Source organism: Triticum dicoccoides, chromosome 7B, assembly GCF_002162155.2.
Source record: "Triticum dicoccoides isolate Atlit2015 ecotype Zavitan chromosome 7B, WEW_v2.0, whole genome shotgun sequence".
In the NCBI taxonomy this organism is placed as follows: domain Eukaryota; kingdom Viridiplantae; phylum Streptophyta; class Magnoliopsida; order Poales; family Poaceae; genus Triticum; species Triticum dicoccoides.
This window is the reverse complement of record NC_041393.1, coordinates 267,876,083-267,948,171: the sequence shown is the minus strand read 5'-3', so window position 1 is coordinate 267,948,171 and position 72,089 is coordinate 267,876,083.

Genomic DNA, 72,089 nt, shown 5'->3' with positions numbered 1-72,089 from the left:
CCTCAAATCCATCTTGGAGAAGACTGAGGATCCAGCGAGCTGATCATACAGGTCGTTGATACTGGGGAGCGGATATTTGTTCTTGATTGTGACCAAATTGACAGGTCGATAATCTACAACCATCCGGTCCGTACCATCCTTCTTCTTGACGAATAGGACGGGGCAAGCCCACGGAGATGAACTAGGTCGGATGAAACCCTTTTTCAAGGACTCATCGAGTTGTTTCTTAAGCTCGGCTAGTTCTAGTGGTGCCATCTTATAGGGTCTTCTAGCAATCGGAACGGTTCCTGGAATGAGGTCTATTACGAACTCAACATCCCTGTCAGGTGGAACACCTGGCAATTCCTCTGGGAAGACATCTGGGAAGTCACGGACTACCGGAACGTCCTCAAGGTCTGGCAAAGGGCTGGCGTTAAGAGAATATAATTGTCGCTCGGCTAATCGGGTCAAGACATTGACTATCTTCCCCGAAGGATGAGTGAGTTGAACAGTCCTAGAGAAGCAATCAATTTTGGCATGATGAGCTGACATCCAGTCCATACCCAAAATGATATTAATATCTGAAAATTTGAGAGCTATCAAAGATGCAAGGAAAACAAGTCTGTCAACTTGGATTTCATTTCCATAACTTACCCTCGAGGTCTGCCATCTAGAACCGGGAGTAGAAATTTCCATAGTGGATGGCATGTCACAGAATGCGGTGTTATGCAAACGAGCATAGTTCTCGGATATAAATGAATGAGAGGCTCCTGTATCGAAAAGAACAGATGTCGGGTGGCAATTAACAAGGAGCGTACCGAGAACGACGTTGGGATCCTCTTGAGCTTCTTCGGCAGAGATACAGTTGACATGGCCACGTGTAGCGGTGGCCGGCTTGGCGTGGAACACTTTTCCTGTCGGCTTGCCACGGCCAACAGCTTTAGCAGATTGGTTGGGGTTGGTTTGGGGACACTCACGCATATAGTGGCCAGATTCCCCACACTTGAAACAAGTCACGGAACTGGTACGTGGAGGAGCATTGTTGGTTGGACCCCCATAGGGCTTGGCTGGTGCAGACTGTTGAACGGGGCGAGGCGCCTGGAAGGATGGCCTCGGTGTGAACCTAGGTGGCAGGGTAGTGTTGGGCACCCACACGCGGCGCTTCTGAGGACCCGCACCGGATGAGGAACCCATGTCACGGCCATGCTTGCGTGTTGCGTCATAATCAGTCTGACCAGTCTCAGCACTAATGGCCTTGTTAACAAGTTTCTGAAAAGATGTGCACTCATGCAGACGGAGGTCGCGGCGAAGCTCAGGACTAAGTCCCTTACGGAACCGCGCTTGCTTCTTAGCATCAGTAGAAACTTCCTCAGTTGCATATCGCGCGAGGTTACCGAAATCCCGGCTGTAAGCATCCACAGAGAGTCGGCCTTGGGTGAAACTGCAAAATTCCTCATGTTTACGGTCCATGAGACCCTCCGGAATGTGATGTTCACGGAAAGCCTCGCTGAATTCAGCCCAAGTAGTGACATGGCCCGCTGGACGCATAGCTCCATAATTCTCCCACCATAGACTGGCGGGGCCTTCAAGATGATATGCAGCAAAGGTGACCTTGTCAGCCTCAGCTACCAGCGCGGAACGCAGCTTGTGGGAGATACTGTGAAGCCAGTCATCAGCGTCGAGAGGCTCGATGGGGTGGTGGAACGTGGGAGGATGTAACTTGATAAAATCACTGAGTGACACCACGTTAGTCCTCTGATGGTGTGCTATGTTCTGTTCAATACGCTCCAACAAACGGTTGGTCTCCCGCTTGTTTCTTTCGGCTTCCATCATAACCTCGGCTAGGGAAGGAGGATGAGGCAGATTTGCATTCCTGACTTCACTGCCTTCGGCCTGCTCTTGAGGAGCAGGGTTAGTGCGCGTGTTGACCATCCTAGGTAAACAAGACAATGATTTGGTCAGGATGACAAAATTCTGACATAGGATACAGAATGTAAGGAATAACTCGGAATGCAAGATAATCATCCGTATGACATGGTAGATACAGAAACTGCTTCTTTATTCCATCGTCATACACACCATACAGAGTTTAGTACAAGACCAAACAAGGTACTAATACGGTGAAAAGAGGATTACATCTCGTCGGAGGCATTCCAAGCTCCTATACATTATTTTCTACACCTCCGGAAGGCGATACAGTTAGGTCATACCCCACGAGTCACGCAGGACGATAAACGACACAGCTAACACGAACTAGTGATACTACCACTAACTCAGACCGATCCGTAGTAGTCCTCGTAGAAGTCACCTCCAAAGCCTGGAAGCTCAACATGATCATCCAGAAACAGACGATCTTGCGGAGCTTGTGGACCATAGGGGCTAGGATGAGGTCTTGGACCAACAGACGGTGGCCTGCGGGGACCGCGGGGTGGGGTGATGCCTCCTACATCACGCCAACCCATCACGTCTGGCAGAGCAGATCTCACAGGATAGTCGCGCATATCCGAATATCCAGCTTGCACCGCCGGTGCAAACCGAGTCAATGTGGCCCAGTGGTCAGCACGGGTATTGAAGAGCTCTAACCTCAAGGCCCGATTTTCACGGTCCTTATCCTCGAGCATCTCAGCAGTGGTGCGAGTCCGTGAATCCTCCTGGGTGGGGTCAGCATAGATAGCCTGGAGATACCCTTGTGCTCCCGGAAGTGATCCTGGCATATACCGGAAATCAGAGTCCCGAAATAGGCCAGACCTGACTCGCATGATGGTCATCATAGAGTAGGCGGCGTCCTGCACAGCCATCTCAATAGTAACCCCGAGTCCATAGGAGCAGTGAAGGGGCTCGGTGGACCCAGCATAGGATGGAAATATCCTGACAGTGCAGAGATACTGGCTTTGATTAAAGTCTCGGAATTTCTCTTCGACCGTGTACTTAGGATACCAACGGTATCCAGCCTCAGTCATTACCCTGACCAACATGGCGGTATGGCCGGGTACATCTAGGCATCGAGTCAGGCGAACCACTTGATTGAGGTCGCGAGTGGCCATCTGAAAGCACAACCATAATGCAAAGGCATTAGAATTTCTAACAAAATTTCGGCAGCATAACAGCTGTAAATGCTCAAGAAGGATTTTGAGACATTTGACAAAGGATTTCATACACACTCAACATCATTATATCAAAGTTCTGAGTCCATCCTAACAACATAGTGTGGTAGTAGAACTGAACTAGGCTTGTATTCATCAAACCTATAAGGTACTACTGATTAGTAACACGTGATCCTGATAGAGAGAATAGATCCTAATTCCTTAACCCCCGGTGGAAGAATAGACTGACTCAGATCAGAATGTCATAAGATAAAGGAGTAAAATGAGCCTTACGTTCCACCCACAAACAATTCCCCTACATATAACTAAAGAATTTCTAGACTCAACATCGACCAGTTTGGCTTGGAGAACCTACAGGCAGTCCGGCTCTGATACCAACACAGTCAGGACCCCGACTCGATGTCACATCGATCTAGCCGGTAACACCCCATATCACTTTGCGGCCTCACGCACGGTATTCCCACGGGTGTCGCCTTACCTTTGCCCGGGACCGTTTGCGCCTTTTGGCTCACGTATATGATAGTGTCGCTAGCATCCATATGACAAGGAGCCCGGGCTGACATGACTAGTCGTAAACCCAAAGTGGCACAGACTTAGAGGGACAGGCAACCATGACCCAGCTTCGAACGTGTCGGTCATCAGCAAGTGGGTCCGGGCTGTAGCACTGGGCTAGCAGGACTCCGGTAAACCGGGCTGTAGCGGGCTAACAGGACTCCGGTACTCAATGCGTGACATTTCCCCGAAGGGACAGACACCGGAACGAAGAAGGACACATGCCGGCCAGCCTAAGTGCTCCAGAGCAGTAGCAAGCTACCATGGCTCAGCGGTAACACTAGGAGACATTTCTCGGTAAGAGAGGCTACTAAAGATAAACAACTAGATAGTCAGATCCCACACATACCAAGCATTTCAATCATACACACAATATGCTCGATATGTGCAAACACAACAAGGCACCACAACATGACTCTATGACACAAGTACTTTATTTAAGGCTCAGGGAGCCATACATAACATACACAAAGGTACGGGTCACACGACCCAGCATTCAAGTCATACAGTCATACAAACCAGCAGCGGAAGTAGCTTGTCTGGGTACAGACAACTAGTAAAATAAAAGAGGCTTGGAAAGCCTAGCTATACTACGTGGTCCCTCACAAGCTCAGGATCACCACCTGGGCCTTAGCCTACTCATTGATGTCAACGTCTACGTAGAACCCATCAGAAGGGGTTGCAGCGTCTTCTGTAAAAATGTGAATTATAGCAACATGAGTACAAAGGTACTCAGCAAGACTTACATCAGATCCTACATACATGCATATTATCAAGAAGGGTTGGTGGAGTTATTGCAGCAAGCCAGCTTTGACTCTTGGCTAGGCTAACCTACGAGACTCCAACTTGAAATGGTTTTGCGCACACGAGTCCACTACTCACCACTTCAATACACTACCGAGGATCCGCCTCCGTCTTCCTACGGAAGAGCCATCCTCGGCACTCACACTTATCTTGAGGCTTTTAGTAGTTTCCATTTACTTGTCTATGAACTGTACAGGCAACCAAGTAGTCCTTTACCGCGGACGCGGCTATTCGAATAGATCATGATAACCCTGCAGGGGTGTACTTCTTCATACATGTTTCCACCACTTAGCGTCTGCACACGACATGTGCTCAGCAGACTTCAAGCGAAAGCCGACGTGGGTGTAGACCACGACCTACCTAAACACCTAAGACTCTAGTCCAGGTTTATCGCCTATCCAGGTTCCATCCGCAGGGAGTCCGGCCGAGGTTTCCCATACGGCCCCGAACAATGTGAACAGGGTTCCCGAGATACCTAACGGGTATTCGGTACACCCGGCCATGTACCTACCGCATCACAGCCCACCCCTACGGTCAGCGCTGTCCACGGCCTCCAGTAGGCTACAAACACCAGAAACTACTTGCAACTCCTGGACAGAGAGCTTGGGTGAATAAGAAGTCGAGCGGGGTCATATTTCAGGGCCCAATGCATGGTAGTAGCTGTATCTTAAATCACACATACAGATCTCAGTGCTTAAGGTCGGCTTCAATGAAACAACCCACCATGTACTCCTACATGGCCTCTCATCGATACCTTTACCAACTCATGTTCACCACACCACTCTTATTACCGACATAATCATTTCACTCTAGCCCATCACCCAGATGAACCAGACCTGACACGACTCTAAGCATAGCAGGCATAGCAAGGTAGGAACAACACATACATATGGCTCAATCAACTCCTACACATGCTAGTGGGTTTCATCTAGTTACTGTGGCAATGACAGGTCATGCAGAGGAAAAGGGTTCAACTACCGTAGCACACAGCAGTTTGAAACGCGTTGTCTTAATGCAGTAAAAGAGAGCAGGAGCGAGAACATGGGATTGTATCGATATGATCAAATGGTTGGTTGCTTGCCTGATGGTTCGATGCACTGATACGGTTCTTCATTAGGGTAATCACGGTACTCCTCGGAGGCAGAACCTGCCGCAAGAACACCGATACACAACCATCACCAAACAATGTGCAGCAATATGATGCATGCATGAAACATAGCAATATGAGTGTGTTGGCTAATGCAACTAAGACCAGAAGGGTTTGTACCAATTTGAATCAAAGATTCAAATTTCAAACTCAAATATGGTCCTTTAAAGTGTTTTTCCTTGTTCTGCATTAAACATCAAGTTAACTTGTTTAGTCATGCATGAAAATAGTACAGATGGATAGATTGGATTTTTCTGATCATTTTTCATATATAATTTGTCTGATTTGGAGTTACAGAATAAAAGTTATGAATTTTTAAAGTTTAAACTATATTCTGGAATTTCCTATATTAGATTAATTCCAGAAAATCAATTATTGCGTCGGCCTGACGTCAGTGTGACGTCAGCAGGTCAACGGGACACGTCCGGGTCAAACCCTCTACATCATGTCATCTTTCTTAATGCGTTACTCTGTTCTTATGAACTTAGTACTCTAGATGCATGCTGGATAGAGGACGATGTGTGCAGTAATAGTAGTAGATGACGGCAGGAGTCGGTCTACTTGTCACGGACGTGATGCCTATATACATGATCATGCCTAGATAATCTCATAATTATTCGCTTTTTTATCAATTGCTCGACAGTAATTTGTTCACCCACCGTAATATTTATGCTATCTTGAGAGAAGCCACTAGTGAAACCTATGGCCCCCGGGTCTATCTTTTATCATATAAGCTTTCAATCTACTTTTATTTGCATCTTTACTTTTCCAATCTATATTATAAAATACCAAAAATATATTTATCTTATCATACTATCTCTATCATATCTCACTTTCGCAAGTGGCCGTGAAGGGATTGACAACCCCTTTATTGTGTTGGTTGCGAGTCCTTTGTTTGTTTGTGTAGGTGCGTGGGACTTCTGAGGAGCCTCCTACTGGATTGATTCTTGGAACAAGTGCAAAGATGCTTTTATCTCTAAGTATTTTCCTCCCGCTAAGATTATCACTCTTAGGAACGATATTATGAATTTTAAACAACTTGATCATGAGCATGTTGTCCAATCTTGGGAAAGAATGAAATTGATAATTCGCAATTGCCCTACTCATGGTTTAAATTTATGGATGATCATATAAAAAATTTATGCCGGTTTGAACTTCGCTTCTAGAAATCTTTTAGATTCGGCCACGAGAGGCGCGTTTATGGAAATCACGTTAGAAGATGCTACAAAACTTCTTGATAATATTATGGCTAATTATTCTCAATGGCACAACGAAAGATCTTCTAGTAAAAAAGTGCATGCTATAGAAGAAATAAATGTTTTGAGTGGAAAGATGGATGAACTTATGAAATTATTTGCTACTAAGAATGCTCCTCTTGATCCCAATTATATGCCTTTGTCTACTTTGATTGAGAATAATAATGAATCTATGGACGTGAATTTTGTTGGTAGGAATAGTTTCGGTAACAATGCTTATAGAGGAAACTTTAATCCTAGACCGTTCCCTAGTAATTCCTATAATAATTAAGGAAATTCCTACAATAATTCTTATGTTAATTTTAATAAGATGCCCTCTGATTTTGAGAATAGTGTGAAAGAATTTATGATTTCTCAAAAGAATTTTAATGCTTTGCTTGAAGAAAAATTGCCCAAAGTTAATGATTTGGCTAGGAACGTTGATAGACTTTCGCTTGATGTTGATTCTCTTAAACTTAGATCTACTCCTCCTAAGCATGATATCAATGAGCCTCTCAAAGCCATGACAATTTCCATTGATGAGTGCAAGGAAAGAACCGCTAGATTGCGTGCTAAGAAAGATTGCTTTGTAAAGGCGTGTTCTTCTAGTTTCCATGAAAATAATGATGAAGATCTTAAAGTTATTGATGTGTCTCCTATTAGATCTTTGTTTGCCAATATGAATCTTAATAATAATGGGACTGGAGATGAGTCAACTTTAGTTAGAAGGCATCCCAATAATTTGGAGTTTTTAGATCTTGATGCTAAATTTGGTAAAATTTGATGCCTTGATGCAATCTTATGATGAAAAACTTAATTTGGAAGTTTCTATACCTAGAAAACTTAATGATGAGTGGGAACCTACTATAGAGATTAAAATTAAAGATCATGAGTGTTATGCTTTGTGTGATTTGGGTGCTAGTGTTTCCACGATTTCAAAAACTTTATGTGATATTCTAGGTTTCCATGATCTTGATGATTGCTCATTAAATTTGCACCTTGCGGATTCCACCATTAAAAATCCAATGGAAAGGATCAATGATGTTCTCATTGTTGCAAATAAAAATTTGGTGCCCGTAGATTTTATCATTCTTGATATAGATTACAATCTTTCTTGCCCTATTATTCTTGGTAGACCTTTCCTTAGAATGATTGGTGCGATTATTGATATGAAGGAAGGGAATATTAGATTCCAATTTCCATTAAGGAAAGGCATGGAGCACTTTCCAAGAAACAAAGTCAAATTACCTTATGAATCTATCATGCGGGCTACTTATGAATTGAGTGCCAAAGATGGCACTACTTGATCTATCTTCGCTTTTATGCCTAGCTAGGGGCGTTAAACGATAGAGCTAGTTGGGAGGCAACCCAATTTTATTTGTGTTTTTTGTTTTTGTTTCTGTTTAGAAATAAATTTTGCATCTACCTTCTGTTTAGATGTGTTTTTATGTTTTAATTAGTGTTTGTGCCAAGTAGAACCTATAGGATAACCTATGGTGATAGTTAGTTTGATTCTGCTGAAAAACAGAAACTTTGCGCGCACGAAATTAGTTTTGTTAAATCACAGAAACATGCTTTTGCGTTGATTGTTTTTCTGCTGATCATAAGACAAATTGCCCAGGACTTCCTATTTTGGTAGGATTTTTAGAGTTCCAGAAGTTTGTGTTAGTCATAGACTGTTCTGTTTTTGACAGATTCTGCTTTTCATGTGTTGTTTGCTTATTTTGATGCATCTATGGCTAGTATTAAGTGGTATGAACCAAAGAGAACTTGGAATACAGTAGGTTTAACACCAATATAAATAAAGAATGAGTTCATAACAGTACCTTATGTGGTGCTTTTGTTTTCTTTCACTAACGGAGCTTATGAGATTTCCTATTGAGTTTTGTGTTGTGAAGTTTTCAAGTTTTCGGTAAAGATTTGATGGACTATGGAATAAGGACTGGCAAAAGCCTAAGCTCGGGGATGCCCAGGTCACCCCAAGATATTCAAGAGTAGCCAAAAGCCTAAGCTTGGGGATGCCCCGGGAAGGCATCCCCTATTTCGTCTTCGTTCATTGGTAACTTTACTTGGAGCTATATTTTTATTCGCCACATGATATGTGTTTTGCTTGGAGCGCCATGTATGATATTAGTATTTGCTTTTTAATTTACCACACTCATCCTTGCTGTACACACCTTTCGGGAGAAGCCCACTTTATTGGAATTTATTAGAATACTCTATGTGCTTCACTTATATCTTTTGAGCTAGATAGTTTTTGCTCTAGTGCTTCACTTATATCTTTTAGAGCACGGCGGTGGCTTAATTTTGTAGAAATTGCTAGTCTCTCATGCTTCACTTATATTATTTTGAGAGTCTTTAAGAACAGCATGGTATTTTCTATGGTTATAAAATTGGTCCTAGAAGGGTAGGCCTCCAAGTTGGGTATAATAAAAACTATCATAGGAAGTGAATTGGATGCTATGATCAATTTGATACTTGATAATTGTTTTGAGATATGGAGGTAGTGATATTAAAGTCATGCTAGTTGGGTGATTATGAATTTAAAGAATGCTTGTGTTGAAGTTAGCAAGTCCCGTAGCATGCACATATGGTTAAAGTTGTGTAACAAATTTGAAACATGAAGTGTACTTGGATGGTGCATCCTTATGAGTGGCGGTTGGGGACGAGCGATGGTCTTTTCCTACCAATCTATCCCTCTAGGAGCATGCGTGTAGTGCTTGGTTTTTGATGACTTCTAAATTTTTGCAATAAGTATATGAGTTATTTTGACTAATGTTGAGTCCATGGATTATACGCACTTTTACCTTTCCATCATTGCTAGCCTCTTCGGTACCGTGCATTGCCCTTTCTCACATTGAGAGTTGGTGCATCCAAACCCCATGATACGATGCGCTCTATCAAACATAAACCTCCTTTTATCTTCCTCAAAACAGCCACCATACCTACCTATTATGGCATTTCCATAGCCATTCCGAGATATATTGCCATGCAACTTTCCACCGTTCCGTTTATCATCATGACACGCATTACTTTTGTCATATTGCCATTGCATGATCATGTAGTTGACATCATATTATTGGCAAAGACACCATGCATAATTTTTCATACATGTCACTCTTGATTCATTGCACCATCCCGATACACAGCCGGAGGCATTCATATAGAGTCATATCTTGTTCTAGTTTCGAGCTATAATTCATGTGTTGTAATCAATAAAAGTGTGATGATCATCATTATTAGAGCATTGTCCCAAAGAAAAAAAAGGCCAAAAAGAAAAAAAGGCCCAAAGGAAAAAGAAAAAAAAAGGAAAAAAAAGGAAAAAAGAAGAAAATAAATAAAAAGGGGCAATGTTACTATCTCTTTTCCCACACTTGTGCTTCAAAGTAGCACCATGTCCTTCATATAGTGAGTATCATATATTGTGCTTCAAAGTAGCACCATGTCCTTCATATAGTGAGTCTCATATGTTGTCACTTTCATATACTAGTGCGAATTTTTCATTATAGAACTTGGCTTGTATATTCCTATGATGGGCTTCCTCAAATGCCCTAGGTCTTCGTGAGCAAGCAAGTTGGATGCACACCCACTAGTTTTCTTTTGTTGAGCTTTCATTCATTTATAGCTCTAGTGCATCTGTTGCATGGCAATCCCTAGTCCTCATGTTGACATCAATTGATGGGCATCTCCATAGCCCGTTGATTATCCTCGTCAATGTGAGACTTCATCCTTTTTTGTCTTCTCCACACAATCCCCATCATCATATTCTATTCCACCCATAGTGCTATATCCATGGCTCACGCTCATGTATTGCGTGAAGGTTGAAAAAGTTTGACATTATTTAAGTATGAAACAATTGCTTGGCTTGTCATCGGGGGTGTAGAATTTGGGAACATTTTTGTGTGACGAAAATGAAGCATAGCCTAACTATATGATTTTGTAGGGATGAACTTTCTTTAGCCATGTTATTTTGAGAAGACATGATTGCTTTGATTAGTATGCTTGAAGTATTACTATTTCTTGTGTCAATATAAACTTTTATTTTGAATCATTTGGATCTGAACATTCATGCCACAATAAAGAAAATTACACTGAGAATTATGCTAGGTAGCATTCCACATCAAAAATTCTGTTTTTATCATTTACCTACTCGAGGACGAGCAGGAATTAAGCTTGGGGATGCCTGATACGTCTCCAACGTATCTATATTTTTTGATTGTTCCATGCTATTATATTACCCCTTTTCGATGTTTATGGGCTTTATTTTACACATTTATATCATTTTTGGGACTAACCTACTAACCGGAGGCCCAGCCCGTATTGCTATTTTTTTGCCTATTTCAGTATTTCGAAGAAAAGGAATATCAAACCGAGTCCAAATTGAATGAAACCTTCAGGAGCATGATTTTTGGAACGAACGTGATCCAGAGGACTTGGAGTGCAAGCCAAGAAGCAGTCAAGGCGGCCAAGAGATATGAGGGCGCGCCCACCCCTACAGGGCGCGCCCCCCTATCTCGTGGGCCCCTCAGGCGGCCACCGATCTACTTCTTCCTCCTATATATACCCACGTACCCCGAAAACATCCATCACCATAACCTTCTGTATCCGCGAGATCCCATCTTGGAGCCTTCGCCGGTGCTCCACCGGAGGGGGAATCGACAACGAAGGGCTTCTACATCAACACCATAGCCCCTCCAATGAGTTGTGAGTAGTTTACCACAGACCTTCGGGTCCATAGTTATTAACTAGATGGCTTCTTCTCTCTTTTTGGATCTCAATACCATGTTATCCCCCTCTCTTGTGGAGATCTATTCGATGTAACTCTTTTTGCGGTGTGTTTGTCGAGATTCGATGAATTGTGGGTTTATGATCAAGTTTATCTATGAGAAATATTTGAATCTCCTCTGGATTCTTTTATGTATGATTCAGTTATCTTTGCAAGTCTCTTCGAATTATCAGTTTGGTTTGGCCTACTAGATTGATCTTTCTTGCCATGGGAGAAGTTCTTAGCTTTGGGTTCAATCTTGCGGTGTCCTTACCCAGTGACAGCAGGGGTTGCAAGGCACATATTGTATTGTTGACATCGAGGATAAAAAGATGGGGTTTATATCATATTCCTTGAGTTTATCCCTCTACATCATGTCATCTTTCTTAATGCGTTTCTCTGTTCTTATGAACTTAATACTCTAGATGCATGCTGGATAGCGGTCGATGTGTGGAGTAATAGTAGTAGATGCAGCTAGGAGTCGATCTACTTGTCACGGACGTGATGCCTATATACATGATCATGCCTAGATAATCTCATAATTATTCACTTTTCTATCAATTGCTCGACAGTTATTTGTTCACCCACCGTAATACTTATGCTATCTTGAGAGAAGCCACTAGTGAAACCTATGGCCCCCGGATCTATCTTTTATCATATAAGCTTTCAATCTACTTTTATTTGCATCTTTACTTTTCCAATCTATATTATAAAATACCCAAAATATATTTATCTTATCATACTATCTCTATCAGATCTCACTTTCACAAGTGGCCGTGAAGGGATTGACAACCCCTTTTTTGCGTTGGTTGCGAGTTCTTTGTTTGTTTGTGTAGGTGCGTGGGACTTCTGAGGAGCCTCCTACTGGATTGATACCTTGGTTCTCAAAAATTGAGTGAAATACTTACGCTACTATTGCTGCATCACCCTTTCCTCTTCAGGGAAAACCAATGCAAGCTTAAGACATAGCAGTAACCTCTATCTGAAGCTTGCTAATAACTGTTGGGGAGATCAGATTCAACCCGGCCCCGCCGTCCACCAACACCTTTGTGACCTTGAGGTTGCGAATCGTTGGAGAGACCAACAATGGCAAACACACTACCGCAGTGGTACGGCTAGGATGATCCTCCTCGTCAAAGATGATGGGCGTGCGTGACCACTTGAGCGGCTTCCGGGCCTCCGACGCTGGTTCTACGGCATTAACCTCTCACGCCCATTGCTTGAGCTAGCGGTGAGAGGTGTGTAGAGACGCACCCCCGTCAATGCACAGGGCATCACTGGCCTTCTCAAACTCTTGCTCGTTGGTTTCCTCTTCATCCCCTCGATTACTCTTATCATCACATGTTTCCTTCTCTTGACCTTTGTCGGGATTTCCTTGGTTCCGAAAGGGTTTGTGCTACCTCTTCAGCATGCATTGGTTTTCCCTTGAAGAGGAAAGGGTGATACATCAAAGTAGCATAAGTATTTCCCTCAGTTTTTGAGAACCAAGGTATCAATCCAGTAGGAGGCTACATGCAAATCCCTCGTACCTACTGATACGTCTCCAGCGTATCTATAATTTTTTGATTGTTCCATGCTATTATATTACCTGTTTTGGATGTTTATGGGGTTTACTTTACACTTTTATATCATTTTTGGTACTAACCTACTAACCGGAGGCCCAGCCCGAATTGCTGTTTTTTCCTATTTCGGTGTTTCGAAGAAAAGGAATATCAAACGGAGTCCAAACGGAATGAAACCTTCGGGAGTGATCTTTTTGGAACAAATGCAATCCAGGAGACTTGGAGTGGACGTCAAGAAGCAGACGAGGCGACCACGAGGCAGGAGGGCGCGCGCTAGGGGGGTGGGCGCGCCCCCCACCCTCATGGGCCCCTCGTGGCTCCCCTAACCTACCCCCTTCGCCTATATATACCTTCATACCCTGAAAATATCCAGGAGCACCACGAAAAACAATTTCCACCACCGCAACCTTCTGTATCTACGAGATCCCATCTTGGAGCCATTGTCGGCGCTCCGCCGGAGGGGGAATCGACCATGGAGGGCTTCTACATCAACACCATAGCCTCTCCGATGAGTTGTGAGTAGTTTACCACAGACCTTCGGGTCCATAGTTATTAGCTAGATGGCTTCTTATCTCTCTTTGAATCTCAATACAAAGTTGTCCTTGATCTTCTTCAAGATCTATTCGATGTAACTCTTTTTGCGGTGTGTTTGTCGAGATCCTATGAATTGTGGGTTTATGATCAAGTTTATCTATGAAAAATATTTGAATCTCTTCTGAATTCTTTTATGTATGATTGGTCATCTTTGCAAGTCTCTTCAAATTATCAGTTTGGTTTGGCCTACTAGATTGACTTTCTTGCAATGGGAGAAGTGCTTAGCTTTGGGTTCAATCTTGCGGTGTCCTTTCCTAGTGACAGCAAAAGCAGCAAGGCACGTATTGTACTGTTGCCATCGAGGATAAAAGATGGGGTTTATATCATATTGCTTGAGTTTATCCCTCTACATCATGTCATCTTGCTTAATGTGTTACTCTGTTCTTATGAACTTAATACTCTAGATGCAGGCAGGAGTCGGTCGATGTGTGGAGTAATAGTAGTAGATGCAGGCAGGAGTCCGTCTACTTGTCATGGACGTGATGCCTATATACATGATCATGCCTAGATAATCTCATAACTATGCACTTTTCTATCAATTGCTCGACAGTAATTTGTTCACCCACCGTAATACTTATGCTATCTTGAGAGAAGCCACTAGTGTAACCTATGGCCCCCAGGTCTATCTTTTATCATATAAGTTTTCGGTCCACTTTATTTTGCATCTTTACTTTCCAATCTATATCATAAAAATACCAAAATTATTTATCCTATCTTATTATCTCTATCAGATCTCACTTTTGCAAGTTACCATGAAGGGATTGACAACCCCTTTATCGCGTTGGTTGTGAGGTTCTTGTTTGTTTGTGTAGGTACGAGGGACTTCTGTGGAGCCCCCTACTGGATTGATACCTTGGTTCTCAAAAACTGAGGGAAATACTTACGCTACTTTGCTGCATCACCCTTTCCTCTTCCAAGGAAAACCAACGTAGTGCTCAAGAGGTAGCAAGAAGGATTTCTGGCGCCGTTGCCGGGGAGGTCTTCGCTCAAGACAAGATATACCAAGTACCCATCACAAACACATCTCCCTCGCATTACTTTATTTGCCATTTGCCTCTCGTTTTCCTCTCCCCCACTTCACCCTTGCCATTTTATTCGTCCTCTCTTTTCCGTTCGCCTATTTTCTTTCGCTTGTCTCTTGTATGCTTGTGTGTTGGATTGCTTGTCACAATGGCTCAAGATAATATCAAATTGTGTGACTTTTCCAATACCAATAATAATGATTTCCTTAGCACTCCGATTGCTCCTCTTAATGATGCTGAATCTTGTGAAATGAATGCTGCTTTGTTGAATCTTGTTATGAAAGATCAATTCTCCGGCCTTCCTAGTGAAGATGCCGCTACTCATCTAAACAACTTTGTTGATTTCTGTGATATGCAAAAGAAGAAAGACACGGATAATGGTATTGTTAAATTGAAGTTATTTTTGTTTTCACTTAGAGATCGTGCTAAAACTTGGTTTTCGTCTTTGCCTAAAAATAGTATTGATTCATGGAATAAGTGCAAAGATGCTTTTTTCTCTTAGTATTTTCCTCCCGCTAAGATCATCTCTCTTAGAAACAATATTATGAATTTTAAACAACTTGATCATGAGCATGTTGCCCAATCTTGGGAAAGAATAAAATTAATGATTCGCAATTGCCCTACACATGCTTTGAATTTATGGATGATCATACAAAAAAAATTATTCCGGATTAAATTTTGCTTCTAGAAATGTTTTAGATTTGGCCACGGGAGGCACTTTTATGGAAATCACTTTAGGAGAAGCTACTAAACTCCTAGATAATATTATGGTTAATTATTCTCAATGGCACACTAAAAGATCTACTAGTAAAAAAGTTCATGCGATAGAAGAAATTAATGTTATGAGTGGAAAGATGGATGAACTTATGAAATTGTTTGCTGCTAAGAGTGCTCCTATTGATCCTAATGATATGCCTTTGTCTACTTTGATTTACAATAATAATGAATCTATGGATGTGAATTTTGTTGGTAGGAATAATTTTAGTAACAACGCGTATTGAGGAAACTTTAATTCTAGGCCGTTCCCTAGTAATTCCTCTAATAATTATGGTAATTCCTACAACAACTCTTATGGAAATTTTAATAAGATGCCCTCTGATTTTGAGAATGGTGTTAAAGAATTTATGATCTCTCAAAAGAATTTCAATGCTTTGCTTGAAGAAAAATTGCTTAAAGTTGATGAATTGGCTAGGAGCATGGATAGAATTTCTCATGATGTTGATTCTTTGAAACTTAGATCTATTCCACCTAAGCATGATATCAATGAGTCTCTCAAAGCCGTGAGAATTTCCATTGATAAGTTCAAAGAAAGAACCGCTAGGATGCGTGCTAAGAAAGATTGCTTTGTAAAAGTGTATTCTTCTAGTTTCCATGAAAATAATGATGAAGATCTAAAAGTTATTGATGTGTCTCCTATTAAGTCTTTGTTTTGCAATATGTATCTTTATAGTGACGGGAATGGAGATGAGTCAACTTTAGTTAAAAGGCGTCCCAATGATTCAGAGTTTTTAGATCTTGATGCTAATTTGTTAAAAGTGGGATTGGAGAGGTCAAAACTTTACATAGCAATTAACCCACTATTTTGGATTACAAGTAATTTAATTATGATAGTTGTTTTTCAATAGATTGTATTTCCTTGTTGCAATCCGTGTTGAATTCTCCTCATGCTTATAGTCAAAATAAAGCTTTTACCAAACATATCGTTGATGCTTTGATGCAATCTTATGAAGAAAAACTTGAATTGGAAGTTTCTATCCCTAGAAAACTTTTTGATAAGTGGGAACCTACTATTAAAATTAAAATTAAAGATTATTAATGCTATGCTTTGTGTGATTTGGGTGCTAGTGTTTCCACGATTCCAAAGACTTTATGTGATGTGCTAGGTTTTCGTGATTTTGATGATTGCTCTTTGAACTTGCACCTTGCGGATTCCACTATTAAGAAACCTATGGGAAGGATTAATGATGTTCTTATTATTGCAAATAGGAATTATGTTCCCGTAGATTTCATTGTTTTTGATATAGATTGCAATCTTTCATGTCCTATTATTCTAGGTAGACCTTTCCCTAGAACGATTGGTGCAATTATTGATATGAAGGAAGGAAATATTAGATTCCAATTTCTGTTAAGGAAAGGCATGGAACACTTTCTTAGAAATAAAATAAAATTACCTTATGAATATATTATGCGAGCCACTTATGAATTGAATACCAAATATGGCAATACTTAGATCTATTCTTGCTTTTATGCCTAGCTAGGGGCGTTAAACGATAGCGCTTGTTGGGTGGCAACCCAATTTTATTTTTGTTCCTTGCTTTTCGCTTCTGTTTAGTACTAAATAATTCATCTAGCCACTGTTTAGATGTGGTTTTATGTTAGTGTTTGTGCCAAGTAGAACCTATAGGATCATCTTGGGTGATAGTTAATTTGATTCTACTGAAAAACGAAAATTTTGCGCGCACGAGAATAATTTAAATAAATCACACAAACGCGCTTTTTAGTTGATTCTTTTTGAAGTAGATCAATAGACAAATTTCCTAGGACTTCCTATTTTGGTAGGATTTTTAGAGTTCCAGAAGTATTCGAAAGTTACAGACTGCTACAGACTATTCTGTTTTTGACAGATTCTGTTTTTCGTGTGTTCTTTGCTTATTTTGATGCATCTATGGCTAGTATCGGGGGATATGAACCATAGATAAGTTGGAATACAGTAGGTTTAACAAAAATATAAATAAATAATGAGTTCATTACAATACCTTAGGTGGTGGGTTTTCTTTCTTGCACTAATGGAGCTCATGAGATTTGCTGTTGAGTTTTGTGTTGTGAAGTTTTCAAGTTTTGGGTAAAGATTTGATGGACTATGGAATAAGGAGTGGCAAGAGCCTAAGATTGTGGATTCCCATGGAACCCAAGATAATCCAAGGACAACCAAAAGCCTAAGCTTGGGGATGCCCCGGAAGGCATCCCCTCTTTCATCTTCGTCTATCGGTAACTTTACTTGGAGCTATATTTTTATTCACCACATGATATGTGTTTTGCTTGGAGCATCTTGTATGATATGAGTCTTTGCTTTTTAGTTTACCACAATCATCCTTTCTATACACACCTTTTGGTAGAGACACACATGATTTGGAATTTACTAGAATACTCTATGTGCTTCACTTATATCTTTTGAGCTAAACAATTTCGCTCTATGTGCTTCACTTATACTTTTTTAGAGCACGGCGGTGGTTTTATTTTGTAGAAATTATTGATCTCTAATGCTTCACTTATATTATTTTGAGATTCTTTTAGAACAGCATGACATTTGCTATGGTTATAAATTTGGTCCTAGAATGATGGGCATGCAAGTTGGGTATAATAAAAAACTATCACAGGAAGTGAATTAGATGCTATGATCAATTTGATGCTTGATAATTTTTTTGAGATATAAAGATGGTAATATTAGAGTCATTCTAGTTGTGTAATTATGAAATTGAGGAATACTTGTGTTGAAGTTGGCAAGTCCCGTAGTATGCACGTATGGTAAAAGTTGTGTAACAAATTTATTGCATGGGGTGCTCTTTTGATTGCCTTCTTTATGTGTGCAGGTCGGGGGCGCGCGATGGTTAACTCCTACCAACCTCCCCCTCTCGGAGCATGCGTAGTAGTACTTTGATTCGAGGGCTAATAAAACTTTTGCAATAAGTATATGAGTTCTTTATGACTAATGTGAGTCCATGGATTATACGCACTCTTACCATTCCATCATTGCTAGCCTCTTCGCTACCGTGCATTGCCCTTTCATACATGTCACTCTTGATTCATTGCCCATCCCGGTACACCGCCACAGGCATTCATATACAGTCATATCTTGTTCTAGTTTTGAGTTGTAATTCATGAGTTGTAAATAAATAGAAGTGTGATGATCATCATTGTTAGAGCATTGTCCCTTATAAAAAAAGAAAGGACAAAAAAAGAAAGGCCAATAAAAAAAGAAAAAAAAAGAAAGGCCAAAAAAACGAAAGGTCAATTAAAAAAAGGGGACAATGTTACTATCCTTTTCCACACTTGTGCTTCAAAGTAGCACCATGTTCTTCATATAGAGAGTCTCTTTTGTTGTCACTTTCATATACTAGTGGGAATTTTTCATTATAGAACTTGGCTTGTATATTCCTACGATGGGCTTCCTCAAAATTCCCTAGGTCTTCATGAGCAAGCAAGTTGGATGCACACCCACTTAGTTTTTTTTGTTGAGCTTTCATACATTTATAGCTCTAGTGCATCCGTTGCATGGCAATCCCTACTCCTCATGTTGACATCAATTGATGGGCATCTCCATAGCCCATTGATTAGCCTCGTCAATGTGAGACTTTCTCCTTTTTTGTCTTCTCCACACAACCTCCATCATCATATTCTATTCCACCCATACTGATATATCCATGGATCACGCTCATGTATTGCGTGAGAGTGGAAAAAAGCTGAAGCGTGTTAAAAAGTATGAACCAATTGCTTGGTTGAAACCAGGGTTGTGCTTGATGGTAGTATTTTGTGTGATGAAAATGAACCATAGCCTAACTATATGATTTTGTAGGGATAAACTTTCTTTAGCCATGTTATTTTGAGAAGACATGATTGCTTAGTTAGTATGCTTGAAGTATTACTATTTCTTATGTCAATATGAACTTTTATTTTGAATCATTTGGATCTGAACATTCGTGCCACAATAAAGAAAATTACATTGAGAAATATGCTAAGTAGCATTCCACATCAAAAATTCTATTTTTATCATTTACCTACTCGAGGAAGAGCAGGAATTAAGCTTGGGGATGCTTGATACGTCTCCAATGTATCTATAATTTTGTATTGTTCCATGCTATTATATTACCAGTTTTGGATGTTTATGGTCTTTACTTTACTGTAGGATCAAAAGTATGTCGAGAGGGGGGTGATTAGACTACTTGACAAAATAAAATCTAGCCTTTTCCCAATTTTATTTCTTGGCAGATTTTAGCAACTTAACACAAGTCAAGCAATCAACCTACACATGCAATTCTAAGAGTATAGCAGCGGAATGGAAAACAATTGCATATGAAGGTAAAGGGAGGTGTTTGAGGAAGCAAACGCAATGTTGACACCGAGATTTTTTAACCATGGTTCCGATAGGTGGTGCTATCGTACATCCACGTTGATGCAGACTTCAACCCACGAAGGGTAACGGTTGCACGAGTCCACCGAGGTCTCCACCCACGAAGGGTCCACGAATAAGCAACCTTGTCTATCCCACCATGGTTGTCACCCACGAAGGACTTGCCTCACTCGAGTAGATCTTCACGAAGTAGGCGATCTCCTTGCCCTTACAAACTCCTTGGTTCAACTCCACAATCTTGACGGAGGCTCCCAAGTGACACCTAACCAATCTAGGAGACACCACTCTCCAAGAGGTAACAAATGGTGTGTTGATGATGAACTCCTTGCTCTTGTGCTTCAAATGATAGTCTCCCCAACACTCAACTCTCTCTCACAGGATTTGGATTTGGTGGAAAGAAGATTTGAGTGGAAAAAAACTTGGGGAAGGCTAGAGATCAAGATTTATGTGGTTGGAATGGAATATCTTGACCTCAACACAAGTATAGGTGGTTCTCTCTCAAAAAATGTATGTTGGAAGTGTAGGAATGTTCTGATGCTCTGTCCATGAATGAAGAGTGGGTAGAGGGGAATATATAGCCTCCAAACAAAATCTAACTATTACACACAATTTACCAAACTCGGTGGGACCAAATCGTGAAACTCGGTCAGACCGATTTAGTTCATAATGTGACCGCTAGGCATTTCGGTGGGACCGACATGTCAACTCGGTGGCATAACGTAATCTCGGTGAGACCGATCACACAAACTCGGTGAGACCGATTTTGGTAATAGACCAACAGAGAGTTGGTCAGGCAAACTCGGTGGGATCGATTTGCTCATCTCGGTTGGACCAAAACGTTACGAAAGGGAAATAGAGAGTTTGCATTGCAATCTCAGTGGGACCGATTGAGGGAGTCCTGGATTAGGGGGGTCCTCGGACAGCCGGACTATATGCTTATGCCGGACTATTGGACTATGAATATACAAGACTGAAGACTTCGTCCCGTGTCTGGGTGGGACTCTCCTTTGCGTGGAAGGCAAGCTTGGCAATTCGGATATGTAGATTTCCTTCTCTGTAACCGCCTCTGTTGTAACCCTAGCCCCTCTGGTGTCTATATAAACCGGAGGATTTAGTCCGTAGGACAAGAACAATCATAATCATAGGCTAGCTTCTAGGGTTTAGCCTCTATGATCTCGTGGTAGATATACTCTTGTAACACTCATATCATCAAGATCAATCAAGCAAGACGTAGGGTATTACCTCCATAGAGAGGGCCCGAACCTGGGTAAACATTGTGTCCCCCGCCTCCTATTACCATTAGCCTTAGACACACAGTTCGGGATCCCCTACCCGAGATCCACCAGTTTGGACACCAACATTGGTGCTTTCATTGAGAGTTCCAGTGACGTCGAGAAAAGGTTTAATGGCTCGCCTTGTTATCAAGGACAACGTCACCTCTGGGGGAGCCCTGGCTTTAGGCCAAATCCTCCGACTAGGCGGCTTCGTCGTGACCGCCCGTTTGGCCGCCGTGCTGACGATGACTTCTCAGGTCATTGAAAACAGCCTCCTCGTCAGCTCGGAAAATGCCGAGCAGATGGATCCAATGGAACTTTCGTCCGAACAAGCTCTTGGATCATATTGCCGCCTTGGGAGTCGCTATGGACTATGATCAGATTGGGCTTAAACCCAATCAGAGGGAGAGATTAACTCTCTGCCGGTCACCCATCAGATAGCGGTGGTGGTGGAGCAATGCAAAGATTCTTCCTCTATCTTGAGGATGAACTATGTCCGGATTCCCGAGCTCTCCGAGACGGATACCCGTTCACAGGAGGACATGGCCCAAACTCCGAACTTAGGATCGTTCAGCGGGCCAGAAAAATTGGACAACATCTCAGAACGTGAACCGCCAAGTTCGGAAGTTCCTCTGCCCCCGGGTCTCAGATCGGGTCAGGGTTTGGACTTAAATCCACCCACCCACCCAGATACAAGCGATCTTCCCACATTAGACAACAATCCCAAGAGACAGTACATCACTTTTGGCCAGCTGCCTCCTTGTAATGAGCAAGGTCAAGGACTTCACGATGAAGACGCAATCTCATTATTTTGCGAAAATTGCACGGATAAGGGAATCCTCAATGCCATAAGTCGCCGTGACATATCACACTTCGCCAACTTGGCGGCCATAGTATAGAAGTACAGTGTGATGGAAAGTGCCTGGAAAACCCAGGCTAAATTCTGGGATCCTCCGGCTCTCACTAAAACCCTCGTCCGAACTAAAAGGGTGCACTCTCGCAGGTCACCCAATCCAATTACAAAGAAACCGAAGCCCACTATAGGGCGTGAAACCATATTGGAGGGATGGCTCAATGGGCCATATAAAATTCACACCACACCGGATACCATACCAACACACATCCTTAGAGCATGTTGGATACTTCGGCAGGTGGCCAAGAGCGGCGAGGATCTCCTCATTAACAATGCCACAGAGCATCATCCCACAGAAAACAACAATACAATATTGATAGTCTTCAAGACTTTCACCTCAAATAACTGGTGCAAGAGAGCACTCCGCGGCCTCGCCGAAGTCTGCCACGTTGCAGCAATAAATCCATGGAATGACACGGCCATAACCTTCAATGCCAGTGATGAACCTCAGTTCCGAACTGTCCGAGCACCACCTGCCTTGGTCCTTAGTCCAATTGTGGACGGCTTCCGGCTTACGAAAGTGCTCAAGGACGGTGGTAGCAGATTAAATCTCATCTACGAGGAAACTCTCAACGAAATGGAAATAGACAAAAGCCGCATTGAGCAAAGCAGCACGACTTTCAGAGGAATCATCCCTAGTCGGGAGGCACGATGTGTGGGAAAAATCACACTCGATGTGGTATTCGGCATGCCGGAGAATTATACGTCTGAAGAGATAACATTCCAAATGGCCCCGTCAGTAGTGGATACCACGCCCTTTTAGGGTGGGACGCATTCGCGAGCTTCCAAGCTATACCCCATTACGGGTACATAAATCTCAAGATGCCCGGGCCCAACGGAATCATCACTCTAGCCAGTGATCCGGACATAGCACTCCGCGCCGAAAATAAAACTGCTGCCCTGGCCCTTGAGGAATTATCCGAAGTCCTCGCGGCCGAAGAACTAACTGCGCTGTGCTCCACAGGGGACAGAGACGACGTAATACTCGACAAATGATCCAAGTCCACCTCTTTCAAACCAGCAGACGAAATAGTCAAATTCCAAGTCCACCCAACGGACCCTGCCAAAACAACATCAATTAGGGCACAACTGATCCCCATAATCGACGCCGCATTGCGGGCGTTCTTACGCGAGAATTGGGACATCTTCGCCTGGCACCCTTCAGATATGCCAGGGATCCCACATAGGCTGGCCGAGGATAGCTTCAACGTATTAAAGGGATACAAGACGGTCAAGCAAACACTACGGCGCTTTTCAGAGCCCAAACGACAAGCTATGGGAGAGGAGCTAGCCAAGTTACTTAAAGCCAGATTCATCAGAGAAATAAAACACCCAGACTGGCTAGCAAACCTGGTGATGGTACCAAAGAAGGACAAATCCTGGAGCCTATGTGTCGATTTCAAGGACCTCAATAAAGCTTGCCCAAAGGACCCCTTCCCCCTCCCCCGCATCAATCAAATCATCGACGCTACCGCAGGACACGGCTCATTGTGCTTCCTGATGCATACTCCGGATACCATCAAATCAAGATGGCGGAGTCCGATCAAGCCACAATGGCATTCATCACTCCATACGGCCCCTTCTGTTTCAACACCATGCCTTTCGGGCTCAAAAACGCCGGTGCAACCTACCAACGCATGATTCAGACATGCCTGGAAAAACAAATCGGCAAAACAGTTGAGGCATATGTAGACGACGTAGTCATCAAGACTAGACATGTCGAATCTTTAATAGACAACCTGAGGGTCATGTTCGACAATCTCCGAACATATGACATCAAGCTCAATCCGGAAAAATGTGTTTTCAGCGTTCTTGCCGGAAAGCTACTGGGCTTCATCATTTCCAACAGAGGAACTGAAGCAAACCCGGCTAAAATCCGAGCTCTGTCACAGTTGGCTACCCCAATAGACCTCAAACAAATCCAGAAATTAACTAGATGCGTGGCTGCCTTAAGCCGCTTTATCTCTCGATTAGGAGAAAAGGCACTACCTCTCTATCGCCTTCTTCGATGCACCGAACACTTCGAGTGGACGGATGCGGCTACGGCCAGACTGGAAGAAATAAAGGCCCTCTTGGCCAGCAACCCAATCCTGGCCGCGCCGAACATTGGCGAACGCATGCTGTTATATATAGCGGCAACACACCAACTTGTAAGTGTCGTGCTCGTCGTCGAACGGTAGGAGGACAGACATAAGTTCCCACTTCAAAAGCCGGTATACTACGTATCCACCGTCCTCACGCCATGCAAGTCACAGTACACACATTATCAAAAGATAGCATACGCGGTCATCATGGCATCCCGGAAGCTACGACACTACTTTCAAGAGTGTTCAATCACGGTGGCCTCCGAAGTACCACTAACGATATAATAAATAACCGCGATGCCATGGGCCGGATCGCTAAGTAGGCCATCGAGCTCCTCCCGTTCGACATCATATATAAACCACGGTGAGCCATTAAGTCGCAAGTACTGGCTGACTTCGTCGCCGAATGGACAGAAGCCGAACTCCCTAAAGAGTATGATGCATAATCCAATTGGATCATTCACCTTGACGGCTCTAAGATACTGGCTGGTCTGGGAGCGGGCGTCGTCCTGACATCCCCCACCGAAGATACAATCCAATACATACTCCAAATACTATACACAGACTCCAACAATGCAGCCGAATACGAGGCTCTGTTGCACGGTCTTCGGATGGCAGTCTCCATGGGCATCCAATGCCTAGAAGTGTGCGGGGATTCGAACCTCGCAATATCACAAATAAATGGATATGTCCATGCCAAGGACCAGAAAATGGCGGCTTACCGCAATGCCATCCTCAAGATGTCAGCTCAGTTTGAGGGGCTCGAATTTCATCATGTGGCCCGAGAAAATAATCAAGCAGCGGATATCCTTGCCCGCATCGGCGCTAAGTGCGACCCCATCCCACCTAACATCTTCTTGGAGAGGCTGTTCAAGTCATCCATGGTGTGGCAAGGGCAGACCGGCAATACGAGTCCGGATCCGACCACAACCCCAGAAACCGAACACACTGACATAATCGGAGGCTCCGCCACCGAAATAACACCTTTAGCCCACGTAATCATGGTCGTCATCGCCCCCTGGACCGAACCCTTCTTAGCCTACCTAAATAGGCAAGAACTCCCCGAAGACAAAAATGAGGCACGTTGCATTGTGCGGCACTCTAAAGCCTACAAGGTCCACGAGGGAGAGCTTTATAAGAAAAGCACTACCGGAGTACTCCAAAGATGTATCTCTGAAGAGGAAGGGCGGCAACTATTGGCCGAAATCCATGTTGGACTCGACGGCCACCATGCCGTAGTTCGGGCCATTGTAAGCAAGGCCTTCCGGACAGGATTCTACTGGCCGATAGCCCGAGCAGACGCACAGGACCTCGTCCAACGTTGCGTCGGTTGCCAGCTCTTCGCCAACCAAAGCCATATGCCACCCACTGCTCTCCAAACAATCCCCATAACTTGGCCCTTTGCGGTCTGGGGGCTCGATATGGTTGGACCCCTTAAAGGAGGAAGCCATAAGAAAAAATACCTATTGGTCATGGTGGATAAATTCACCAAATGGATAGAGGCCAAACCAGTTAAAATAGTCGAATCCAGACCAGTGATAGACTTCATATCCGGGGCACAACATCATCACCGATAATGGCTCGAACTTCACAGCCAACGAGGTGAAAACTTGGTGCGACAACAGGGGCATTAAGCTCGATTATGCCTCCGTCTATCACCCCCAAACAAACGGTCAAGTCGAACGAGCAAATGGTCTTATTATGAGTGGCATCAAACCCAGACTAGTGCAATCCTTGAAGGAATCAGACACGCACTGGGTCGAGGAGCTCGACTCCATACTATGGGGACTGTGGACCACGCCGAATCACAGTACCAGATACACACCATTCTTCATGGTGTACGGCGCAGAGGCGGTATTGCCCTGCGATATCATTCATGACTCACCTTGAGTGCGCATGTATGAAGAGAGAGAAGCCGAGCTTGATCGGCAGGACAGTTTAGATGCCCTGGAGGAGGAGCGGGACATTGCAAAAGCCCATTCTGCATTCTTTCAACAACAGGCACAAAGGTATGAAAGCAGAGAAGTACAGGCCAAAACTTATAACGTTGGCGAACTCGTTCTACGCCTACCGGAGAAGAAAAAGGACAAGCTCAAGCCCAAGTGGGATGGTCCCTTCATCATTGATAATGCTCTCACTGGAGAAGCGTAGCGCCTGCGGGATGCATCAGATAATCGACTCGGGCCGAACCCATGGAACGCAGCCAGACTCCGAAGATTCTACGCCTAGCGTCGAACACCGTGTTCATCTCCTTCCCTCCGCCTTTTTTCATTATTATTTATATCCTCTCTCTTTCCTTTTATAGCTCTGAAGCTTTAACTGTGACTCGACTACACACTCTTGACATGCTAAATCCTTAAGTATGTGCGCTCAATATACCTGGGGGCTTCTCATACAGAAGCTTAGTATAATTATCTTCCGGGCTTCACGCCCACTACATATGTGTCACTTTTCCATATGTACCTTTTCTTCACCATTATATGCATCGATATGACTTAAGTTTTGGTCAAGCTGGGTTGCATGGCTCCTGTATTTATGCCCTATGTTCCCGTTAGTTCATCTAGGGCATAAGGCGAGCACCTCTGTGATTGTTACTGCCGGGTCCGCCAGACATGTACCTCAGACTGGGTGAAGCCGAAAGCTAGCGTTCTTAAGGGAATATTCGGTTAGTGAACAAAAGATGTTTCTTACTCATTATAATAGAAACCCCCAGATGTTTCATATACTACGTCTCTGTTCACAGTTCGGACATGCACATTCATGCATGCGTACCCAGGGAAAGGAACCCTTGATGGAACTATTATCCCTGGAAGATGTTTCTTACTATCCATGTAATGTAACATAGCTAGTTGGGTACTTGTCTGTTCAAGCACTAATGACCCATACGCCTGGTTTCCACGCATACCCCGGTTTACATAACTGAGCGGGTATTCAGAAACACTCCGGACTGTCGGGTCCGGAGGCCGAAACGAAAAGGTCCGCCATGACAAATGATTTACAATCCGGCTAGGGACAAAATATGTCAATTGAAGTACATGGTCACTTAGACCCACATACTTCTTCTTCTATTCCATCCAACAGGTTGTCTAGCCTACAATCCTGTTGGGAATACTTTGCAGTTAATTCTACCTGGTCATATACCAGACTAACGGGAATCTCTTTCCCATCTGACCCTACAGGTCCAACCAGGGCCATGTGATTCGGATCGACCTTGGTGTACCGTGTTTTCACCATGGCCCACGCTTCCCTCGCACCTTGTCGGCATGCCGATATCTTCCACAATTGGAAGCGCCGCCGCACTCCCTTCAGAAGTCATACAAGCTCCCCATGCTTCCTGGCAGGGAGACGATTGGCCACAAGGTCACGGCAATACCCCGCATCACCTGCCGAACTTGTTCATGCAGTTGCGAAAGCTCTTGAAGAAGATCGCCTCATGATCCAGGCATCTCCTCTTCAGGAGGACCAGTTAGTATACCTATAGACATAACTCTTTTAGCCTGTTTCTTCGCCGAACTATACAAAGGTTTGTTTTGAGCACATACTGAAAATGCCGCATTGAAGCCTCTTGTTCTCCTTCACGGAGTCCGCTAGCTGGGCCCGAACATCTTTCAATTCCACGCCCAGCCGGGTATTGGCATCCTGGAGATTGTTTTTCTCTCGCCGAACCCGTGTAAGCACACGCTCGCCAGCCTCTAGCCGTCGTTGAGCTCGTTGTTCACCCTCTTGTAAGATCTTCGGATTCATTCCAGGATTGTCTACGAAATCTATTGTTAGATCTGCAAACATGTCGAATACCAACTGGTACACGTAATTACGTCTTTTATCGATCAAGATAATATTACCAGGTGAGGCCTTCTTGGATTCCTCCATTTCGGCAGTTGCGGCCTTTAGCCGGGCTTTGCACTCCTCCAGCTCTTGAGACAAATGGGTGTTCTTCTCTGTAAGAACCTATTCATACAGTGATCCTTAAATCAGTTGTGCCCACTGTTTCAAGTCTCAAGGGCTGCTGATATACATAATTATCAGATATTGCTTACTCGTATATCTTTTAAATACTGGTCTGTGGCTCTAGCAAGCCCTTTTTGAGCAGCTCGGATGTACGCGTCTCCCGAGTTGGAGGCATTGAACGCCTCTTCGGAAAAATTAGGGTCGCGGAGTGCGGCCCGCCGACGCCGATGATTCATAGTGCTCTCCACTTCAGAATTTGTAGCGGATATTCTATCCACATCCTCTGTAGGAGGACCGTCCTATGTTGTCTCCATGTTAGCCTCCACCCTTGAGGCCGGTTCTAGAGTTCGGCTGGTAGAGGCGTGACCGGCAGGATCTCCGGGCACAGTCCGGCGGGTACTCTTTCTGCCAGGGCACAAAGGACATTGTTATATTTTAAAGACGACAATCACGGAGCATGTTTTAAATCATACCTCTCCAATGGTGTCTCGGTCCTGACCGCCTTCCTTTTAAGCCTACCCGTCTTGGGCACCCCTTGTTGGTGAGTCGCCGCGGGTTCGGCATGGCGCCCCGATGGCCTTCCCTATAAAGCGCAATACATGTGCGGTGAGTAAGGTGTAAAGAAGGGCAAGGAGCATGTCAGGATAGTCGGCAATGATGGCCACCAGGGTGCCGTCAAAACTTGCCTGGTAAAAAAACCTATCAACAAGCTCCACAAATATGTCTGAGTCTTCTTTGAGACCGGGGTCGAGGGCCTAATTGTCGTCCTGTGGCTGTGGAGGCGGGCTGTGGACCTCCCTCACAGCATTTCACAGTTCCTTCTATGGAGTAGCAAGGTAAATATTTGCAATGAAAGAATGTGGGAATGAATAGAGTTGAGTAGGATAACAACTCACCCAGCTAGGGGGGTTGTACATGGAAAATCCATCCCGTGGTTTAATATGGATGAACTCCTCTTCTTCTCCTTTATATAAATCGGACAATATTTTCGCCAGAGCGGTGACGGAGTCCGGACCTTTCCGACCGCAGTGGGTGGCATCGTCTTCTCCATTGAAGTGCCACATGGGATGCCCCCGATACTGGAGTGGCTGCACCCCCCACATTATGCATATTGACATATATTGTCAATCCAGATTTGGCCAACGTTTTTATCCTGCCCATCAGATAAAGGACCTCTCTGTTATCTTCCTCCTGGGGGCTCCGAGGATGCCAGCTACGGCATTTCTTCAATGGGACATTGGTGAACACAGGAAGACCCATCCGGATAGGGTTTGGGAGGGAGACGTCCTCTATGTAAAACCACTCCTAAGGCCAATCTTCGGATGTCTTCTTCGGAGTGCCGGACAGGTATCCGGTCCCGGCGATGCGCCATATTTCGGCTCCGCCCACTTGGTATATTGATCCCTCCTAATTGCGAGGGACGAGGCAGAACAACCTCTTCCATAGCTCGAAATGAGCTTCGCAGCCCAGAAATAGCTCGCAAAGGGTTACATAACCTGCGATGTACAGGATGGAGGCAGGAGTGAAGTTGTGCAGCTGAAGGCCATAATACTCCAAGAGCCCATGGAGGAACGGATGGATTGGAAATCCGAGGCCCCTCGGCAAGTAAGGGACAAGGCATACTCGCTCCCCCTGGATGGGTTGGGGAAACTCTCCGCTTGCTCCCCGCCATCGTAAGTGCATAGTCTGGCTCGGACGGGGACAAGATACGTAGGCGGAAGAAACCCCTGGGTCTGCAACTTCACCAACCGACCGTGGGGTACGGAACACTTCTCCCAGTCACCTGGCTTGGCGCTATGGGGGCGAGAGGAGCTGGGGTGGCCTACCCTGATGGGATGGTTTTTTCGGGCACGCTTTGATGGATCCTCACTTCAGGAAGAATGATATGATTTGGATCTGAGGATCCCCGTCTATTTAATAGTCGATTTATTTACATGGTTAGGGTGGCAAGTGGAAAAATGCCCCGGCTTCTCGCATTCGCTCAACACATGGAGACTGACATTATTAAGGCAGAGAAGCCGATGAGTGCAACATTAAATGGGAAGCCGGACACTGCTCGTCACAACAGGTACTTTGGAGAATTTGGAGAAGAACCCGCCTTGCAATGTCGAAGACAATCTGCGCGCCGAACTCATCTTCATTGAAGCTTGGTTCAGGGGCTACAGAGGGAGTCCTGGATTAGGGGGTCCTCGGACAGCCGGACTATATGCTTATGCCGGACTGTTGGACTATGAAGATACAAGACTGAAGACTTCGTCCCGTGTCCGAGTGGGACTCTCCTTTGCGTGGAAGGCAAGCTTGGCAATTCGGATATGTAAATTTCCTTCTCTGTAACCGCCTCTGTTGTAACCCTAGCCCCTCTGGTGTCTATATAAACCGGAGGATTTAGTCTGTAGGACAAGAACAATAATAATCATAGGCTAGCTTCTAGGGTTTAGCCTCTACAATCTCGAGGTAGATCTACTATTGTAACACTCATATCATCAAGATCAATCAAGCAGGAAGTAGGGTATTACCTCCATAGAGAGGGCCCGAACCTGGGTAAACATTGTGTCCCCCGCCTCTTGTTACCATTAGCCTTAGACGCACAGTTCGGGACCCCCTACCCGAGATCCGCCGGTTTTGACACCGACACTGATCGCTCATCTCGGTTTGACCGAAACGTTACGAAGGGAAACAGAGAGATTGCAATCCCATCTCGGTGAGACCGAGATCCCTATCGGTGAGACCAAAAAGACTGGGATTTCTGGCAGTGGCCATGTCAACTGAACTCGGTGGCGCCGGATAGAAAGTTTCGATGGGGCCGTGTTTGACTTTTGGTTTGGGACATATGTGGATGTGAGAAAGTAGTTGAGGGTTTTTGGAGCATATCACTAAGCACTTTGAGCAAGAAACTCATTAAGCAACACCTCACCCCCTCTTGATAGTATTGGCTTTTCCTATGGACTCAATGTGCTCTTGGATCACTAAAATGAAAAATGTAGAGTCTTGTGCTTTGAGCTTGAGCCAATCCTTTTGTCCTTAGCATTTTGAGGGGTCCACGTTTCTCATCCATGCCATGCCAAACATTGAGCTTTCCTGAAATATTTATCTTGAAATAGCATTAGCTCAATGAGCTATATGTTGTTAGGAATTACCAAATCCACCCAGGGATAGTTGCACTTCCATTTACACTTTTATATCATTTTTGGGACTAACCTACTAACCGGAGGCCCAGCCCGAATTGTTGTTTTTTTGCCTATTTCAGTGTTTCGAAGAAAAGGAATATCAAACGGAGTCCAAATGGAATGAAACCTTTGGGAGCGATCTTTTTGGAACAAACGCAATCCAGGAGACTTGGAGTGGATGTCAAGAAGCAGCTGAGACGGCCACTAGGCAGGACGGCGCGCCCTAGGGGGGTGGGTGCGCCCCCACCCTCGTGGGCCCCTCATGGCTCCCCTGACCTACCTTCTTCGCCCATATATACCTCCATACCCTGAAAACATCCAGGAGCACAACGAAAAACTATTTTCGCAGCCGCAACCTTCTGTATCCGCGAGATCCCATCTTGGAGCCTTCGTCGGTGCTCCACCGGAGTGGGAATCGACTATGGAGGGCTTCTACATCAACACCATAGCCTCTCCGATGAGTTGTGAGTAGTTTACCACAGACCTTCGGGTCCATAGTTATTAGCTAGATGGCTTCTTCTCTCTCTTTGAATCTCAATACAAAGTTCTCCTCGATCATCTTGGAGATCTATTCGATGTAACTCTTTTTGCGGTGCGTTTGTCGATATCCGATGAATTGTGGTTTATGATCAAGTTTATCTATGATAAATATTTGAATCTCCTCTGAATTCTTTTATGTATGATTGGTTATCTTTGCAATTCTCTTTGAATTATCAGTTTGGTTTGGCCTACTAGATTGATCTTTCTTGCAATGGGAGAAGTGCTTAGCTTTGGGTTCAATCTTGCAGTGTCCTTTCCCAGTGACAGCAGGGGCGGCAAGGCACTTATTGTATTGTTGCCATCGAGGATAAAAAGATGGGGTTTATATCATATTGCTTGAGTTTATCCCTCTACATCATGTCATCTTGCTTAATGTGTTACTCTGTTCTTATGAACTTAATACTCTAGATGCAGGCTAGAGTCAGTCAATGTGTGGAGTAATAGTAGTAGATGTAGGCAGGAGTCGGTCTACTTGTCATGGACGTGATGCCTATATACATGATCATGCCTAGATAATCTCATAACTATGCACTTTTCTATCAATTGCTCGATAATAATTTGTTCACCCACCGTAATACTTATGCTATCTTGAGAGAAGCCACTAGTGAAACCTATGGCCCCGGGTCTATCTTTTATCATATAAGTTTCTGATCTACTTTATTTTGCATCTTTACTTTCCAATCTATATCATAAAAATACCAAAAATATTTATCTTATCTTATTATCTCTATCAGATCTCACTTTCGCAAGTTACCATGAAGGGATTGACAATCCCTTTATCGCGTTGGTTGCGAGGTTCTTGTTTGTTTGTGTAGGTACGAGGGACTTCTGTGGAGCCTCCTACTGGATTGATACCTTGGTTCTCAAAAACTGAGGGAAATACTTATGCTACTTTGCTGCATTACCCTTTCCTCTTCAAGGGAAAACCAATGCAGTGCTCAAGAGGTAGCACCTACACAAACAAATAAGAACCTTGCAACCAATGCGATAAAGGGGTTGTCAATCCCTTCACGACCACTTGCAAAAGTGAGATCAGATAGAGATAATAAGATAAATATTTTTGGTATTTTTATGATATAGATTGGAAAGTAAAGATTGCAAAATAAAATAGATCGTAAACTTATATGATGGAAAATAGACCCGGGGGCCATAGGTTTCAGTAGTGGCTTCTCTCAAGATAGCATAAGTATTACGGTGGGTGAATAAATTAATGTCGAGCAATTGATAGAAAAGTGCATAGTTATGAGAATATCTAGGCATGATCATGTATATAGGAATCACGTCGCGACAGGTAGATTGAAATGATTCTGCATCTACTACTATAACTCCACACATCGACCGCTATCCACATGCATCTAGAGTATTAAGTTCATAAGAATAGAGTAACGCATTAGGCAAGATGACATGAGGTAGAGGGATAAACTGAAGCAATATGATATAAACCCCATCTTTTCATCCTCGATGGCAACAATACAATATGTGCCTTGCTGCTCCTGCTGTCACTTGGAAAGGACACCGCAAGATTGAACCCAAAGCTAAGCACTTCTCCCATTGCAAGAAAGATCAATCTAGTAGGCTAAACCAAACTGATAATTCGAAGACACTTGCAAAGATAACAAATCATACATAAAAGAATTCAGAGGAGATTCAAATATTGTTCATAGATAATCTTTATCATAAACCCACAATTCATCGGATCTCGACAAACACACTACAAAAAGAATTACATCGAATAGATCTCCAAGAAGATCGAGGAGAACTTTATATTGAGAATCAAAGAGAGAGAAGAAGCCATCTAGCTAATAACTATGGACCCGAAGGTCTGTGGTAAACTACTCACACTTCATTGGAGAGGCTATGGTGTTGATGTAGAAGCCCTCCGTGATCGATTCCCCCTCCGGTGGAGCGCCGAAAATGGCCCCAATATGGGATCTCACGGGTACAGAAGGTTGCGGCAGTGGAAATAGGGTTTCGTGGTGCTCCCCGATTTTTTCAGGGTATATGATTATACATAGGTTAAGGAAGTCGGTCAGGGGAGCCACGAGGGGCCCACGAGGGTGGGGAACATGCCTACCCCCCTGGGCGCACCCTCCTGCCTCGTGGCCACCTTGTTTCTTTCTTGATGCACACTCCAAGTCTCCTAGATTGCGTTTGTTCCAAAAATAACTCTCCCGAAGGTTTCATTCCGTTTGGACTCCATTTGATATTCCTCTTCTGCGAAACAATGAAATAGGCAAAAAAACAACAATTTGGAATGGGTCTCCGATTAATACGTTAGTCCCAAAAATAATATAGAAGTGTATAATAAAGCCCATTAAATATCCAAAACAGATAGTATAATAGCATGGAACAATCAAAAATTATATATACGTTGGAGACGTATCATGCATCCCCAAGCTTAATTCCTGCTCGTCCTCGAGTAGGTAAATGATAAAAACAGAATTTTTGATGTGGAATGCTACCTAGCATCTTTCTCAATGTAATTCTCTTTTTTGTGGCATGAATAGTCAGATCCGAAAGATTCAAGACAAAAGTTTAATATTGACATGAGAGTAATAATACTTCAAGCATACTAACAAAGTAATCATGTCTTCTCAAAATAACATGGCCAAAGAAAGTTATCCCTACAAAATCATATAGTCTGACTATGCTCTATCTTCATCACACAAAATATTTAAATCATGCACAACCCCGGTTTTAGCCAAGCAATTGTTTCATAATTTAGTATTTTCAAACTTTTTCAATCTTCACGTAATACATGATCGTGAGCCATGGATATAACACTATAGGTGGAATAGGATGGTGGTTGTGGAGAAGACAAAAAAGGAGAAGATAGTCTCACATCAACTAGGCGTATCAATGGGCTATGGAGATGCCCGTTAATAGATATGAATGTGAGTGAGTAGGGATTGCCATGCAACGGATGCACTAGAGCTATAAATGTATGAAAGCTCATCAAAAGAAACTAAGTGGGTGTGCATCCAACTTTCTTGCTCACGAAGACCTAGGGCAATTTGAGGAAGAGCATCGTTGGAATATACAAGCCAAGTTCTATAATGAAAAATTCTCACTAGCATATGAAGGTGACAACATAGGAGACTCTCTATTATGAAGATCATGGTGCTACTTTGAAGCACAAGTGTGGTAAAAGGATAGTAACATTGTCCCTTTTCTCTTTTTCTATCATTTTCTTCTCTTTTCGGGTGGGCTTCTTTGGCCTCTTTTTTTTATTTGGGCATCTTTGGCCTCTTTTATTTTTCATAAAGTCTGGAGTCCCATCCCGACTTGTGGGGGAATCATTGCGTCCATCATCCTTTCCTCACATGGGACAATGCTCTAATAATGAAGATCATCACACTTTTATTTACTTACAACTCAAAAATTACAACTCAATACTTAGAACAAAATATGACTTTATATGAATGCCTTCAGCGGTGTACCTGGATGTGCAATGAGTCAAGAGTGACATGTATGAAAGAATTATGAATGGTGGCTTTGCCACAAATACGATGTCAACTACATGATCATGCAAAGCAATATGACAATGATGGAGCGTGTCATAATAAACGAAATGGTGGAAAGTTGCATGGCAATATATCTCGGAATGTCTATGGAAATGCCATAATATGTAGGTATGGTGGCTGTTTTGAGGAAGGTATATGGTGGGTGTATGATACCGGTGAAAGTTGCACGGCACAAGAGAGGCTAGCAATGGTGGAAGGGTGAGAGTGCGTATAATCCATGGACTCAACATTAGTCATGAAGAACTCACATACTTATTGCAAAAATCTACAAGTTATCAAAACAAAGTACTACACGCATGCTCCTAGGGGAAGGTTTGGTAGAAGTTAACCATCGCGTGATCCCGACCTCCACACATAAGGAAGACAATCAATAAATAAATCATGCTCCAACTTCATCACATAACGGTTCACCATACGTGCATGCTAATGGAATCACAAACATTTAACACAAGTATTCCTCAAATTCACAACTACTCAACTAGCATGACTCTAATATTACCATTCTCATATCTGAAAAGAATCATCAAGTATCAAACTTCTCATAGTATTCAATGCACTTTATATGATAGTTTTTATTATACCTATCTTGGATGCTCATCATTTTCAGACTAAAATTTTAACCAAAGCAAATACCATGTTGTTATAAAGGACCCTCAAAATAACATAAGTGAAGCATGAGAGATCAATAATTTCTATAAAATAAAACCACCGCCGTGCTCTAAAAAGATATAAGTGAAGTACTAGGGCAAAATTATCTAGCTCAAAAGATATAAGTGAAGCACATAGAGTATTCTAATAAATTCCGATTCATGTGTGTCTCTCCCAAAAGGTGTGTACAGCAAGGATGATTGTGTTAAACTAAAAATCAAAGACTCAAATCATACAAGACTCTTCAAGCAAAACACATATCATATGGTGAATAAAAATATAGCATCAAGTAAAGTTACCGATGGACGAGTACGAAAGAGGGGATGCCTTCCGGGGCATCCCCGAGCTTAGGCTTTTGGTTGTCCTTGAATTTTACCTTGGGGTGCCTTGGGCATCCCCAAGCTTAGGCTCTTGCCGCTCCTTATTCTATAATCCATCAAATCTTTACCCAAAACTTGAAAACTTCACAACACAAAACTCAACAGAAAATCTCATGAGCTCCGTTAGCGAAATAAAACAAACCACCACTTTAAGTTACTGTAATGAACTCATTATTTATTTATATTGGTGTTAAACCTACTGTATTATAACTTCTCTATGGTTCATACCCCCAGACACTAGCCATAGATTCGTCAAAAATAAGCAAACAACACACGAAAAACAGAATCTGTCAAAAATGGAACAATCTGTAGTAATCTGTACCTTTCGAATACTTCTGGAAATCCAAAAATTCTGAAATAAATTGGTGGACGTGAGGAATTTGTATATTAGTCATCTGCAAAAACGAATCAACCTAAAAGCAATCTCCAGAAAAAAATGGCAGCTAATCTCGTGAGCGCTAAAGTTTCTGTTTTTTACAGCAAGATCATAAAGACTTCACCCAAGTCTTCCCAAAGATTCTACTTGGCACAAACAATAATTAAAACATAAAATCACATCTAACCAGAGGCTAGATGAATTATTTATTACTCCCTCCATCCCATAATGTAAGACGTTTTTTAACGCTAGTGTAGTGTCAAAAACGTCTTACATTATGAGACGGAGGGAGTACTAAACAGGAACAAAAAGCAAAGAACAAAAATAAAATTGGGTTGCCTCCCAACAAGTGCTATCGTTTAATGCCCCTAGATAGGCATGAAAGCGAGAATAGATCTAAGTATTGCCATCTTTGGTATTGGGAATGAAACTAGAAAATTTCTTATCTATAGCATTTATCTTTCTATTTTCGGAAAGCACATTGCCATTAATGGTGGAAGAAAGATTAAGCACACTACAGAAATTTGCATCTAAGCTAGCCTTCATCTCTTTGATAATTTCGTTTTGATAAAAGCATAAAAGAGAGGTGGATTTAACCTTCTCACTCATGGGTGCCCAAATATAGTTTTCATCTTTTCATAGGTATCTATAGGATCCCCCTCAAGAAAACCTTCTTCAAAACTAGAATCTAAAACTTGCTTGAACGAACAGGGTAAGCCAACATAAAAGCTTTTTAGGTATATCTCAATTTGATATTGTGGCACATAGCTAGCTCGGATCCTTAATAGCCTATCCCAAGCATCTTTTAAAGACTCATCAAGTAAATAACGAAAAATTCCGGGATCATCTTCATCGAAATTATTCAAACTCTCATTGATAACCCCGGTAGGTCTTTCCATAGCATCATTATTTATGAGCTTAGAGAGGACAGAGGGACTATCCAAAGTACTAAAACCCAGGAGAGAACCCTTAGCCCTTTATGATTAGGCCATGGCGAAGGAAAGGCAAACGGTAAAGAGGCAAAGAAAAGGCAATGGGTGAAAAGGGGGAGAGGAAAACGAGAGGCAAATGGCAAATAATATAATGCGAGGGATAAGAGTTTGTGATGGGTACTTGGTATGTCTTGACTTGTGCATAGACTCCCCGGCAACGGCGCCAGAAATCCTTCTTGCTACCTCTTGAGCATGCATTGGTTTTCCCTTGAAGAGGAAAGGGTGATGCAGCAAAGTAGCATAAGTATTTCCCTCAGTTTTTCAGAACCAAGGTATCAATCTAGTAGGAGGCTACACGCAAATCCCTCGTACCTACACAAACAAATAAGAACCTTGCAACCAACGCGATAAAGGGTTGCCAATCCCTTCACGGCCACTTGCAAAAGTGATATCTGATAGAGATAATAAGATAAATATTTTTGGTATTTTTATGATATAGATTGGAAAGTAAATATTGCAAAATAAAATAAATCGGAAACTTATATGATGGAAAATAGACACGGGGTCATAGGTTTCACTAGTGGCTTCTCTCAAGATAGCATAAGTACTATGGTGGGTGAACAAATTACCGTCGAGCAGTTGATAGAATAGTGCATAGTTATGAGAATATCTAGGAATGATCATGTATATAGGCATCACGTCCGTGACAAGTAGATCGAAACAATTCTGCATCTACTACTATTACTCCACACATCGACCGCTATCCAGCATGCATCTAGAGTATTAAGTTCATAAGAATTGAGTAATGCATTAGGCAAGATGACATGATGTAGAGGGATAAACTCAAGAAATATGATACGAACCCCATCTTTTTATCCTCGATGGCAACAATACAATACGTGCCTTGCTGCCCCTGCTCTCACTGGGAAAGGACACCGCAAGATTGAACCCAAAGCTAAGCACTTCTCCCATTACAAGAAAGATCAATCTAGTAGGCCAAACTAAACTGATAATTCAAAGAGACTTGCAAAGATAACAAATCATACATAAAAGAATTAAGAGGAGATTCAACTATTGTTCGTAGATAATCTTTATCTTAAACCCACAATTCATCGGATCTCGACAGACACACCACAAAAAGAATTACATCGAATAGATCTCCAAGAAGATCGAGGAGAACTTTGTATTGAGAATCAAAGAGAGAAGAAGCCATCTAGCTAATAATATGGACCAGAAGGTCTGTGGTAAACTACTCACACTTTATCGGAGAGGCTATGGTGTTGATGTAGAAGCCCTCCATGATCGATTCCTGTAGGACCTTGAGAAGAGGTGTCTAGGGGGGGAATTAGACACTAAGTGACAAAGTTGCAGTTTTTAAGTTCTTAAAGTTTAGGTGGAGTTTAGGCACAAATTTAACACTCACAATACATATCAAGCAGGCATGCAAAGAGTATATGAGTAGCAGAAAGTAAAGCATGCAACTTGCAAGAATGTAAAGAGAAGGGTTTTGGAGGATTCAAATGCAATTGGAGACACGGATGTTTTTGGCGTGGTTCCGATAGGTGGTGCTATCGTACATCCACGTTGATGGAGACTTCAACACACTAAGGGTAACGATTGCGCGAGTCCACAGAGGGCTCCACCCACGAAGGGTTCACGAAGAAGCAACCTTGTCTATCCCACCATGGCCGTCGCCCACGAAGGACTTGCCTCACTAGCGGTAGATCTTCACGAAGTAGGCGATCTCCTTGCCCTTACAAACTCCTTGGTTCAACTCCACAATCTTGTTGGAGGATCCCAAGTGACACCTAGCCAATCTAGGAGACACCACTCTCCAAGAAGTAACAAATGGTGCGTTGATGATGAACTCCTTGCTCTTGTGCTTCAATGATAGTCTCCCCAACACTCAACTCTCTCTCTCATAGGATTTGGATCTGGTGGAAAGAAGATTTGAGTGGAAAGGAACTTGGGGAAGGCTAGAGATCAAGATTCATATGGTAGGAATGGAATATCTTGGCCTCAACACATGAGTAGGTGGTTCTCTCTCAGAAATGGTAAGTTGGGAGTGTAGGTTTGTTCTGATGGCTCTCTCCACGAATGAAGAGGTGGAGGGGTATATATAGCCTCCACACAAAATCTAACCGTTACACACAATTTACCAAACTCGGTGGGACCGAATCAACAAACTCGGTCGGACCAATTTAGCAAATAATGTGACCGTTAGGATTTTCGGTGGGACCGATATGCAACTCGGTAGGACCGATATGGTTAGGGCATAACGTAATCTCGCTCGTTGGGACCGATTTTGGAAATAAGCTTTCCAGAGAGTTGGTCAGGCAAACTTGGTTGGACCGATTACACAAACTCGGTAGGACCGATTTTGGTAATGAGTCAACCAGGAAGTTTGCATTGTAATCTCGGTAGTACCAATTGCTCAAACTCAGTGGTACCGATTTTGGTAATGGACATACACAGAGAGATTACAATCCCATCTCGGTGAGACCGAGATCCCTATTAGTGAGACCGACTTGCCTAGGGTTTGTGGCAGTGGCTGAGACATCTGAACTCGGTGGCGCCGGATAGAAAGAATCGGTGTGGCCGATTTTGACTTTAGGTTTAGGTCATATGTGTGGAAGTGGGAAAGTAGTTGAGGGTTTTGGAGCATATCACTAATCACTGTGGAGCAAGAAACTCATTAAGCAACACCTCATCCCTCCTTGATAGTATTGGCTTTTCCTATAGACTCAATGTGATCTTGGATCACTAAAATGTAAAAATGAAGAGTCTTGAGCTTGAAGCTTGAGCCAATCCTTTGTCCTTAGCATCTTGAAGGAGTTCCCACATCCTTTAGTCCATGCCACTCCATTGTTGAACTTATTTGAAACATACTAGATAAAAGTGTTAGTCCAACAAGAGATATGTTGACATTAATTACCAAAACCACCTAGGGAGCACTTGTGCTTTCAATCTCCCCCTTTTTGGTAATTGATGACAACATACATCAAAGCTTTAAATAAAGATATAAAGAATAGTAAGTAAAGCTTTGGAAAGACATGTAACAAGCATAGGCTCCCCCTACATGTATGCAATCATGTGAATATGAAATATAGAAGCATGTGAGAGCATAACCATGATAGAGCAGGCAGTGTGTTACATGTATCTTGGCCATATGCATCAGAGAAAAGAATATTACAGGAAATACTTTCATGCCCATGAGTCCTTCTTCAAAACAGTATGTACATCAGCAAGAATTCCTCATACACATGATTGTGATGCATATACTTACCTTGTAGTCTTGAGTTGGCTTAGGATGGAATGAACCTGCGCAAACAAGGTTAGACAACACAGATACATCTACTAGCCAGAGCAAACAGAAGAAACCACAAGAATACCAAGACTGGGATGACATGTAGAGATTGAGTACTAAGTACCACATTAGACATGTCCCCAAGAGTAAAGATATGCAATGAATTTAAATGATTTCTTTCCCTTAGATGTCTTGCTCCCCTGAATCTAGCATGGGATACTGGGAGAAGATAGGGAACAGAGAAACAGAGCTGAAAGATATAAATGAACAGAGCTAATGCAAGCTAATGCAAATGAGCACATATGAACATGTCTTTCCCCTCAAGAAGACATGTTGCATCTCTCCTCCTGAACACCAAGCATCTCGGATCCTTGAGAAATACTTTCTACTTGAGTATTCTCTCCCCCTGGAGATCTCTTTCTCCCCCTGAGGAGGTGATACTCCCTTTCTCTGATGTGATCTCTCTAGATGATAAGCTTTGATGTGATCTCTCTCTCCCCCTTTGACATCAATTGCCAAGAAGGGTCTTCTGGAATTTTTCGTGAATGGGTTTGGTCCTTGAGTCACAGCACAAAGCAATGTTAAAAATGTGATGCTTGTAGAGGAGAAGATTCATTGAGGTGGAGGGGTATATATAGCCTCCACACAAAATCTAACCGTTACACACAATTTACAAAACTCGGTGGGACCGCATCAACAAACTCGGTCGGACCGATTTAGCAAATAATGTGACCGTTAGGATTTTCAGTGGGACCGATATGCAACTCGGTAGGACCGATATGGTTAGGGTTAGCGCATAACATAACCTCGGTGAGACCGATTACACAAACTCGGTGGGACCGATTTTGGTAATAAGCTTTCCAGAGAGTTGGTCAGGCAAACTCGGTTGGACCGATTACACAAACTCGGTTTGACCGATTTTGGTAATGAGTCAACCAGGAAGTTTGCATTGTAATCTCGGTAGTACCAATTGCTCAAACTCGGTGATACCGATTTTGGTAATGATCATACACAGAGAGATTACAATCCCATCTCGGTGAGACCGAGATCCCTATCGATGAGACCGATTTTCCTAGGGTTTCTGGCAGTGGCTGAGACATTTCAACTCGGTGGCGCCGGATAGAAAGAATCGGTGTGGCCGAGTTTGACTTTAGGTTTAGGTCATATGTGTGGAAGTGGGAAAGTAGTTGAGGGTTTTGGAGCATATCACTAAGCACTGTGGACCAAGAAACTCATTAAGCAACACCTCATCCCTCCTTGATAGTGTTGGCTTTTCCTTTAGACTCAATGTGATCTTGGATCACTAAAATGTAAAAATGAAGAGTCTTGAGCTTGAAGCTTGAGTCAATCCTTTGTCCTTAGCATCTTGAAGGAGTTCCCACATCCTTTAGTCCATGCCACTCTATTGTTGAACTTATCTGAAACATACTAGATAAAAGTGTTAGTCCAACAAGAGATATGTTGACATTAATTACCAAAACCACCTGGGGAGCACTTGTGCTTTCAAATCCCCGTCTGGAGGAGCGCCGGAAAAGGCCCCAAGATGGGATCTCATGGGTACAGAAGGTTGCGGTGGTGTAAATAGGGTTTCGTGGTGCTCCCCGATGTTTTCAGTGTATATGAGTATATATAGGCGAAGGAAGTCGGTCAGGGGAGCCACAAGGGGCTCATGAGGGTGGGGGTGTGCCTACTCCCCTGGGCACATCGTCCTGCCTCATGGCCCCCTCGTTTCTTTCTTGACGTCCACTCCAAGTCTCCTGGATTGCGTTTGTTCCAAAAAACTCTCCCAAAGATTTCATTCCGTTTGGACTCTGTTTGATATTCCTTTTTTGCGAAACACTGAAATAGGCGAAAAACAGCAATTTGGACCGGGCCTCCGGTTAATAGGTTAGTCCCAAAAATAATATAAAAGTGTATAATAAAGCCCATTAAACATCCAAAATAGATAATATAATAGCATGGAACAATCAAAAATTATAGATACGTTGGAGACGTATCAGTTTGCCGGGGTGATTTACTTCACCACCTCGGCCCTTACCGCGAGCAAGATTTTGACCCTTTTCCTTCACGCTTCTCATACTCTGCTCTTTGTATCTTGACGAGCTGCTCAACTTGATAACACTCTTGAAGGTCGTGGACTTTGGTCTGATGAATCTTGCAGTACGACCCATCACCTTTCCCGGCCTTCTCGGCAGCCGCCGCCTCCCGGCAGTCAGCGCACATGGCAGCTTCCTTGCCGGGGGCCTCAGCTTGGGCCTTCTTACTTGTACTAGGCATACCCAATTTTTGAACAGCCATCACCGCCTTATCCTTCCGCTTCTTACTGCACTTCTTGCTCTTCTTCTAACTGGTTGACTCATCATCATCCTCTGAATCAATATTAGCACAATCTTCCTCTCCTGGCAACTTTCTTCCCTCCTCCATTCGGGCACACCTATCCACCAAGGTGTAGAGCTCCTTCACAGTCTTGGGCAACCGCACGTTCATCTTGGAACGAACCCGGTGGTTGCGCATGTTGGACTGGAAGGCAACTATTACAGCTCCTGGATGGATATTTGGGATGTTTCTATGAACTTTGCTGAATCTCTGTAAATAGTTATGAAGGGTTTCTCCTTCCTTCTGCTGGAGAAGCTGCAAGTCGCTGGGCCTGCCGGGCTCTTGATGACCGGTAGTGAAGGCGCCAATGAACTCATGGCACATGTTAGCCCACGACGAAATGGAGTCCTCCAGTAGGTGCATCAACCAAGACCTCACATTGGACTTGAGGGCCAAAGGGAAGTAGTTGGAAAACACCTTCTCATCTCTTCCCCCGGCAGCCTAAACAGCGCTGGTGTAGATGCTCAGGAATTCTGTTGGGTTCAGCCTCCCATCATACTTCTCTGGTATCTCTGGCTTAAGCATGCGAACGGACGACCAACGGACTTGCCGCAGCTCACGAGTAAAGGCAGCAGCCAACCTCGAAAGGTAGGCACCCACCAATACCGAGCGTGTGTTCGTCGATGTGGGGGCCGTCACACCCATCGGTCTGACGGGGGTCGTCGCGGCGTTTGTTAATAACGACGCGCGTGTCTCCCCTCCGTCCATCCTTCGGGGCTCGCCGTCGGCCTGGACGCACTCGTGGGTCGGAGGAGGCCATCGAGACGTCGTTGGGGTCTTGATTCTGTTGCACTCGCGCTGGCTCCCGTGGCGGGGACTGCACCGTAGGGATGGCCCCTTCTATACGGCCAGTAGCATGAGCCGTTGCTGTCGCTTGGGGAGGCCATGGCGGGACAGCTCGCCGCGAGCCCCCAGCTTCGGCGAAACCGAGCAGACTTTGGATGGTGGCATGCCATTCGTCCATCTGCTCGGCTACTGGTGGGAACCTCAGTAGTAGTTGAGCCTGTGCCATGGCCTCCCACTCATGACGGTTCTAGCGGCAGTAACACTGCGTCCCCGCTGCTACGGGGTGACCACCTGGATGGCGGGGTGGTGAGGCGAAGGCGCTCGAGGATCACCGTCTCTGTTGGGCATAGCAGTTCGGTCGACCCGTCCCAGGGGAGGCGCATGCGTTGCAGTCGTCCCCATAGTGGGAGCGGTCGGAGGGCAGCGATTTGCCCCGGAGCGAGCGCCATTGCTATGGATGTTCCCGTCGGTGGGTGGAAGGGGTATGAACAGAGTAGCCCCTACACCTGTACCTTGCGGAGCGTGGCCGTCGGGATGTTGCTGATGCGGTCCTCCTCCGGTTTCTCCTGCTCCTGCGTCGGTCGCGGGGGAAGTGGGGACGGTGCCGCCTGCTCCAACCACATCCCCAGTAGTGTCCGCACCCTAGCGTGTCTCCGCGCACCCCGCAACATCAGAGGCCGCGGGTGGCGGAGCCTTCGAGGTGGATGGACGAGCCGAAGAACCGGGTTTCTTTTAGGGCACCATGGTCGATGGCGTCGTCGAAGGTGAAGACGGTGATGAAGATGACGCACTGCACACGCCTTCAGGTTCGCGCAAGCAAGCCCCCTACCTAACGCGCCCAAGATGTCGCGGGAAACCACGGACACCTATGGGACCAGAAGGCCCCTTGCTGGTTCGGCAAGGGGTGTCGCATTGCACAAATAGCAAACGAGCATGGGGAAGCACGACAGAGATCACACGGGCATTTTTACCCAGGTTCGGGCCTCCATGAGGCGTAAAACCCTACTCCTGCTTTGGTGCATTGATGGTGGAATGATGGTGGTGGAACACAGTACACTTGCCCGGCAGGGGCGGCAGTGGCTACGCACGTGTGGGGGTGTGAGTTGTCCAACCTTCTCACCCTTTCTACGATTGCCATGGGCCTCCTTTTATAGATCAAGGGGTTACCATAATGGCAAAGTAGTCATTATGCACTGATAAGATAGCAAACAATGCTATCATACCTAACTCTGTGGGCTAACAGGGCGCATTAAATGCACCCCTTAATGTCACATTGTTGGTTGCCCGACAAGGCTTGCTGGGCTATCTTGCCAGCTCCACGCCTGCTCGCTTGACATGTCACAGGACGGGTGTCATCCGTGGGCTTTTCCTGTAGGGAGAGGCTGCCATGTGGCGAATGGCTGCCACTTAGTCACTCTGCAGCTTGACACCGCACTGATTGACGACGTGAGTCAAGGTGGAGTGGTTGGTGAGGTGGTTTAGTCTCCGTAAGCCCCGGCAGGCCTTGCCGGGATGTCTTGGTTATCTGCTTCTGGGGTGGCCTCGCCCCACTACAAAAAAAGACACATCCGTGACATTTTGGGCCGAACGAAAAGAAAATTATGTCATACTTATGACACTTCTATGACGATAACTATGACAAAACCCGGTATCATCATAGATGTGGTGGGCTCCTACTTCTATGAAAAAAACTCATGATAGAAAATGGGCTTTTCGTCCTGGGTGGGCTTGAGACGCAGTTGCATGACATTCTTTGGGTCGTCCATGACGGAAAAAACCGTGGTAGAAGAGAGGGCGAGGAAAATACCGGGGTGTTCCCGGTTACGGTGGGTGGTCGGGGCCGAGCGATGCATGGAGGTTTGCGCGTTTCTCTCGTACACACATGCGCGTGGGTGCGAGGCGTTGGGCTCTGACTAAACCCGAGCGAGGCGTTCTCCTACTCAACCCGAGCGACTGCACTGCAGGCTACTCATTACTGAACCCGAGCGATCGATCGATGGATGTTAACTGAACCCGATCGAGCGATTCCTTTGCTACTACTGCTAACTGAAGCCAATCGATGCTGCCTCTGGATGAACGGTGAGTGTTGCTTAGGGGGTTTGGATGAATAGTTCCCGGTGGGGGTGGATGAACAGGACCCCGTGGTGTTGCCTCTGGATGAATAGGACTGCGATTGATTGAGCCGGTTGGGGCTGGATGAACAGGACCCCGTGGAGGGCTGGATAAACAGGATGACCCCGTGGAGGGCTGGTTGAATAGTAGCTGGTGGAGGGCTGGATGAACAGTAGCCTGTGTAGGGGTGGTTGAACAGGAGCCCATGGAGAGGGCTGGTTGAACAGTAGTCGATGGAGTAGCGCGCGGTGGAGGCTGTATGAACAGGAACATGTGGACGAACAGTTGCAGGTGGAGGCTGGAGGAGGTCAACGGTGGATGAACAGTAGCCCGTGGAGGCTGGAGGAGGTCGACGGTGGAGATGAACAGTATCCCGTGGAGTCCCGTTTTGCGGTACGCCACATCCCTCCCGATGAACAGGACCCCTGTTTTGACCGTAGCGCTCCAACACAAGTCCGTTTCCTCCGGTTTGCGGTATGCCACACCCCTCCCGATCAACAGGACCCCGTTTGGACCATAGGAGGTCCAACACAAGTCCGTTTCCTCCGTTTTGCGGTACCCCAGACCCCTCCCGATGAACAGGATCCTGTTTCGACCGTGGCCGGTCGAACACAAGGCCGTTTCCTCTGTTCTGTGGTACGCCAAGCCTCATTTCCATTGGCTGTTCCATCCAACCCCTCCCAATGAACACGACGACGACGCAGTTTCTCCATTCCGACCCAACCATGTACACGAGCCCTGGTTGTATGTATGCGCGAGTAGGCGTTCGAGACCCCGCCCGTATGTACGTACGTGGCCGTATTTACTTTCTTGCACCCTGGCCGATGTACGTACGTGTACATTCTACGTGCGCGTCTCTACTACGACACGTGCGCATCTACATCGACCAGTATGTACGTACACATTCGCGACCAGAATGACAACGCTACGTACGCTTTGACCAGGTGGGTCCCGACTATTAGGCACTTCCTTGCATGCGAACATGTAGCTTGTGGGTCCCAGCAGTAAGGGGGTGAATTGTTTTTTTTGCTCGGACGCACTTCCTTGCGTGTGAAGATGTAGCTGGTGGGTCCCAGCAGTCAGGGGGAAACATTTTTTTCGTAAAATACGGTGGCCCGTCCGGTGCGTCCCTGCTGTCAGGTGGAGGAATAATTATTTTGCGCGTAATAAGGAGGAACTTCCTTGCGGCCGCCATGGACCCAACTGTCAGCCTCTCCACGTACAGTACTCTTCTGATGGAAGTCGTTCCTTGACCACGTTGACCAAGGCACGCCGAGAGCACCAGGGCGGTGGACGCCGGCGAGGCCTAGGAAAGGGACGACACGGAGCCGGGGAAGACACGGCAGTGGAATCCCGCGCGGAGAGGAGTACGAGGGTTCACTAGTTCGGCTGCGGTGTGAGGCTGCCGTCGCCGCAGGGCCTGGCCAGTGGTGGGAATAGTAGGGGTCAGTGAGGACTCCGCAGCAGCATAGCCGGCCACGGGAGGCAGGAGCATGCGGCATGACGGGCGCTGCTTTGGGCGGCTGGAGCAAGAAGACCAGAGGTTGAAGAAGCACTACGGCCGTTGGATGGACATCGTACGGTCACTGGAGCTAGAATCGTTCATATTAACTAAGTTGACAAAGCCCTCCATCCACGTCAACTTAGTAGGCCTACAAGTCAGCCTCCCACCAAGGTGGGTCCAAGCTAGTAGGGGTAGTATTCATTTTTTTGTGCGTAATAAGGAGGCACTTCCAGTGGGTCCGAGCTGACAGGGGGGAGCATTTTTCTCACGAAATACGGTGGCCCGTCCGGTGGGTCCCAGCAGTCAGGGGGGAAATGTTTTTTTCGCGAAATATGGTGGCCTGTCCGGTGGGTCCCTACTATCAGGTGGAGGAATCATTATTTTCCGCGTAATAAGGAGGCACTTCCTTGCTGCGGCCGTGGACCCAGCTGTCAGCCTCTCCATGCACAGTACTCTTCCGATGGAAGTCGTTCCTTGACCATGTTGACCACCCGCCTTCCGTTGCATGCATGCGTCCATGGGCGTGGTGCGTCCCCACTATCAGCCTCTCACGTACAGCCATCTTCCGATGACTCTCAGTTGGTGACCATGTTGACCACACCGCACTGAGCGCACCAAGGCCGGTGGACGATGGCGAGGCCCCAGACTGGAATGACCCAGAGATGGGGAAGACGCGGCAGTGGAGTCAGAGATGGAGAGGAGTGGGAAACTTGACTGGTTCGGGTGCGCGGCAGCACAGCCACAGTGCTACGCACGGGAGACGGGAGCAAGAACAGAGGTTGAAGAAGGAGCACGACTGTTGGATTAACATCCAATGGTCCAGCTACTAGAATCATTTCTTGATTAAGTTGACAAAAGCCATGCGTACATGTCCAGTTAGTAGGCCCACAAGTCAACCACCAAATCTGACGGGTCCCAGCTGTCAACAGGAGGAATAATTTTTTTCGCATAACAAGGAGGCACTTCCTTCCGTGCGAAGATACAGTCGATGGGTCCCAGCTGTCAGGGGGAGGAAACATTTCCTTAATGATTGAACCATAAGCTGCCGACGTGCCATTCCTCACATCATCTACTACCACCTTGTAATCTGATGCCACATGGATGTTTTGGATGTATAGATCTGCTGATAGGGATAAAGCTTCCGTAATTGCCATTGCCTCGAGTGTTGCTGGATCACTTATATGTTTCACAACAATGGCCGATGCTCCAAGAAACATCCCTTGTTGGTCCCTGCAATCTGCACCCACCGCTGCATGCCTCCTTCCTGCTGAGACCTCTGCATCTTCATTTAGTTTTGCACATCCCTCGGTTGGGGGCAACCAGTTTGAATGTACAATCAATTTGCTGGGCTGGGTGAACAAATAATTTCGCGTCAATGCGGCCCATTTATATTTTCTAATAAATCCCAGCCCATTTGCACTTCCTTAAAATACACAAATTAGTTGGGCTCGTTATATATATAATGTTATGTTAGAAGGAGCAATTAATATAAAAAATAAACCGGAGAGGCACATTTTTTATATATAAAATTAACAAATTAGCGAGTTATTTCTCAAAATAAAAATGAGCGCGTTATTATTACATTGGTCCTCAAAATGTTCGCAAGCTTTTGTACGCAATCACCAGGATTTTCCTTGCCTGTGAGTCAAAAACAACCAGAATTTTCTTTGCCAAATTCTGTTAAACATTTACTTTTATAAGTTAATAACATGTGGGATGTTTTTATAATGTATATATAAGTCTCTATAATATATATGATATTAGTAATAATATAAATATATATATAATGTGGTTAGAAGGGAAAACATAAATTGGACACAACATTATTATTCTTATATATAGATAAATAGAACGGAGACCTGCGTTTTATTAAAAAAATACATTGGGCTGCCGATCTTTAAGAAAAAGCCCATAGGCCGGTATGGACCTCAAAATATAAGTTGAAACAACTGTCTCCATATCTCGTGGGCTACGCATGTTAAAATACAAAACCTAGCCCTAGCTGATACTTGTTCGCCCTCTGGAAAAAAATGATACCAGCTAGATCCCCGAGCAAACTGGATTAAAGAGGGGGGCGGCGACACGACTGAAGAAGCACATCAGGAGTGATTTTTTTTCTTCAGTGCATGGCTCTGATGGCGTTTTTTTACTTGCATCTGCACCATACAACTTGTATTTTTATCCTCCTAGGTCGTGGTGGACCAGCAGCCCATTTGCTGGGCGGGCCAACCTACAGAAACCAGCACTCGATTTTTCATCAAGCCCCAAAAACAACGCAATACTATGTTTGTTTTGAGGCCGAAAACATTATGGCAGGGGTTGAGTGTGGGAGGGGGAAGATAGAGCAAAAAGATTAAAAAGAGATGATGCATCGTTGCTACCCTAACAAAGTAGGTGCAATTCTTCTCGAGAAGAAGGTGTGCCGTTGACACCCACATGTCACATATCCCACAGTAGGCATACTAACAAGTTCACACACAAGTACAATAGAAAAGGTAAACATTCGTATCAAACTCAGGTTCACGGGACACGTTCATATTCATAGCCAACATTCACAATCAACAACTCAAAAGATTCATATATACACAAGTTCAGCATATCTATGCATCCAAATGATTGATAGATCACACGACAATATTCATAGATAATTCACAAAAAGATTCTGATATACACATGTTCAGTATGTTTATGCATCCAAATGATTGAGATCACAGCCAATATGATCCATGGGCGAACTTTAATTACCTACTAGGGTACAGACTGGTAAGTGATGTTCAGTCGGAGGTACTTCTTGCTAAAATTAATGTTTGTACGAGTAAACTTTAAAGTACATAAGACGCAGCACAGACAATCTAAACTTTGCTCGTAGGTTTATGCTCAAATAGTGGCCTCGTGCTGAGGGAGGTTTAAGCAACTTCGACACTACTTTCATCCAACTAGTTTACTGGCTCATCTTGGTCCTGTAGCTCGCCAAAATTCTACGTCGCAGACAAGAAAGGAGGCGGTTGAGAAAATGAACCACCCAAATATTTTGTGCAGTTCGACTGAAATGGAGCATCCCTGGCGTGCAGACTGGTTAAGTGCCAGATGAATATACGCGTCATCACACTTGCTAGGAATCTTTAGAATCCATGCCATACAGTTCGGTACCATATCTGCCGATAACAAAAAGGCACAAGATGGGACCAAAGATTGGACTGTGTTTTTCTGGGCTATGCGCCAAGCAATATTTTTGGCATTCACTCTCCTAATACTTGGAGTTTGACAACTGGTTGACGCCGGTTGATACTCGAATGAATATAGGCACTTCTTGTCAACATCGATGCTTGTCTTAGTGAACTTTGGTGTACATAGCAGCAACATAAGTACCTATCCATCTGATCTTTTTGTGCAGTTCTACTGAAATCACCCAATGCAATGATTTGCCTGTGAGTTCATGCTCCAAGTTACTCCTTTATGAAATCAGCAAACAGTAGCACAATACCAAATTACCAATACATGACAAGCACAATAATCAGGATATAGACCAGTACCAACCTGTGTGAGGTAGCATATCAATTACTATTTCCTTTGACTAGAAGCCGAGATAAGCGAAGCGACTAACAGCAAAGGAAGAAAGCAGGCCAAGATTAGCAGCTAACAGGAAAGGACGGAAGCTCTCGAGGCAATGAAGCACCCAAAGTTTTTGTGTAATTCCACCAAAATTGAGCATCCCTGTTGGCACATATATTGAGAGAGTGAGATTACTGTAATAGTGGGACTAGTTGATGAAACATACACTAACAAATAGAAGCACCATCATTATCTTAATGGGTAAAGTTAGCAACATAGTAGTCTTGCTTAAAGAGAGGTATTAGTTTATTTAATCAGTGCCAATTAGCTCAACACTCAAAGCATTGCCATGTATCATAGGTTGCAAAACTTTAACATGCAAAGATAAAGGAGTTTCTCATGACAGTAGCACGATACAAATAGAGATGACACCAAGCTAATATGGGTGAAGGCCTTAGGCCCGTACCAACCTGAGGAAAGAAGCTTATTCATGTAGTCCCATAAGAGATGATAAAGTACTCACTGGAATCACTCAATAGTATATACTTTTGTGCACTTCAAATGTATGGTTGAAATCACTCTTGTTTGCCAGTGCTGAGATTATATCGAAAGATTATCAAGAACTTCCAGCAGAGTTAAAGCACTGGCTGGGATACAGTTCACTGTATTGTCTTGTGTAGTTCCACTAAAATGTATGATTGGCACAACAAGATCCCTGTTTGCACAAGTAGGAACAAGGTGAAACCTTCATTAGCTTAGTGAGAAAGGATAGAAAGACATTAGCATATTACTCTAATAGTAACATCAAATTCGTGATGGACAATACGCAAAACATTGCCTAGTTGAACCAATGGCAATAAATTGACATGCAAAACAATAGCACTATTATGTCATGACACTAATAATATTCCCTCCCTGCTCCATCACATGATTCACCTCCATAGACAAACACACACACACGTACATGATTCAGCATAGGGTGCTACTAAAGATTTGTTTAACTCCCACAGGAAAATTAGGCAGCAATAAATTAGTGGTACTTAAGTCCTCCTAATTAATTAAGTGAGACAACAGAAGTGGAAGGGCTCCCTGGAGGATCGTCTCACATGTAAGATAGTCATTGTCGGAGCCCTTGATTGGCCTCGACTGAGGCCTCTGGCTTCAGCAAGATCACCTTGGCACTGTTTATTCTTCTTCCTCCTCCTCTTCATGCTCTGTTTCTCTTTCTCCTCACCACTTGGTGAAACCAAGTACATGATTGGCCTTCTATTTTAGAATTTGTTTTGTCAGTGAGGGAGTACAAGTGTGCTAGTAAAAAAATAGCATTATTTTCTCATGGCAGTCACAAAATAGAGATGAACACATGCATTAAATAACATTCTTACCTAAAGGAAGGTTATGGTGCCAATACGGATGATGAGGATTGGAAGAAAATCTCCCTTTGTGTAGTTCCACCGAAATGAACCAACTGTTCCATTCTGACATTCCAGTTAAACAGCACAAAAGTCACTTCTTTTAAGAAGTGTTTTGTGCAGTGCACCAAAATGTCACAACAGCAACCAGGTGAAATGGATATCCCTATTTGCACAAAAAGCTACAGAGGAAACAGTCAGAGTCTCAAACAATTACAGGAAAAAACATTTGGCTAAACTTGTTATGGCTTATAACAGTGCCATGGCTTCAATTTACCAAGGGCATTAGATTAAGAACAGCTAAATATTTCGTATAAGGGCATGGGACAGTGGGTGCACCAGCAGTACAGCACCATGTACCTAAACATGGGCATAAAGTGGTGATTCATAGTTTGTTGCCACGAGAAACAAACAGCCAAGAAACATATCTGGGTTGGTCCCATTTTTGTTCACTCTAGCCACCTACTCCTATGTGTGGATAGAAAATCTAGTCCTGGTCATACCACTGTGTACAACGTTACCCCTATATTTCCCTTTTCGTCCAAGAGACTGGTTGGATGACCAGTATGTACTACTTTCACCCCCTTTTCTTCCTGTTTGTACCAAGTCTGATATACATACTAAATTCCCCCACCCCCACTTTATTTCTTGTTTGAACCAAGTAAAAGATTCGACTCCATGAAGTAGCTTTACCTCTAACAATATAAGAAAAAAATAGGTGATGTTGGACCATCCGATCAAGAGGAGCTGGGAGGTAGAAAATGATGCACATGCAGCGACGTAGCGAGCTGGGGAAGTAGAGCTAAGGAAGTTTCGAAGGAAGATATACCTGAAGGTCGTCGGGATGTGGATAGGTGGGCGGCGGGAGGCCGGATCTGCCCACACTAGGGCAACGAAGAAGGGATCGGAGGACCTCCCGCGTCGGCGCTCGACCAGAGATAATGGTGCGGCCGACAGTGGGTCTCCTCCCTCGCTGTTGATGACGGCCTAAACGCTGCCCCTCCTCCCCTTCAGCGGCAGAGGGGGATACGTACGGATCTGTAACCAGCGGTGAGGATAGAAAGACAGTGTTTTTTGAAGGGAGAAAGACAGTGTTACCACCGCTATCGTGTTTAGATCTGGAGAGGATGAGAGTGTGTGAATAGAGCAACCCTAGCAAGAAAGTGCGGAGGCTCCGGCCTATATATACGTAGTGGGGTAGTTTTCCTTTTTCACTCCATCAAAACAATCGTTTAAAATTGTGTACGTGCCAGGTCGCCCTTTTTTTAGTTGTTGATTGTTTTTTCAGATAGTAATGACCCACAAGTGTAGGGGATCTATCGTAGTCCTTTAGATAAGTAAGAGTGTCAAACCCAATGAGGAGCAGAAGGAAATGACAAGCGGTTTTTGGTAAGGTATTCTCTGCAAGCACTGAAATTGTAGGTAACAGATAGTTTTGTGATAAGATAATTTGTAACGGGTAACAAGCAATGAAATTAAATAAGGTGGAGCAAGGTGGCCCAATCCTTTTTGTAGCAAAGGACAAGCCTGGACAAGTTCTTATATAGAGAAAAGCGCTCCCGAGGACACATGGGAATTATCGTTTAGCTAGTTTTCATCACGCTCATATGATTCACGTTTGTTACTTTGATAATTTGATATGTGGGTGGACCGATGCTTGGGTATTGCCATTTCTTGGACAAGCATCCCACTTATGATTAACCCCTATTGCAAGCATCCGCAACTACAAAACAAGTATTAAGGTAAACCTAACCATAGCATGAAACAAGTGGATCCAAATCAGCCCCTTACGAAGCAACGCATAAACTAGGGTTTAAACTTTTGTCACTCTAGCAACCCATCAGCTACTTATTACTTCCCAATGCCTTCCTCTAGGCCCAAACAATGGTGAAGTGTCATGTAGTTTACATTCACATAACACCACTAGAGGAGACACAACATACATCTCATCAAAATATCAAACGAATACCAAATTTACATGACTACTTATAGCAAGACTTCACCCATGTCCTCAGGAACAAACGTAACTACTCACAAGGCATATTCATGTTCATATTTAGAGGGGTATTAATATGCATTAAGGATCCGAACATATGATCTTCCACCAAATAAACCAACTAGCATCAATTACAAGGAGTAATCAACACTACTAGCAACCCACAGGTACCAACACTACAAAAAAAGACACATCCGTGACATTTTGGGCTGAATGAAAAAAAAAATTGTCATACTTATGAAACTTCTATAATGATAATTGTGACAAAACCCAGTATCATAATAGATGTGGTGGGCTCCTACTTCTATGAAAAAAATCACGGCGGAAAATGGGCTTTTCATCCTGGGCGGGCTGGAGATGCAGCTGCATGACATTCTTTGGGTCGTCCATGACGGAAAAAACTATGGTAGAAGCGAGGGTGGGGAAAATTTTGGGGAGTTCCTGGTTACGTGGGTGGTCGGGGGCCGAGTGATGTGCGTTTCTCTCATACACGTACGCGCGTGTGTGCGAGGCGTTGGCTCTAACTGAACCCTAGCGAGGTGTTGGGCTCTAACTGAACCCGAGCGATTGCACTGCAGGCTACGCGTTACTGAACCCGAGCGATTGATCAATGGCTGTTAACTGAACCCGATCAAGCCCATGGAGGCTGGAGGAGGTTGACAGTGGAGATGAACAGTATCTCGTGGAGTCCCATTTTGCGTTACACCACACCCCTCCCGATGAACAGGACCCCCGTTTCGACCGTAGCGCTCCAACACAAGTCCGTTTCGTCCGTTTTGCGATACGCCACACCCCTCCCGATCAACAGGACCCCCATTTCGACCGTAGGAGGTCCATTTCCTCCGTTTTGTGGTACGCCAGACCCCTCCAAATGAACAAGATCCCGTTTTGAACGTGGCCGGTCGAACACAAGGCCATTTCTTTCGTTCTGCGGTATGCCAAGCCTCGTTTCCATCGCCTATTCCATCCAAGACCTCTCGATGAACACGACACATTCCATTCCGACCCAGCCAGTTGGCTCCCCAGGAACACGACGACGACATTGTTTCTCCGTTCCGACCCAGCCATGTACACGACCCCTGGCCGTACGTATGCGCGAGTAGGCGTTCAAGACCCCGCCCGTATGTACACATACGTGGCCATATTTTTTTCTTGCACACTGGTCGTTGTACGTATGTGTACATGCTACATGCGCGCCTCTACTACGACTCGTGCACGCCTCTACATCCACCAGTATGTACATACACGTTAGCGACCAGAATGACAACGCTATGTACGCTTCGACCAGGTGCGTCCCAACTGCCAGGCACTTCCTTGCGTGCGAAGATATAGCTGGTGGGTCCCAGCAGTCAGGGGGGCGAATCGTTTTTTTTTTTGCCCAGACGCACTTCCTTGCGTGTGAAGATGTAGCTGGTAGGTCCCAGCAGTCACGGGGGAAACATTTTTTTTGCGAAATACAGTGGCCCGTCCGGTGGGTCCCTGCTGTCAGGTGGAGGTATCATTATTTTCCGCGTAATAAGGAGGCACTTCCTTGCTGTGGCCATGGACCCAACTGTCAGCCTCTCCATGTACAGTCCATGTCCGGTGGAAGTCGTTCCTTGACCACGTTGACCACACCGCGCAGAGAGCACCAGTGCGGTGGACGATGGCGAGGCCTAGGAAGGGGACGACCCAGAGCCGGGGAAGACGCGGCAGTGGAAGCCCACGCAGAGAGGAGTACGAGGGTTCACTGGTTCGACTGCGGTGTGAGGCTGCACTCGCCGCAGGGCCTGGCCAGCACAGCCGGCCACGGGAGGAAGGATCATGCGTCTCGACCGACGCTGCTTTGGGCGGCTAGAGCAAGAAGACCAGAGGTTGAAGAAGCACTACGGCCGTTGGATGGACATCATACGGTCACTGGAGCTAGAATCGTTCTTATTGACTAAGTTAACAAAGCCCTCCATCCCCGTTAACTTAGTAGGCCCACAAGTCAGCCTCCCACCAAGGTGGGTCCCAGCTAGCAGGGGGAGTATTCATCTTTTTGTGCGTAATAAGGAGGCACTTCCGGTGGGTCCGAGCTGACACCGGGAGGAACGTTTTTTCGTTAGATACGGTGGCCCGTCCGGTGGGTCCCAGCAGTCAGGGGGGAAACGTTTTTTTTCGCGAAATAAGGTGGCGCATCCTGTGGGTCCCTACTGCCAGGTGGAGGAATAACTATTTTGCGCGTAATAAGGAGGCACTTCCTTGCGGCCGCCAAGGACCCAGCTGTCAGCCTCTCCACATACAGTACTCTTATGATGGAAGTCGGTCGTTGACCATGTTAACCACGCCGCGCTGAGAACACCAGGGTGGTGGACGGCGGCGAGGCCTAGGAAGGGGACAAAGCGGAGCCGGGGAAGACGCAGCAGTGGAAGCCTGCACGGAGAGGAGTACGAGGGTTCACTAGTTCGGCTCGAGTGTGAGGCTGCCATCGCCGTAGAATAACAGGGGTGTGGGTGAGTGGAGGGATGGCCTGGCCAGTGGTGGGAGTAGTATGGGGGCGGTGAGGCCTCCGCAGCTGCACAACCGGCCACGGGAAGCAGGAGCAGGCGGCACGACGGGCGCTGCTTTGGGCGGCTGGACCAAGAAGACCAGAGGTTGAAGAAGCACTACGACCGTTGGATGGACATTGTATGCTCACTGAAGCTAGAATCATTTATATTGACTAAGTTGACAAAGCCCTTGGTACTCGCCAACTTAGTAGGCCCACAAGTCAGCCTCTGAAATGGTGCGCCCCAGATGTCAGGGGGAGGAATCATTTTTTGGGCGGCCGAAGCTAAGAATATCCGAGATTGAAGAAGAAGCACGACATCCGTTGGATAGACATCCAATGACCACTGCTGCTAGAACCGTGTGTTGACTATAATAAGTTGACAAAGCCTTGCATACGCGTCAACTTATTTTTTTAGGGGACGCGTCAACTTACTAGGCCCACAAGTGTGTGGCGGAGAACTTATAGCCCATTGCGATTTGTAAGAATGTACAGCCCATTTTTGAATTCTACTGGAATTTACTACAGCCCATTTACAGTTTGTTAAAAGTACAACCCATTTTCTAGCTAGGACAACGATTAATAATTTCAACCAACCGTTGAAGATAGAATTCAATAAAATTTCCTACATTTTGATGGGATCTGAAATATTTTTATCCCGAAATTTCTAGTCAGATTAAATATAAATTTGTATTACATAAAAATCCAACGAAACATTGCGCGTGCAAAAATGAAAATTTAAGATTTTCAAAATCCATAAATAATATTTTATAAACTAATTTCGTGTTTGGTACATTTTTTATAGTTACTGCCCATCCCATTTATTATTTTTAAAGCCCATTTTCCGGTTAAGCATAATGCATCCCTCCTAGGAAAGATTTGCAGCCCAGCGAGGCGGAGAATAACAAGTTGACCTTGCCTGGGTATTCCTCAAAAAAACGTATAGCTGGGCTAGCCATCTTCATCCTGAAAAGATTAATATCTGGGTTGGATATCTGGCCTGGGCTAGACGGGCTATAGCCCGCCCAGCTAATACCCTGCTGTCCTCTGAACAACAATGAAATCATCAACAAGAAAAACTCTGCAGTGCTCACGCCTCAAAAACACAAATACTACTCGAGCTGCTTAGGCCCAGCTGTCGGCCGCACCTTTGTGCAATTCTCTAGTTTATATTGACTACATAGGTTGACAATGGTGTGGGACCGTGATGTCAGGAAACCAGGAGGAAGCAAAAAAATAGTTGTACATAATAAGGAGGCACTTGCGTACGTACGGCTATGGCCCTAGTGGGTCCCTAGTGTCATCCAGTCAAAATAAAGTCATCTCCTGAATCCTCATGTTCGTTGACGATGTTAACAATGCTCGGCACCACGGCGAGCGCAACAACTCAAAGGACGACGAAGAGGGCCTCGTGGGCCCTACAGATGGTCTGATACAACGACCGCTGCTCATTCAGGAAGCTAGGATCATCGGACACCTATGAGCACCTTCGCGAAACTGAGACGGCATGAAACGGTAAGGCCGCGCTTGGGAGCTCTGGTTTATTTCAAACCTGTATTAACATACAAGTGTAATTTACTCGTCATCGGAAACAACGCAAAAAATACAGGTGTAATGAAACCGTGGGCCCGAGGTCTGTAAGTAAAACCGGCGGGTTATGCGTGTAATTTGAGAGACCAGTGTATATTTTACGAGCACTGCTATATGGATGACATTACCAGACGATACATGCACGACGTGCATATCATGCCATCCATGGGCAATGCTGAAACAGTAGCTAACGGCTGGATTAGCAATCGTTCGAGTGTCGTTCAGCGTCTTTATCGTGTGTGAAGTACTTCTAATATTTTACTAGTCGAAATCGACCAACCAAGCGCTTCGCCCGAGACCATCTGCTTTTATTTACAAGCATCTGTTTTACAAGCGGTTTTGTTTGGAAAACGACGATCCAATCATGGCCTAATATCATGAGTTGGTCGGAAGATCATGTGGTTTCACGTCTAACCTACCTGACTTGTCTTATAGGCTATGAATGAAACATAAGACGATGACCTTCTTAAGCACGGAAACAACAGAACAAGATGATCTTCTTAACAAGAAAATCACTAGCATTAGATCGACATGCAAAACAATATGAAGCATTATTCTCAGGAGGCACGGTGAACAGCTCGTGATGCCGCATGCCACAACATTAAAAGCTCAACTTTGCAATCAAACACAACGCCTGGCATTACATAGACAATATTCAGAACAAACTCTTAACACAAGAATATCTCAGCAGAGTAACTATTTACTTCTAAAGTGAACACAGGAATAGGAAAAAACAATCAACGCTGCTCACAGCAAGGGCGTCCCACTCAAAAATATCAAATGTATGTCTTTTGGCTAACATCAATGAGCAAATTTTGACAAGGTTTTCCAATTCCAATATATTAAACTAACATCTTCTTGCTAACATCAATTATTAAACTTTGACAAGCTTTTCCCATTTAAAATATGTAATGCCTATGATCGTGGAGTCATGTCGTAGCTTCTTGTACTTGTTTGGGCACTTTTTGCCCAGTGCACTCCACGTGTTGTTGAATTGCCAATGCTCTCTGCAGACTAGTCATGTCACCAGCGTCTAATAATACTCTGTAAAGCTTCTCGGTCATTCCTTCTGTAATGTAGCGCAAACAGTGACTGCTTCTTTCTTCAAAGTGGAACAACCAACTGGACCCAGTAATGCAGCAGTTTGCCTTGGACACATTGGCTCCTTTTGTGCAGTTCAACTAAAATCGAAGTCGGAATAAAACCGAGCTTTAATTTTGATATCCCTATAAGCAACAATAGGTATAAGGGAAACAATTACTGAGAAATAATGGTTGATGACTTGTACTCCCAGAAGAAAAGCATCTGTTGATCTACCTTATCTTAATGGGAAACAAAGCAGGAGCGTAGCAATTCTCCATCAGTGTGATTCATTCATATTGACTGAGATATTATCTTAACAATGCCTGTCGGAGTAATGGTCCACGGGTAGGCTAACCCGAGCCCCTGAACCTTTCAAGACATCAGGGCGGGTTGCGCCCCTCAAGACCCCAGGATAAAGAGTCGCCTTCTGAGAGTCGGCGGCAAGGCCGCCGACAGCCCCTCCCGGCCGAGTCCAAGGGACTACTTCGAGACAAGCCGACTCCTAACTGGCGGCTTCCAGAGAAGACGGCTATGCGGAGTCGGCCTGCGACTCCGACCACCTCCTGCCTTCGTGACAATGGACGGGACGGGGTACGGCCACCGCGTGGCCCATCCCTGCCCCGTTTGCGAAGGGCAGGCATGGCCACAATGCGCCGTATCGATGGAGATCTCCGTCCGGCGCGGCACTGTTGCCATGCCTACCCTGACCTCAGCACCCGTGGGCGGCGCACTGTGCCCACGACGGCCAGCCTATACGGCATAGAGATGGCGGGTCCCACCCGTCAGTGGGGGTACAGAATACGGCGAGAGCGCCACAAGACGGACCCGTTGGGAGTCGGCCCCCGGAAGTCGTCCGGCCCCTCCCACGGGCCCCACACGCCATTAACCAGACAAGACGGGGAATGGCAACAGTGATCGTCCGTCAGGCGGCAGCACTGTTGCCACGACCCTATGACCAAGCCAGCGTCATTAGAAGCACGACAACGGTAATCCGCAATCGGCATGACCCGCTCGCGGTGGACAGGGCATGTCGGCTCCGTACTGGGCCTGTCGGCGGGGCCTGCCAGTCGGCGGGCCCCAGCAGTCGGCGGAGAAGACGGCGGCCTAATAGACAGACGGCTAGGACCCGCACCCAGCCGGATTACCATTGTATCCCAGAGGGGAGGGCCTATATAAACCCCTAGGGCACCCATGCAAGGGGGATCGCTTCTTTAGCACTAGACCAGACCATATAGGAAGGAGGGAGCTAGCCTTGCCTTCTCCTACCTCCAGGAAACAGCTCAAGGAGCAACCTTGTACTCACATTGCCATAGTGATCATGCGGAGACTCCGCAGAGCAGCAGTAGGGGTGTTATCTCCACGGAGATCCTTGAAGCTGGGTAAGATCCGCCGGCATGCATGTCTTCGCCTCATCCCGTTTTCGGGCACTGGCGACGTTATACTCGCCCCCACCATGATAAGCCATCCCTTGGCATATGTCGCACCCAACCCCTGACATTTGGCGCCCACCGTGGGGCGAGGTGCACCGTTGTCCGGAGACGTGCTCTAGATGGGAACCCTTTTTCTCCCTGGCGAGCGCAGCCAGCCCGGCACGCCAGACGGAGTCTGCGCCGACGTGCTGCACGGCGCTGAGTTCGCCTGCGCAGCCAGCTGCCTCGCCGAACTTGTCGGCGAGGTTCGCCTCTCCGACGAGCCTGCATCCTACGCAGGCACGGGCGGCCCCGAGAGCCTCTTCACGGGCCTCCTCGACCAACTCCACGTTGCCTACGAGCCTGCCGTGGACCTGGAGTCCATAGGCTCCACCGACCCAATGCTGGTCGACTCTGACACCGCGTCACTCGACGCGTTCCCCAACAACGTGGTGGTCTACGACGAGCCGCTCCCTCGCGCGGAGAGCAGCGGAAGCACCGTCACAGAGGTTCCCGTCCTCGATCATGGCGAGCGTTCCGGTGAAGGAGCTCATGACCCACTCGATGCGACTCTGCAAGACCTGACCACGCCTATTCCGGAAGACGCTGACACCGAGACGCTGGAGGCGCGCCGCCTTCAGCTCGTTGAAGGTGCGAAGAAGCTAGCAAGCATGAGACGCTTGTCAGAAGCCTACCAGCGTGAGATGGATCGCGCTGTGGGCGGCTCGCCGGCCCCAACTGGGCCTAGCCTCCTAGGCGCGGTCCGGCAGCGTGGCATGGCCATCGCCAACCTGTTCAGGGCCAATCGCCCTATGTACGCCACGCCTGCGGAGAACATCCGCACCGCCCAGGCGGCGGCGGACGAGCTAGACAACTTCAAGGGTGAAGAGCGTCGCCTGATGACGGAGCGAGTCCAGCGGCTCCTCGACGCGGCTACTGCGCAGAACGAAGTCAGCTGCCGCACGGAGGCGCCGCAACGACAAAACGATGACCTGCCACCCCGCCGAGATCAAGGTGCAACGTCTCGGACACCAACTGGCGGTGTCCGTGGAAGGAAAGACAAGGATCCGGCTGTCAGCCACAGTTGGACTCGCATCACCATCGAGCGCGACCAAGACAGCCGCCCAAGAGCAGTGGAACGGCGGGACGACTATCTGCCTCCTCCTCCTCGCAAAGAAAGGCGAGTCTCCCCTCCACCCGTTGAGCATCCGACTCTCGGTGGCCGCCTTGGCCGCCGAGAGGGAGTCGGAGAAAATGACGCCCGCCACCGGATCGACCGACTCCACCGATCCCTGACGCTGGAAGAAGAAGACGAGTTGGGTCCGCCCTGCTTCGGACCCCGCATCCGAGACGAGCCCTTTCCCAAAGGATTCACGCTCCCCCGAGATACGCCCAAGTACACCGGCTCTGTGAAGCCGGAAGACTGGCTGGTTGACTACTCCACGGCCGTCAACATAGCGAACGGCAACAAGCGTGTTGCCGTAAAGTATGTTCCACTCATGCTCCAGGGCATGGCCCGGACATGGTTGAACAGCCTGAAGCCCCGCAGCATCAACAGCTGGGTCGACTTCACCGAAGCCTTCGTCCGCAACTTCACGAGCACGTACAAGCGACCTCCCAAGCCCCGCCAACTTTCCTTGTGCGTGCAAGGCCCCGACGAGTCAACTCGCGACTACCTCACACGCTGGGCTGAGCTTCGGAACTACTGCGAAGGCGTGCATGAGGTGCAGGCTATCGAGTACTTCACTGCCGGGTGCAGAGAAGGTACCCTCCTCAAGCACAAGCTCCTCTGCGACGAGCCGGAGACCCTCGACGAGCTGCTGATCATAGCAGACAAGTATGCCACAGCCGACTCCTCCATGAAGGCGGAGATTCAAGTTAGTGCGACCGGCAAAGTAGCCCCTCAGGCTCCCAGAACTCCGGCTGGGTGTGCTAATCGGCGACAATAACAGAACGATCACAAGCACAAAGCCCCACAGCCGGCTTCCTGCAGCCGGCAAGTTGCGATAGTCGAAGACCAGCAGCCGGAGGAGCAGCCTCCGGCCAAGCGACAGAAAGGCTGCAAATCCAACTGGTTGCCGGCCTTCTCTTACGAGCAGACTCTAGATGGCCCCTGCAAGTTCCACTACGGCGTGAAGCCATCAAACCACACCACCCGGAAATGCCACTGGCTCACCAGAATCGCCAAGGGAGACGGCCTCCTGCCTCCCCCGCCTGCTGGGCCACTGCCCCCACCGCCGCCCCAGCAGCCGGCTGTCAGGCCAGTCGGCGCAGTACAAGAGGAGTACCCAGAAGAGCACGGAGCCTATGTGGTGTTCACCAGTGTGGCTGACGATCGACGCAGCAGGCGGCAGCAGCAGGCAAGAGGTGAATGCAGTAGCGTGTACTCTAGAGTTCATCCAGTGGTCTCAGAAGCCTTTCAGTTGGAGCAGAGCTGATCACCCAGAGGTGATGCCGAGTCCGGGCTCCTAGGCCCTGGTCTTAGGTGCCACCTTTGCCACAGATAGGCGGGCTGCTCGTTTCTCGCGAGTGCTGATAGACGGAGGCAGTAGCATCAACATCCTGTACAAGGATACCATGGAGAAGTTAGGAATCAAGCAAAGACAGCTTCAGAGCAGCCGGACTGTGTTCCACGGCATTGTTCCTGGCCTTTCCTGCTCACCAATCGACAAGATCCTGATAGACGTCCTCTTTGGAGACAAAGATCATTTCCGCCGAGAGCCAGTTTGGTTTGAAGTGGTGGACCTTGAAAGCCCATACCATGCGTTGCTTGGCCGACCTACTTTGGCCAAGTTCACGGCGGTCCCCCACTACGCCTACCTCAAGATGAAGATGCCGAGTTCCAAGGGGATTCTGACCATAGCCGGCGACTACCAAAAGTCATTCGCTTGCACGGCTGAAAGCGGTCGGCTAGCCGAGTCCCTGGTGATCGCAGCTGAGAAGCGGCTTCTTGATCGGGTTGTGGTGATGGCCGGCAAGCAGCCCGAGATGTCGCCCAACCCCAAGGAGTCGGAAGCTGAGGGTTCGTTCAAGCCGGCCAAAGAGACGAAGAAGATACCATTGGACCCGGAACACCCAAAGAGGTATGCTGTCATAGGTGCAAACCTTGACAGCAAATAGGAAGGCGAGCTCGTCGATTTCCTCATGAGAATCGATACATCTTCGCATGGTCCCCTAAAGACATGCCAGATGTATCGACGGAATTCGCCGAGCATAAGTTACATGTCCGATCTGATGTGAAGCCCATCAGGCAGCCCTTGCGCTGCCTGTCAGAAGAGAAGAGAAGAGTTGTTGGAGAAGAGATAGCCCGGCTCCTCGCAGCCAGCTTCATTATGGAAGTATTTTTCCCAGAGTGTTTAGCAAACCCAGTCCTGGTGCTGAAGAAGAACAAGCAGTGGCGGATGTGTATTGACTACACAAGCCTCAAGAAAGCTTGCCCCAAGGACCCATTCGCTCTGCCGAGAATTGACCAGGTGGTAGACTCCACAGCCGGATGCGAGCTCTTGAGCTTCTTAGACGCATATTCAGGATATCACCAGATCAAGTTGAACCCGACTGACAGACTGAAGACCGCCTTCATCACGCCGTTTGGAGCCTTCTGCTACCTGACCATGATGTTCGGCTTGAGGAATGCTGGCGCCACCTTTTAGCGTTGCATGCAGAAGTGCCTCGTCAAGCAACTCGGCAGAAATGCCCACATCTACGTGGATGATGTGGTGGTGAAGACGGAAAAGCGTGGAACACTGCTGGCAGACCTCAAGGAAACCTTTGAGAACCTGCGCCGATTCCAGATCAAGCTCAACCCTGAAAATTGTGTCTTTGGAGTACCAGCCGGCCAACTCCTTGGTTTCCTGGTCTCTGAACGCGGCATAGAGTGCAACCCTGTAAAGATCAAGGCCATCGAGAGGATGGAGGTACCCCGCCGACTGCTAGATGTGCAAAAGTTCACCGGCTGCTTGGCGTCCATCAGCCGATTCATCAGTCGGCTGGGCGAGAAGGCTCTCCCTTTATACCAACTCATGAAGAAGACGACCTTTTTTGAGTGGAACCCCAAGGCGGACGAAGCTTTTCTCCAGTTGAAGAAAATGTTGACTACTCCCCCTGTGCTGGCGGCCCTGACTCCTAAAGAGCCCATGCTCCTATACATTGCCGCCACCAGCCGGGTAGTCAGCACAGTCATTGTAGTTGAACGCAAGGAGGAAGGCAAGGCGCTACCTGTACAGAGGCCGGTATATTACCTGAGCGAAGTACTGTCGACCTCCAAGCAGAACTACCCCCACTACGAGAAGATGTGCTACGGCATGCACTTTGCCGCCAAGAAGATGAAGCCTTACTTTCAGGAGCATCCAATCACTATGGTTTGCACAGCCCCACTAGCTGAGATCATCGGAAGCCGAGACGCTTCTGGCCGAGTGGCCAAATGGCGCATTGAGTTGGCTCCCTACACCATCTACTACCAACCCCGCACCACCATCAAGTCGCAAGCACTGGCCGACTTTCTCGTCGACTGGGCCGAGACCCAGTACCTGCCGCCAGCGCCCGACTCCACCCATTGGTGGATGCATTTCGACGGTTCCAAGATGCGCACCGGCTTGGGAGACGGCGTTGTCCTCACTTCCCCCAAAGGCGACAAGCTCAAATATGCGCTGCAGATCCATTTTGCCACCTCCAATAACGTCGCTGAGTACGAGGCGCTCATTCACGGGCTCCGGCTTGCCAAAGAACTTGGCATTCGCCGGATCCTATGTTATGGCGACTCCGACTTAGTGGTCCAGCAGTCATTAGGCGATTGGGACGCCAAAGATGCAAACATGGCGAGCTACCGTTTCCTTGTAGAGCAACTCAGTGGATATTTCGAGGAGTGCGAGTTCCTTCACGTGCCAAGAAATGACAACGACCAAGCAGACGCCCTGGCACGAATCGGCTCCACCCGCCAAGCAATACCATCTGGTGTCGCCCTTCAGCGCCTCCTCAAGCCGTCTGTCAAGCCTTCACCAGAATCAGACTCCATCTTTGTGCCGGCTCCCCCCGAAGAAGTCGGATCCGACTCAAGAGCCCCAGCAGACGGCACGAGAATTCTTACAAATGGCTCCAAGAACGCCGCAGTCGAAGCCGGCCTGGGGACTTCAGAACCTGGCCCGGGGACTGCGGCGACTAATCCGAAGACTTCAGAATTCGGCCCGGGGACTGCACCAGTCGACCCGGGGACTTCATCGACCCATCAAGCGGCCGCGGACTCCAGCCTGCCGCCTCCCAGCCCAGCCGCCCTCGTCCAAGTCACAGTACTGGCAGTTGAAGAAATAGCAGCACCCACATGGGCCCAGCCCATCCTCAAGTTCCTAGTGAGCAAGGAGCTGCCAACCGATGAAATCTTGGCTCGGCAAGTACAACGCCGAGTGGCAGCCTACACCATAGTCAATAGAGAGTTGGTCAGGCGCAGCGTCACTGGTGTCTACCAGCGTTGCGTCGAGCCAGAGCAAGGCCAAACAATTCTCAAAGACATCCATCAAGGCGAGTGCGGCCACCATGCGGCTTCAAGAGCACTCGTCGCCAAAGCCTTTCGACACGGTTTCTTCTGGCCAACTGCCCTAGAAGAGGCCAAAGAATTAGTCCAAAGTGCAAAGGGTGCCAGAAATTCTGCTCCAAGCCACATCAGCCGGCGTCCGCACTCAAGACTATCCCCATCGCCTGGCCCTTTGCGGTTTGGGGCCTGGACATGGTGGGACCATTCAAAACAGCACGAGGCAGCCTAACTCACTTACTTGTCGTGGTGGACAAGTTCACCAAGTGGATAGAAGTAAAGCCCATCAAGAAGTTGAATGGTCCGACTGTAGTGACTTTCATCGCCGACATCACGACTCGGTACGGCATACCACACAGCATCATCACCGACAATGGCACAAATTTTGCCAAAGGTGCCTTGGCCCATTTCTACGCGACACAGGGCATCCGACTGGACTTAGCGTCCGTTGCCCATCCGCAGTCAAATGGCCAGGTAGAGCGAGAAAATGGCCTCATCCTGTCTGGCATCAAGCCTCGACTGGTCGAACCACTGGAGCGTTCGGCCGGCTGTTGGCTTGATGAGTTGCCGGCCGTCCTCTGGAGTCTACGCACGACTCCAAACAAGTCAACCGGCTTTACACCTTTCTTCCTCGTCTACGGCGCTGAAGCCGTCATCCCAACGGACATAGAGTTCGACTCCCCGCGAGTCACCATGTACACCAAGGAGGAAGCAGAAGAAGCATGCCAAGACGGTGTCGATCTGCTGGAAGAGGGCCGGCTGTTGGCACTCAGCCAGTCCAGCATCTACCAGCAAAGCCTGCGCCGATACTACAATAGGAATGTCAGGCCGAGATCTTTCCAAGAGGGCGACCTTGTGCTCTGACTGATCCAGCGAACAGCCGGCCAGCACAAGCTGTTGGCTCCTTGGGAAGGCCCCTTCATTATCAGCAAAGTACTGGGCAACGACTCCTACTACCTGATCGACGCTCAGAAGCCCCGAGCACGCAAGAGGGACAACTCCGGCAAAGAGACGGAACGCCCATGGAACGCAAATCTTCTCCGAAGATTTTACAGCTGATGCAGTATGTACCACGCTACCCTTTGTATTAAAGTACCAAGACTTCGGGCCCCCTGAGACGAGCAAGGGGACTGCCCTTTTTCGTTATCTGTATGATAAGAATTATGCCTCCGAGTATGCTACTCTTTGTTATGCCGCTTGGCACCGGGCTCGACTAGTCGGCCCGGGGACTCGCCGCCTCGCGCTATGGAATGCTTCCTGCAGTCGGACAAGTAGTGCGTGGTGCCTAAGCCGTCTCCTGTCAGAAGCCGGAGCTTGCAGAGCGACTGTTTGGTGGGCAGGAGTAAGGAAGAATGGGCGCCCACATGAAAAATGGCTAAGGACTCAAAGCATAAGCATAGCTTAAGACGGCTCCCTGCCTCTCTCAGCGAAGCCGACTCTTGAGTAGTCGGCTTGCCGCTTTCTATCCAACTTGTTAAAAAGACTCTAAAAAATGGACAAGTACTTGCCTTCCCAAAGTAGCCAAGCATTTGATCCAGTGGCAGTCCGCAGAACGGTTGCCCGACTGGCAAGGCGGCGACTAAGGGAAGGCGGCAAATGAAAAAGCCAAAGGAGCAATGAGCAAGGAAAGATAGAATTCGTATAAATATTTACATAACATAGGCCCTTGGCCGAATCTTCAAGCAGAAGTTCAAAATACACCCCGCGGGTGGAATTGTTCGAATTAACAAGTTCTTCAAAGACTACTAAAGCAGATAAAATGGAGGCAAGACGGCAGCCTAGGAAGTGGCAGACGGGTTCGGAGGGTCGGAAGAGACGGCGGTGTCAGGCGCCGGGCGGCCGGCCGGACAGTCTCGGCTTGATCGTCTCCGGCAGTAGCCGGCTCGGTCGGGCGCGGCTCGTTGCTGGAGGCGTGGTCGAGCTGAGGCTGGTCGCCCGCTCCGTCTTCTGGCGCCTCCGTCCTCCGCCTCGCCTTCCTCCTCGGCGCTAGAACCGATCACCTCCGCCGAGTCCTCGTCATAGTCCGGGTTCATCCCGAACCACTCCGGCGGTGCCTCCCTGCCATCTTCAGCCCGATCAGGGACGAAGACGCTGGTGTCTGCATAGTTGGCGATCGCCACCGCGCGCGCGACGAGGGCATCTTCCACAGCTATCAGCTCCGCCTGGGCCTCTGACCGGAACACGGCCAACCGGTCCAGGTCCATCCCTGGATACCATGCCTTGACGAATTCCAAGGCCCGGCACGCTCCAGCACGGGCCGAGGAACCCTTCCAGGCCTCAAGACGACCGGCCGCGACCTCCAGCCAGTCGGCAGTCCGACTGGGAGTGCGCAGAACTGGCATGTCTGGCCACAGGGTAGCAATCGCCTGGCCTCCAGCACGTTGAAGCCGGCGCAGCATCCGATGGGCCGGCTGCAGATGAGCCTCGATGCTCAGAAGCTGCTCATCAAGGGTCTGGGGGGCATTGGCGGCAATCTCCGCACCATTTGCCCTCCGCGCCTCGCGATCAGCCTCGATGGCCTGAGTGACCGCCTGCGAGTGGCCAGGGAAGAAGTCTGCCAAGACGAAAGAGAAGCAAGTCAAAAAACCAGGAGTCAGCCCGACCCATAGTTAGCGACTCAAAGAAAGAAAGTAAAGAAACTCACCATCAATGATGTCCTTGATCTCATGGAAGCCGGAGGTCAGCACTGCCTCCTTGTTGGTCCAGGAGAAGCGCTCGCTTTCGAACTCGGCCAGGAGAGCAGTCTCTTTCTTCTCCGCCTCGTCCTACGCCTTCTTGAGCAGCTCCCTTTGCTCCGCCAGCTGCACGGCTAGCAGGTCGCGCTCTATGGCGAGCTTGCTGCACTCCTCCCCCTTGGCCTGCAAGGCGGTGTTGGCTTCGCCCATCTGCTGCTGGAGAATGGCGTTGGCCTCTGAAGAAAAAAAAGAAAAAAACATGTTAAGTCGTCAACAAAGAAGGTCGTCGGGAAGATCCGGCCCGACTGCTCAGCAGTCGGCCCGAATATCGGGAACTACAGCCCGCGGGTGCGCCAGCGCGCCCCCGCGAAGAAGAAGGTCGCCAGGAAGATCCGGCCCGACTGCTCAGCAGTTGACCCGAATCTCGGGGACTACAGCCCGCGGGTGCGCCAGCGTGCCCCCGTGAAGAAGAAGGACTCACTCCGGATCTCCGACAAGTCGGCAGTCCGCTTTCCCAGCTCCTCAACATTGCGGTTGAAGGCAGTGACGCGGAGGTTGTGATACTCCTGTAATAAGAATTTTAGACAAAGGTAAATATTTGGAATTCGCAGATGGAGTTCCGAGCCACCTGCTCAGCAGTCAGCCCGAAACTCAGGGACTACACCCAGTGGGTGCGCTGGCGCGCCCCCACAGAGAAGAACAAGGAAAAACAAAGTCAAAAAAGAAAGCATACCCGGATGGCTTCTCGCGACGCCAGATGCGCCTTGGTGCAGTTCTGGATGGCGTCACCCTCGGCTCGCAGCTTCGCCTGAACGTCCAGAAGCGCCTGGTTCAGCGGGCCTGTGCCGCCTCCTCGCACCCACCCAACGGGCGCGGCACTCGTCGCCTCGGCGTCTGGGATGGCCGAGCTGGTGGCGCCGGTCTCCAAGGGGCGTGGCGCCAAAATCGCCTTCTCAAGGCGGCGCCGCGCTGGCGAGGCGACTTGGAGGAGTAGCTTCGCCACGGACTCGTCCTCAGTCGACGGCACCGGCGGGCCCGCCGGTTGTGTACCTTGTGCGCACCTAGACGGCGGCGGAGGCGGCGGAGGCGGCACGGCCGTATCCGACTTGGAGGCCTTGCTCTTTCCCGCTCCATGATGGGGTTCTCGCCGCCGGCTTCCCCAGTCTTCCCCGTGAACTCCGGGGGCGGCTGCGCGGAGCTTAGCGGGATGATGAGCAACGCCGATTGGTGGTGCGCGGCCTCCTCAGCTCGCCGCCTTGCCGCGACGGCGGCTTCGGCCTCATCCAGCTTCCTCTGGGCAGAGGCCGCCGGCTTCTCGGCCTCCGCCTTCTCCAGGCGGGCGGCTTCGTCCTCGTCGCGCTTCTCCCGCGTGTTTCGCTCCGTCGCCTCCCGGAGGTCAGCGGCGGGGTCAATCTGCCGAGTAGTGTTGGACGTCTCTGCCGACCTCATGATGGAGGCGGCGGCAACCCTCTCAAAGGTAAGGGTTGCCCTGAAGCAAGGAAGGCATATAAAAGATCTGGACAAAATTCACCAGTAGAAAACAATACAAAAGGCGGAAGCACTTACGCAGAGACCAGCAGCGGCTTTTTCACTTCCTTACGGAAGCAGTTGGCCTTCGCGACTGCCTCTTCCCACTTGGTCGCGGCGGCCGCCCCCTTGAACTTCTTTGACCAGCCGCCAAGTATGCTCGGCCCGACCCGGCGCCTCTTCGCGCCGCCTTGACCATCCAAGCCAGCGGAGGAACTCGCGCTCGGCTGGATGACCTTTGGTTGGTGGCGCGGGGCAACTTCCCCCTCGGCATCGTCATTAGGCCAGTCAGCAAAGGTGGCCGAGGGCCTAAAACCTGCTCCTAGTCCTCCTCCTCCTTCGGCGTCGGCCTCCATCGCTGCCGCCCCCAAGTCAAGGTCGTCGATGTCGCTCTCCGTCCAGTCGAAGACAAACTGACGGGCCAGGCCCGTGGTGCCGGCTGAAGGCTGGATGAGGGGGTTCTGACTCGAAGAAAACCAAAAAAGATCAGAAGTCGGATTCGGCTGCGAAAGAAGACAGAAGAAGAAGAGAGACGACTTACAACAGGCGGGGGTTGGCGCATGAGTACGGCTCCTTGCCGAACTGCCAATCCGCCGCGAGATTGCAATTCACAATGTAATTCACCGTGTCCGCCACCTCCGCGTGGGGCATGTCCTTGGAGAACATCCGACTCGGGTCCTGGTGGCCGCTCATCTGACAGATCAGATGAGGTCGGCCCTGGAGCGGGAGGACTCGGCGCGCCACGAAGGCGGCCAGCAGATCGGCCCCAGTCAAACCCTCCGACTGCGTCAGCACTCGGAGTCGCACGACAGCAGCGGCACCAGCGGGAGTCAGCGTCTTGACCCGGTGGGACCAGCTGGGGAGCCTCCCAGCTGGTGCGCCGGCTTCGTAAAGCGGCGGCTTGACCTAGTCTCCGTCTGGGGCGACGTTCTTCACATAAAAAAATAAGACCGCTGCCACATCTTCACCGACTTTATCAGCGGGATGGTGGGAAACGGGTTGTCGGCCACAGATCTCCGCATCTTGATGAAAGCACCACACTAGGCCCGCAC